At 37.4% G+C, this 60,948-nt stretch overlaps 2 protein-coding genes and 1 long non-coding RNA gene across 4 annotated transcripts; 1 reads left to right on the top strand and 2 right to left on the bottom strand.

Annotated features, from left to right (window-relative positions):
• Window positions 1–3,632: 3,632 nt before the first annotated feature.
• On the bottom strand, window positions 3,633–4,496 carry LOC135153846 (uncharacterized). Its single transcript, XM_064098025.1, has one exon. It carries the CDS (start codon window positions 4,494–4,496, stop codon window positions 3,633–3,635), a length of 864 nt encoding a protein of 287 aa, XP_063954095.1.
• A 10,140-nt stretch (window positions 4,497–14,636) lies between these two features.
• Window positions 14,637–22,915, bottom strand: LOC135153927 (uncharacterized). The gene is made up of 4 exons (XR_010293438.1): window positions 22,596–22,915; window positions 20,830–21,012; window positions 18,851–18,947; window positions 14,637–18,220 (listed from the first exon to the last, which is right to left on the bottom strand). It is a non-coding gene; the product is annotated as an uncharacterized LOC135153927 (long non-coding RNA).
• A 13,110-nt stretch (window positions 22,916–36,025) lies between these two features.
• On the top strand, window positions 36,026–59,001 carry LOC129258695 (mitochondrial pyruvate carrier 2-like). Of its 2 annotated transcripts, none has more exons than XM_054896927.2 (6): window positions 36,026–36,175; window positions 45,763–45,952; window positions 48,470–48,510; window positions 50,509–50,593; window positions 52,127–52,238; window positions 53,749–59,001. In XM_054896927.2, the coding sequence occupies exons 2-6, from the start codon at window positions 45,778–45,780 to the stop codon at window positions 53,834–53,836; spliced, it is 501 nt and encodes a 166-aa protein (XP_054752902.1). In that variant the 5' UTR covers window positions 36,026–36,175; window positions 45,763–45,777; the 3' UTR covers window positions 53,837–59,001. The 2 variants fall into 2 exon arrangements, with proteins under 2 accessions (XP_054752902.1, XP_063954913.1); XM_064098843.1 differs by having other exon boundaries at window positions 36,026–36,096; window positions 53,749–55,616.
• Window positions 59,002–60,948: the final 1,947 nt, after the last annotated feature.

Below are 60,948 nucleotides of genomic sequence, written 5' to 3' on the forward strand. Positions count from 1 at the left end.
CTCCAAGTGAGATGATGGAATCCACAAAATGTATCAAGTATTTGACGACGTTCTCAAAACACGTGTTTACTAAAGTAGAAAACTTTGAGAAGTGTGTCCGAAAAGAAAGTTGTAGTTTTCATCCCAAATGAGATGTAGGATGTAAACAAAGAGAGAGGGGAGAGAGAGGTACCAATTCAGAGAATTTACAGTGAGTCACAGGTGAATGTGATGTGCTGAGGGTCATTCTTGACCACTTGTTGACATGTTTATTGTCAGGGAGTGGAAGTAACTGGTATCCAAGGGTAATGTCCTCTCAAAGATGATGAGTAATAGAAGGCAAAGTTGAGAAATGAAGTAGGATGAAATTTGGAAAATACTACATCAGCCCCCTCCTAGATCGTTGAATAAAATGAAACGGTCGATAACAAAGAAAATAGTAATAGTCCAAATGAAGAAAATAATTTCTCAATTAAAATGAAGGACTTGAACAAAGCGCTTTGGAAAATGCACTTTTCGACCTGAACGAGTTTGTCTGATTTCAGATTCGGTAGATGATGAAGAAGGAGTGATGGAGGGAGGCGGAGGCTTAGTGGTTGGTGTAGTAGTCACTTGAGAAGGTTTAGGATTGTCATGAGTAGATAGGCTTGGTTGAACAGTGGTTGGAACGGTTGGTGAAATGGGTGATTCCAAATATGCTGGTTTCAGACGGTCGAGACTGATAGTTTCATGCTTTCCTTTGAGTAGGATGGTGAAAAACTTATCAGCTCGCTTGATAATTTGATATGGGCCATCGTAGGGTGGTTGAAGGGGTTTCTTGACTGCATCATGACGCACAAAGACATGGGTGCATGATGTGAGATCTGGGTGGACTTGTGGTTTGCGATGCTGAATACGAGTGGGCTGAGGTTTGAGGTTCTCCATTTGTTTTCTCAGTCGATGGATATAGTTGCTAGGGTCCAAATCACAATCTTTCTGTTTAGGTGCTACAAACTGACCTGGCAATCTTAAAGTTGTTCCATATACCAGCTCAGCAGCGCAACATCCCAAATCAGATTTGACTGCAGTTCGAATTCCAAGCATGACGAGAGGGAGAGTTTCAGTCCATCGTGGAGAAGAGGTAGTTTTGAGTGACGCTTTAAGTTGCCGATGAAAGCGCTCAACCAGTCCATTTGATGCAGGATGATAAGATGTAGTTCGAATTCTAGAGCTACCAAGCAGATGAGTTAGAGCTTGAAAGAGGGAAGATTCGAATTGTCGACCTCTGTCGGTAGTGATGGTTGAGGGAGCACCGAAGCGAGATACCCAGTGTGAAATGAATGCTCGGGCAACTGTCTCAGCTGATATGTCGGGAATAGGCATTGCCTCAGGCCATCGGGTGAAACGGTCAACACATGTGAGAAGATATGCATTGCCATTTGAAGGAGGAAGTGGTCCCACGAGATCGATATGAATGTGATCGAATCTAGCATCAGGTGTTGAAAAAGTACCTATCGGTGTCTTGGTGTGACGGTGTACTTTACAACGTTGACACTGTAAGCAAGTTTTGGTCCAATTTCGAACATCTTTGTTAATTCCCGGCCAAACAAATCTGTCTGTGATGAGTTTTTGGGTAGCATTGATGCCAGGGTGAGATAGGTTGTGAAGAGCATCAAATACAACTCGTCTGAATTTAGCTGGGATGTAAGGTCGAGGATTGGTAGTTGAAGTATCGCATAGGATAGTAGAGTCAGAGATAGGAAGAGGTAGAGGTTTAAGTTCGAGCGAGGTTGAAGTGAGTTGCTTGAGTTCCTCGTCATCCTCCTGGGCAGCGGCAATGGCATTGAAATCAATGGTAGGAGTTGAAGTGAGGGAGTTGATTTCCATGCGAGATAGAGTGTCTGCCACTACATTGTGTTTTCCACTAATATGCCTTATATCTGTGCTGAATTGAGATATGTAGTCTAGGTGTCTGACTTCACGTGGTGAATACCTGTCAGGTCTAGCATTAAAGGCATGAGTGAGAGGTTTGTGATCAGTATAGATGAAGAATTGTCGTCCTTCAAGTGCATGTCTGAAGTGACGAATAGTGAGATACACAGAGAGAAGTTCACGTCCGAATGTGCTATATCTTGTCTCAGCTGGCTGCAGGCGTTTTGAGAAGAAGGCGATGGGTTGCCAGTCATCGTCAATGTGTTGCTGCAACACACCTCCAACAGCAACATCTGATGCATCCACCATAATGCAGAGTGGGGCATTAGGTTTTGGGTGTGAAAGGAGAGTAGCTTGAGCGAGAGCTGTTTTCACTGAGTTGAATGCATTGAGGGCTGTATCATCGAGATGGATTGCTTTGTTTTTCTGCTTGCATGCCAATAGATCGGTGAGTGGTTGAGTGAGAGTTGCACAATCAGGAATGAAGCGACGATAGAAATTGACTAGTCCTAGAAATTCTCTGAGTTTGCGAAGAGAATCAGGAACAGGGAAATCGTTGATGACTTTGACTTTCTCGAGCAGAGGGCGGATGCCGTTCTCATCAACAATGTGTCCGAGAAAGGTGAGAGAAGATGCGCCGAATTCACACTTGGCTGGGTTGATGACGACGCCATATTTCGAGAGTCGAGCGAAAAGTAGCTGGAGATGTTGCTTGTGCTCCTCTTCATTTTCGCTAGCGATGAGCAGATCGTCGATGTAGGCGTACACAAATGGAAGACCACGGGTTACTTCATCAATGAATCGTTGAAAAGTTTGTGCGGCATTACGTAGCCCAAAAGGCATGCGTACAAACTCAAATAACCCAAAGGGTGTGGTGATGGCTGTTTTGTGTACATCTGCTTGATCGACAGGAATCTGGTGATATGCTCGTACGAGATCGAGTTTTGAGAAAACTCGCTTGCCTGCTAGGGCAGATGTAAAGTCTTGGAGATGGGGAATGGGATATTTGTCGGGCACTGTATTCCTATTTAGTGCACGATAGTCTCCACACGGTCTCCAGTCTCCGGGTGTTTTCTTGGGCACCATATGAAGTGGGGATGCCCAGTTGCTGCTAGACGGTTGAATGATGCCTAGTTCCAGCATGTGGTCGAATTCCGCCTTCGCGATATTGTATCTATCGGTTGCTAGGCGACGAGGACGGGATGATACAGGAGGGCCTTTCGTCACAATGTGATGGGTGACGGAGTGCTTGATCTCAGCCTCCTTATACACAGGGCGTGTGATGTCAGGAAATTTTTCGAGGATAGATTTGTAGGCAGCTTGATTTTCTGGCTTCAGAAACATAGGGCTAATAGAAGGAGATGAAGAAAGGATGCCAGTAATAGATAGATTTGTAGAAGAGTCGATGAGCTTGAGATTGCGCACATCAACAAGAAAACCAAAGTGATGAAGGAAGTCTGCCCCGATGATAGGAATGGGAATATCAGCAATGATGAAAATCCATCTGCAAGCTCGACGCAGGCCGACGTCGAGAGTCAGGCTTCGCTCTCCATAAGTCGTAATGCTTGAGCGATTAACTGCTTGTAGATAGAATTTTGATGAAGGATGATGTTTTTCGGCTTTTGATGGAGGAAGAACGCTAACTTCAGCTCCTGTGTCGACCAAAAAACGAATTCCAGTTTTCCTATCAGTGATGTAGAAAAGGCGACTTTGTTGTTTGCTGCCAGTTGGACTTGTCGCCGCTAGTCGCTGGCTTTGTCGTTTCCCTGGTTGGTCTGGTTGAAAGTGCAAGGGGGAGTGCACTTCTTTGCCCCCTTTCCAAAACGCCAATGGTAGTAGCAGTCTCCTCCGACATGTGATTGAGGACTCTTGCTACGCTGACGGCTTTCTTTCTGGCGAGAGCCTCGCTCACGGCTGCGACCTCGGCTCCGATCGGATTGTTGCGCCGACACATTTTGGACAAGAAGGGAAAGCTGTGCGATCTGAGCTTTCATCTCTGTCATTTCAGGATTTGAAGAGGGTGTGGTGGAAGAAGAAGAGGGAGACAGATGTGCTACCCGAGAGTGATGAATTGGGGAATGGGTTTCGAGAATCTTGTCGGCTAAGTCGGCAAGCTTCTCGATTTCCATGGAATCTCGAGTTGAAGCCAATATAACTTGAATATTGGTTGGCAGCCTCTGCAGGAATAGTTGTTTCAGAATGTTCTCCTCGAGAGTGTTGGTTCCCAACAACTGTTTCATTTTTCGGAGCAGCTGAGAGGGTTTTCGATCTCCCAGCTCCTCCAAAATCAGTAGTTGGTGGAGCCGTTTTTGTTCGGATGCTGATGTTCGTTGGATGAGCTGATATTTCAAAACATCATATGGGTTCTCCTTTGGGGGAGAAATGAGGAGATCTCTGATTTCCTGAGCATATTCGGGTTCAAGTGATGCAACGATATATGCAAATTTTGTTGATTGTTTGCTGATGCCCTTTGTTAGAAATTGAGCTTCAACTTGGACGAACCAAATGGTAGGATCATTTGGCCAGAAGGGAGGAAGCTTAAGTTGAACATTGGAAATAGAAGAGCTAGCTGTCGAGTCGGAAGAAAATTGATCGTCAGTCGACATGATGATAAGTATAAATGAATGAAGAAAGGGAGACAACAATTAAAACAATTTGAAAAAGGATGACTGTTCTCAGCACGTTGGTCGGGTTTAAATCACGTCGGGGTCACCAGTGAAGCGGGGGCTGGTTATAAGATGAAATGGTAATAAGCCAATCTCCACTTACCGACTTTATGCGTGTAGAGATCCGACAGACAATCCTCTAATATAACAAAGTGTTCCAATTATTGCACAATCCCAATGACACAGAATCACACAAGATTATATCACAAAAAATAACTTGGCTAGCTCAAGCGGTATTTGGATTTTCTCTTAGTGAAAATGACGGAGAAAAAAGGGTAGTACGCAAATTAGAAATGATATGCCGTGGAAGATGCAATGGATGAATTTGCTCCAAGTGAGATGATGGAATCCACAAAATGTATCAAGTATTTGACGACGTTCTCAAAACACGTGTTTACTAAAGTAGAAAACTTTGAGAAGTGTGTCCGAAAAGAAAGTTGTAGTTTTCATCCCAAATGAGATGTAGGATGTAAACAAAGAGAGAGGGGAGAGAGAGGTACCAATTCAGAGAATTTACAGTGAGTCACAGGTGAATGTGCTGTGCTGAGGGTCATTCTTGACCACTTGTTGACATGTTTATTGTCAGGGAGTGGAAGTAACTGGTATCCAAGGGTAATGTCCTCTCAAAGATGATGAGTAATAGAAGGCAAAGTTGAGAAATGAAGTAGGATGAAATTTGGAGGGGGAAAGGAAGGGAAGGAAAATGGGAAAAAAAGAGAAGGAAAAGGAGAGGGAAAGGAAAAGGAGAAAAAAAGAGAGAGAGGGGAAAGGAAGAGAAGAAAAAAAGAGAGAGGAAAAAGAGGAAAGAAAAGGAGAAAAAAGTGGAAGAGAAGAAAAGGGAGGGGGAGGGAGAGGGGGAAAAAAAGAGGGAGAGGGGAAAGAAAATGAGAAAAAGGTGAGAGAGGAAGAGGGAGGAAAGAAGAGAAAAAAAAGAGAAGGGAAAGAAAAGAAGAAAAAAGAAGAGGGGAAAGAAAAGAAGAAAAAAAGGAGAAGAAGAGGGGAAAGCAAGAGAAAAAAAGAGGAAGAAAATGATACTCGAGCTAGGGGGGGGGGTGCCGAAATGATATTCGAACTAGGGGGCGCCAAATTGATGTTGGACCTACATGTAGGGGCGCCGAATTGATATTCGAACTAGGAGGGCGCCGAAATGATGTTCGAATGGATGTTAAAATGATGTTCGAACTGGGGGCGCCAAATTGATACTCGAACTAGGGGGGCTCAGAATTGATGTTGGAACTAGGGGGCGCCAAAATTGATACTCGAACTATGGGGCGCCAAATTGATGTTGGACCTTCATGTAGGGGCGCCGAATTGATATTCGATCTAGGAGGGCGCCAAAATGATGTTCGAAGGGATGTTAAAATGATGTTCGAACCGGGGGCGCCAAATTGATACTCGAACTAGGGGGGGGGGGGGGGCGAATCGATGTTCGAGCTAGGGGGGCGCCAAACTGATACTGAAACTAGGGGGGCGCCAAATTGATACTCGAGCTAGGGGTGCGAAATTATATTCGAAGTAGGGAAGCCCGATTGAGTTCGAAGGGATGCCAAAATGATGTTCGAACTGGGGGTCAAATTGATGTTCGACGTAGGGGGGGGGGGGGGTTGCGCGGAATTGATGTTCGACGTAGGGGCGCAAAATTTATGTTCGACAAATGTCCTTTTCATTTCATCATTAAAAAAGTTTTCGGCTAGCGCTTCGCGCTCGCATTTATTTCTTAAAGGACAAGTCCACCCCCCAAAAAAAATGTTGATTTGAATAAATAGAAAAAAATCAAACAAGCATTATGCTGAAAATTTCATCAAAATCGGATGTAAAATAAGAAAATTATGACATTTTAAAATTTTGCTTATTTTTCACAAAACAGTGATATGCACAACTCAGTGACATGCAAATGAGACAGTCGATGATGTCCCTCACTCACTGATTCCTTTGTTTTTTATTGTTAGAATTATACAATATTTCATTTTTTACAGATTTTACAATATGGACCAACTTGATTGAACCATTTAGTATTAAACAATGTAATTGCTCATGTTCAGGGAGGAATTAATCGTTGTTTCACACGACAACGGAGAAAAATGGAATATTTCATATTTCATATACTAAAATACAAAAAGAAGTAGTGAGTGAGTGATGTCATCAGTCTCCTCATTTGCATACCGACAAGGATGTGAATATAACTGGTTTGTGAAATTAAGCGAAACTTTAAAATGTTGTAGGCCTACTTATTATTTTTGTGTATTTCATATAAGATTCTCAAAATATTCCTTTTCAGGTGTCTCGATTGTCAAATATGAAGGCCTATGAGCTAGCGCTGTGCGCTCGCATTTTGATTGGTGAGTTCTGTATACATATACAGTGGCGTAACTACCAGGGGGCATGGGGGCACGTGCCCCCCCCCCCCCCCCATCGGCTGCCCCCCAAAAAAATAAAAATAAAAAATAATAACGGGAAAAAGGAGAAAAAGAGGGAGAAAGGAAGAGAAACGTAATGTGGAAAGCAGAAATTATTGTTTATTATAATGTTATATTATATCATAATTATGTTACATAAGAAGCATTTTTTTCATGACTTTATGAAACAGTTTGCTCAGGGCCTATGTCTTCATTGTTCCTGGTGCTCGCATAGACTGTTTAACGAGATGTATAATCCTGTTGTACTAAAACCTCCCGTTTTCAAATCAATATACACCAAATATATTTCCTCGCAATTCGAGTTATTATTTTATGTAGTGACATTTGCTTCTTTTTCATGACTACTTAAAGTGATTGCCCAATTTTAAGGTCTTAATATAAAACATTTCCTGTCCGTGCTAACGTTCGCATTAGTTGATTGGTGAGATGTCTGCTCTTCACGAATTCCTAAAATCAGTCCTTAAAATGTCAAGTATTCTGATCTGAATATCAAATTTTTTTAGCTCGCGCTTCGCGCTCGCGTCATTTGGTAAGTGAAATACGTAAGGACTTAGTGAATTCCTACAAACAAGCCTTAGAATGCCCCTCTTCAGGTCTGAATTTCATAAATTTTCAGCTCGCGCTTCGCGCTCGCAGTATTTGATTAGTGAGATGCGTATGATAACCATGATTACAATGACTACAAAAAGTGCTACAAAAAGACTACAAAGGATGCCACTATCATTAGATGACTATGCTGAGATATTTATACTCTTAATGGATACCTAAAATATAGTCCCTAAAATGTCCCTGTTTGGGGTCAATATATACAAAAATTTCAGCTCGCGTTTCGCGCTCGCATTGTTTGTACGTATCACGATTACAAACAAATTGCTTATAATGTCCCTTTTAGGTCTGAATATCAAAAAATTTTAGCTCGCGCTTCGCGCTCGCATTATTTAATCAGTGAGATACTTATCCGTTTAATGGCATTACATGTCCTTAAAATTTATCTATTAGGTCAGCATACCTGGCAACTGAGCGCACTCCCTAAGTGACATCAAATTTGTGGTGTTGCCCCTCCCCCCCCAATGCCGTGACACACGGTACGCCACTGTACCTATATATTCTATAACAAACTATTTGAATTCCCCCCATTTAAAAATTTCGGATCGCGATTTGCGCTCGCATTATTTGCTATAAATGTATCAACCCATGAATGCTGTTCATGATTACAAAAAATATAAAATATCCAGTTTTTCAGGCCTCATGCACTGTCAACAAATTTCACGCACTCATTAGGCTTATTAGATTAATAAATATGAAATAATTTTTTTATGAATTCATAACTAAATTGTCCCTTTTTCAGAAAAAAAATATCGACACGTTTTAGGAAGAGGAATAGAAGATAGGCATCATTTTTATTTAATGACAAAATGTCCTTAGGCCTAAAATGTCTCGATCCTGGTTTAAAATGATAATAAAATATCAGCTCCTCGCGATCCGCGCTCGCATTGTTGATTTTCATGATGAAAAATGAAATGTATTCAGAATGCCCAGATTCTGTCTAACTCTAAAACACGTGCACGCATGTTTATTGTGATACGCATCTTGATCTTATTAAAAACGTGCTAAAATTATCCAGTTTCAGATCAGAATATCAAAAATGTTCTGCTCGCGCTTTGCACTCGCATTATTAATGTAGGAAGATACCAAAAACTACCCATCACTTTTCATGAGTGACAAAACATGAATCGAGTGTCCCGTTGGGGGTTTTAAATCTAATTTTTTAGGTTGGAATATAAAAAATGTTCAGCTCGCGCTTCGCGCTCGCATTATTTAATCGTTGAAATATGTATCGTCATAATGGCTAACTGCAAAACTTCCTTAACAGGTCCCTTTTCGACCAGGCCAGAACGCACATTAAAAATTTCTGCTCGCGCTCGTAGTAACTATTTAGTTACATACGCATCTTGTTCAGGTTCACAAACATTGCCCAGAATGTTCAATTTTCAGGTCAAAATACATAAAATCTAATTATTTTTTTTATCTCGCATAGGGCTTATGAGATTATTGCACATTAATGTTGTTTTTAAAGTAAAGCTAGAAAATGACTGTTAGGACATGGGCGTTCTGCCCCCGCCTATAAAAAAAATCACGACCAAGAAAAAAAAGAGAAAAAAGGAAAGGGATTATGGTGAAATATAATATTATTTTCCAAATATTATGTCAAATATATCGCGCTTCGCGTTATTATTATTTATTTAGGCCTTGTGAGATACCTCAATGTGTTTTTAAGAATAAAATTTCGGAATTTCTTTAACTTCTACCCCCCCCCCATTTTATTTTTATTTTTTTATCTTGGCGCCCTGTACAAAAGTTCAACAAGCCCCCCGCCCCGTGCAACCCTGCTGAATAAATCACAGCTTCGCCACTGATAAGGAGATTGAGTCGATTGCTTCGAGATTGCATTATTCCCAACTGAGGTTATCATTGATATTATTGAAGGCTATTCTAAATAACTAGTAAGGAAACTACAGCTCCCGTTCACACAATATTCTAGTAGCTAGGGCCTACTCTGGTGAGAAGCTAAACCAAATTCAGACCCCCCAAAATCGCTCGCGCTTCGCGCTCCCATTGATATTACATTATACATTCATGGATTTTTTTTTCAAGAACACATTAAAAAAGTGGTCTTTAATTGCCTTTTTTTTAAAATGTGATTATGTAATAAGATAATTCAAAATACATTTAAGGCATTTAAGTTACATTTAAGTTAGCCTGGCCGGAAGGGAGGGGGCGCCATTTTTCGAAAAGTACACATGGGCGCCAAAAATCAGGTCAAACTTGGGCCCCCCTCCCCACGAAATCTTGGATCCGCGCCTGGAAAAGCGAACTGAATCACTGTGACCCGCAGGTCTCTCCTTCCGATATAACTGATTGGGGGGGGGGGGGGGACAGGTGGACCACTGCACAGGGATTTCCTCCTACTCTTATACGAATAGTGTTATACGAATAATGTTAAAATGTATTTGTTTTTATTTCAATTAATTGGCTGAAAATGCAAAAGAAAATATGAGAAATGTACCGCACGGTCAGTTTGTTTCCTTGACACAGCGTGAAGCATTTCTGCGCGAACCGATTTCTGCGAGCTTTACAAAGATGGACAGTGCTTATTCAAGTGTAACATTCTGTCATTTTTACTTTATTTCATATATAGATTAGACCCAAAGCAAGAATATATATTATAAAACAAATTATCCCTATGTTGTATCTTTTGTGTAAACGTGATATACATTAAAGGTATGTGTGGAGGGTGCGTGAGTGTATGTAATAGCGTGTATGCCTTTTTATCTTACACGTTTTATCTTAAATACATGTATTTCTCACTTCTGTATTTACCAACCATGTCAGTGCTTGAAGAAAATTCTCACAGTTTAATATTTTCAAACCGTTTTGTTTTTCTTTGGGTGATAGCAACAGTGCAGTGGATCCTTACCTTTATGTGAACGGTACGTGAACAAGACTATAGTGCTCCTTTGAATAAAATTATTCATTTGCATATAACTGATTATAATAAACATATTTCATAACTATCCACTTGAAACGCTCTATTGTTTGGTACCCCGCAAATCAAACAAACCGTATGGTTTTCTTTTCACAAATTGGAAGGACGGCCTTACGATTTCCCTGCGAAATGTACCGAGTTGGAAGTGGAAGGAATTTACTTCACAATTATCTTTGTTTGTTTTAATATTGATACATGCACAGTCACCTTGCATGAAGGTAATGGACATTTAACAAGACAGGACAACTTCATGAACATTTTGAAATTTGATCGTAACTTGTCAGTTTATTAAAAGTAAAATGAACTCTTATCTTAAATCGATTTGTCTAAAAGATTTTTTCCCACAATCTACATAAAAAATTGTTACTACTTATCTGCCTTATTTGGAAGTAGACCCATTCCTTGTGTGTAAGAACATACCCCTTTTATCTCTCTCTCTCTCTCTCTACAGATATACTGTAAAAATAGTATCATTATATATCTATATCTTCCCATTTAAAACTAAATTTAAACATAATTCAATTTAGAACTTAATACATAAAATTACAAAAATGATTGCATCCAATACAACATCAACTCGACTTCATTATACAATTATTGCTCTGAAAATAGTTAAATATGACGCGAGGGAAGGCTGTGAGGGTCCCGAGTAGTAAATCTTGGTGAAAATATCGATCAAAGGAGACCTATGAAGTTACAATCATTGTTAGGTTATATGTCGTTTATATACAGACACAATCAGGAAGTTACTCGCCATGCTAACGAAACCATGAAAACAATCACAACCATCTAATCATACTTGTTTTAGATTACAATTATCTGTAGAAAGAAAATGTTCCACTTACCATGATTATAGGCAATGTTATTTGAAGTGAAATTAACGCTATCCTGGATGGGAGTGGTAGAATGGCTGTTATTGTGAACAGAATGTCATTGAATTTATACCAATGTTGGCACGCCCACTTTTGGCGTTACGTGTCATTTATCACAATGAACACCTTTTACAATTTTATTTCGTCATCTCTTTATTTATATTTCACTCTGCTATACGTTTTCTCTGTGATATGTTTATTTTCTCTTTCTTTATTTCTGACTTTGTTTTCTACTTTTTTTCTTTCTTTTCATTTTCTTTCTTTCTTAATGCTCCTTCCTTCCATCCTTTCTTTCTTTCTTTCTTTAGATTGATCTTTTGTATTTCGTTTGTCTTGACTATTTTTCTTATATATTCTCTTTTTCTATAGTTAATACCTTTCCTCTTACAATGACCCGTCTCTTTCTACTTATCTTTCTCTCTTTCTCTCTCCCTTCGTTGCATATCACTTGTCACCATCTTCTGTTTAAAGCCTCTTATTAGCTAACCTTCTTCCTGATACACCATCACAAGTCCCATCACACACACCCCCCCCACAAAGAAGTCTTTTTATTTGACAATTGGGTATGGGTTTCAATGTGTCTCATACGTACGCTCACCAAACAAATGAAATGTGAATTTAATCCACTAACCGGCGGGGCTCATGAATTTTCAGATATTTATGTACGTGATCATAGTTCGCTGTAATCGGGGACTCATCCTACCGTTCTTTCTTTCTCTCCCCCCATCATATCTCCCCTTTTCACTATATCAGTATATCCTGAAACACCAACACAATGAGCTGAATATACGACGAGGAGTATATGCTTTATATCTGGACCTATATAGTGCGTCCCAGAAAAAACGAAACCGAGATTTAGCGATGATTTATCATAACTTAATCATAAATAAAATAGACAAATGACCTACCAATGTAAAGCTTAGAATCTCCTCTTTCATCTGGTATTACTTAGATTATTCCTCATTCACGCATGATTGAGCAAAAACAATTCGAAGAAAGGATGCCAAAAACTCATTTGGCGGGGGTTATCTGAATTTCAAAAAGAAAATCACATGACTAAAAAGTACAATATCTTCTCTTTTCTTTGATACCTAAATCACAGAAAATGGTAAAGTAGTAAAAAGGTTATGATCCCTCGAAACAATGCTTGTATTTCCATAATTTCATTAAATAAACGTGTTTTCACCGGTTTCCCACAGAAGCTATCGCACGGTAACAAAAGACTTAATGCATGCATGGCTGATCGTCAACAAAACGGAGTGTCGAGTGAGTTTGAACGCTAGCCTGTAAAACCTCTTCATTTTATGAAATTATTGAAATTGAAGCCTTATTTCAAATAACCAGAACTTTGTTATTTCTTGACCATTTTCTGTAATTGAGGTATCAAATTGAAGAGCAGATATTGAACTTTTTAAAAATGTGGTTTTCTTTTTAAAACCCAGATACGGCCCGCCAAGTGACTTTTTGGTATCCCCTTTTCAAATTGTTTTTACTCACTCATGCGTGAATGAGAAATAATTTAAGTAATTTCAGATGAAAGAGGAGATTCTAAGCTTTAAAATGAAAGGTCATTTGTCTATTGTATTTGCGATTAAGTTATGATAAATCATCGATAAATCTCGGTTTCGTTTTTTGTGGGACGCACTGTATATAACTACAAACGGGAACGTCCCCGGTGCATGGTGGGGGTAAAATGCAAGAAAATGCCCCCCCCCCCAGAAGTGCACACTAGTACACACACACACGCACCATACACTCACAGCAAAACAAGTAAATATTCATCTGATATGAGTCTCGTATAATTATAACAATAAAACAACATTATAACAGGATGGGAAGAACACTTCCGCTCTCTGGCCTCGATCATGTTCTGGTACATCCCAAGAACCGAATGGCCCATCCTCTTCTGTAATTGCCAATTCCACTCATTTGGGTCCGTCCATCCAAACATCAAACTTGCTCAGGGTCCCTCCTCTTTACATCTAAGGATCCGGATAATGCGATATAAGCCTCCTCAAGAGGGGTAAAACTAGCGATGCCGACAACGATGCCTGAACATCTTTGCTGCATGGTCCCATGTCATTCCCTCATCCTTCTGCTGCTGAATTCCTCAGCCAATGAAACAGGTACCCCTTACAAAAATGTCCTGTGGTAATACCATATAATTACCATAGGACTTTACCACACAATTACCACATATATTGTTGTGTGGTAATGCTATGTCTTAATGTCCTGTGGTATTGTGTGGTAATGTCGTGTGGTATTGTCCTGTGGTAAATTGGAACATTTACCACACAACATTACCACAGGAATACCACATGAATGGATTAATATACGGTAACATTTACCACACAAGGGATTAATTTATGGTAACACTTTTTACCACATACCAGTTACCACACAATTTACCACACGATGGTTACTACACACCAGTCACCACATGCATTACCATACACCATTTACCACATAGATTACCACACACCATTTACCACACGACAGTTACCACACACCAGTTACCACACCATTTACCACACACCAGTTACCACATGCATTACCACACAAATTACCTCACATTTTACCACACACCAGTTACCACATGCATTACCACACATCATTTACCACATGAATTACCTCACATTTTACCACACAAATTACGTCACATTTTACCACACACCGGTTACCACATGCATTACTACACATCATTTACCACACGAATTACCTCACATTTTACCACACAAATTACGTCACATTTTACCACACACCGGTTACCACATGCATTACTACACACGATTTACCACACGCGTTACCACATACACTACCACACACCAGTTACGTAACTGGTGTGTGGTAATGCATGTGGTAACTGGTGTGTGGTAAAATATGAGGTAATTCGTGTGGTAAATGGTGTGTGGTAAACACTCACCAGTTACCACATGCATTACAATTACCACACATGTTACCACACATACATGTATTGTACATACTACACATAATACCATGCATCAGAGTCATTACCCAAAATGTGTGTGGTAACTAGTGTGATGGTATGTGTGATAACTGATGCATGATAATGTATGTAGCAACTGGTGTGTTGCAATATGTGTGGTAACTGGTTAGATACATCACAGATCATGGGTATGATTTTGGTAGCAGTAGAATGTGTTCATGACCCTATGGACTTTTATAAGATTAAGAAAATACAACACCTTCAATGAACAAACAACAAATGATTTTACAAGTGATATAGAAAGTACTGGTATTTAGCTCATAGAGTCATCAATTTACAATACTGGTTTACATTTGCTATTGACAAAAAATGTATAACATCTGCTTTACTGTACAAACAGTGTAACATAACAGTAACTATCAAAGAAATTACAGTGCATATAAATACTTTTAAAAAAGATACATTTCTTCTAAATACTTTAAAAAGTTACCTCAAAGGCTATCAGGCTTTTCAGCAAACCAAATTAACGACCATTGTATTTTTTTTTGCAGGTCACACATACAGAATGGACTGATTACTCTTTGTTTTATGCTTAAAGACAAAAATGATTAAATTCTTAATCGTATTTAAGAAAATGAACAAAACATAAGGATGTGTCTACAATAGGTAATATCATATAAGTAGCTGCGGCAAAGTGCACTGTACTCAAAATTGCGTATAACAAAATGCATAATTATCCCAAGTTTACTTCAAGGCCGAAGGGCAAGTAGAAATAGACGAGAGATGATAATATGTATTTGGAGTCCACTCAGTTTAGAATAGTGTTCAAAGGAACGAATAATTTGATCAATTTACGCACCAAAAATGAAAACTAGGACAATACCCTGGCATGTAATATCTGAATTAAAGGAAAATAACACCCAAAACATAATACCACATGATCCCATTGATAAATACAGGACAATCAAAATGAATCCACTCATACCCTAATCCAATTACGGAGTACCACCTTTTCAAAGTTGGCCTCTTACAGTATGGTTCGAAGTTTCTGGATGGAGGTCGCCATTTTCGCGGGGTTAGTAAGAAAATTATTACATCAGCGACGAACTACATCTCTAAACGTTTAGGCATTATATATTCTATTTTAGCAATAACAAAGCAAATGTACAGATAAAACTCATAAAAATATTAGTTAAAATTTGTTTAATATATGGTAGGTTTAAAATACAATTTGATGAGTTTTAATGATAAGATTTACACCCCAATTTCTGATTGATTTTCGCTGCCAATTTGTAAATCGTAGATTAGGGTGTAATTTTTATCATTAAAACTCATCAAGTCGTAATTTGAACCTATCATATAATATTAAACATATTTTAATTAATATTTTATGAGTTTTATCTGTACATTTGATTTATTATCGATGAAATAGAATATATAATGCCCAAACGTTTAGAGATGTAGTTCGTCGCTGACGGAATAATCTCCATCCATAGACTTCGAACCAGAAGATGCCAACTTTGAAAAGGTGGTACTCCATACTGGGAAATCGGATTGGGGGTATATGAGTGGATTCATTTTCATTGTCCTGTATTTATCAATGGTATCATGTGGTATTATATTTTGGGTTTTATTTTCCTTTAAGATATTGTACTGGTTTATATCATGGCATTACAAAGTTCATCTGTAGTGCACACTGTGTCAAGTGCACAAACCTATTCAGGGTTCCCACAGAAATTTGAAAACAGAATTCCATGACCTCTCCATGACTAAATTGCTGCTTTCCATGACTTAATTCCTTTCTGGCACAGTTTACAAAATCAGACATGTTATGATCATGAACACCAATTATAATAGTAGAGTACAATCACAGAGTATGAGAGTTGTGAGACATAAAAAACTAGAAAGCTGTCATAGCCAAGAGGTAAATGCAATTCCATGACTTTTCACATATCTCTGACTTTCCATGACCAATTTTTTCCAGGATTTTCCATGACTGTGGGAACCCTGTAATAATACTGCATTGACAGCTATCATTTTTAAAGTTAATTTCAATTTCCTTCAAACATTTTATTCATCTCTTTTTGGTTGGTCCTTGAATATATATACAATACAATGTTTTGGCAGGTCGTCTATAAAAGCATGTACATCGTTAAAAAAAAAGGCTTTTGGCAGGAACTTTTGGCAAGTAGTCAACAGTATCAATGCATGTAAATTTGGGTGAAAGAATCATACATGTACATTAATTCTTAAGAAAAGTTTGTGGTTGTATTACACTATCACTTAGAGGTATTAAAAAGACAGCAGTTGCAGCAAACAATTATTTCATGAGAAATTGTCAAAATATTGTACATAATCTCTAGATCTGGTACATTATGTAAACTTGTATCTTTGTAAAATTACTAATTTTGAACTTAAAATCAATTATTCTGATGATCACTAGGCACTAACACAGAAAAGCATATGTGGGACAGGACAGTGTATTATGATTGATTTGAAAAATACCTGACATTTGATAGAATTACATGCTTATTTTGCTCATTTCTCAGCAATTACACATTTTCTTCCCGAGCTATAATTATGGCACATATCTTTTATATTTTGCTGGTAATTCTATTGGATTCTGTTCGAACTCATTTTAAGATTGTTACTACAACTGGTAATTTATCTTTAAAGTTGTACTTGTATATGATACGGGCTCAACATAATCTAAAATAAAGTAATTTTTACCATGCAAAATAGTGAAAATTTTATCAAAATCAGATAAAAAAAAAATAATAATAATTACAAAAATATTGGTCATCAACACATGCAAGTAGATACATGTAAGTTTATGATATCATGCCCACATTTTTTTTTGTTCTCATGTTACCAGATAAAATAATAATTTACTTCATGTGTGTAATAGGTATGTCTTCCAATCCCATGTAGCAAAAGAACTTCCAGCAATAATCAATACAGGTAAGTCACATCAATACAGTTTACAATCCGATTTGTTTCATTCTTGGTAAACAAAATTAAATGCACAATTTTATATACAAAATAATAAGTTGGGGATACGTGTACATGTACAATGTACGTCAGTATGACATCATCAGCTTGCTACTTGCATATGCTTAGAGCTCTTTCACCAAAATAATGCAGAGGTTAGAATGTCATACATTACTTTATTATCCCTTGTCTAATTTGGATGAATTGAGATGCCATCCTAGTCAGCACATGAGATTAAAAAAAATTCAAATTACCAGGCAGTGACAGTATTGTTGTAAGTACAGAGCAAAGATCAGGAATATGGTAGGTCTTCTCAAATTGTATTTGGATTGATCCAAGGTTGTTGACAACTGGAGGAGAGGAAGGAGCTAATTCCATGGCCTTGGAGCAGTAGTGGAGAAAGTTGCATCACCAGTAGCTAATTTGTAGGTGCGTAATGACAAGCTCCTTGGTAATGATCACAAAAATAAAAAGGCAAGTGCGCCTAGAATGAAAATGACGCACAAGGGATTCCTTATAATACATGTAATCTGGATCTCAGGAGACGGACACTGATGTTCATGTATATCCTTTCCTTGACTTGCAGCCAGCGAAGTTGGCGTATGGCAAATGGCACAATAAATGCAGCATTCTGTACTATCTGCAGTCAGTCCAGATCGCCCTAATTCAAGCATGAAGAGCATTACAATAGTCCAGTTTAGATTGCGCTAAACCATGGACTGCTTTGTGGCAAGTAGAAATATAAAAGGCACTTCCCATCGGCCTTTATTCTTCCAATCTGTTTGATGTTATACTGGTAGGGAGCAGGTTCCAATAGCACTATGAAAGGAGTTACGAAACCAGATGAATGGGTGCAGATTCAGGACACCTTCCATTCCAACTTAAGGCATCTGCAAAAATAACAGAAGAAGATAAACATTAAAACCTTTCCTGCATTAACTATTTAATATTCATTAAAAACTACATGGTTTCAATATCAATTTCCATACTTTTTAAAAAATGATTAAAAAACAATGTGGGGTTTGTTACATATTTATACTTCAAATATTATCATGTAAAGTCAAGTCCGGGGAGGGGGCTTGATGCCCTCAAGATCTGCTGCACCTCCAAACCATCTCTGTATAGGGAAGGACATTTTAGAGTAAATTTATTTTTGAAAAAATATTTATTTTAATTACACATGATTTTATTTCATGCTTTTTTTAAATGTGTTTTAAATGGTTATGGGATAATTCCATCAGTTTGAATAAGAAATTACAAGTTGCCAATTTCACATAACGAAGATCAATTCTGATGTGATCATAAATGCACATTAGGTGTTGATGTTTCACTTATGCCTATCTATTACGTTTGAATTGACAACAGCATGAACCTTGTAAGAGCATTACACAAGCTTTGTATCAGAGTGGTTACAAAATCAAAATTATTTAACTGCATCTCATGTTCATGCACATGTAAATAATCAAAATAACACAATAATAATAAAAAATACCTTCCAAAAAGGATAAATTTGTACTCACCATTATATCTGCATGAATATTGTTCTTTTAGTCCACCTATAATGATACAGCTGATGAGAGTTTGAATGATAGTATCAAGATGGTGCTTCTACCAGGGCTGCAAAAAAGAGAGAGAAAAAAAAAAATGTTAACCTCAATCATGCCAAGAAATTGCAGAATCTACAAGTACATGTCCCAGCCATGGCACATGCACAGTAGGTAAGACGCAAAATATATGGTGTAGTAAGCCTAAGGGTCCTACAAGTAAATCTTCGCATGTGCCACTCATTAATGTGCATGCAATTTCAATGTTCAATTTTTACATGGAACTGTAACAGCAGTGTCAGTGTGAGGAACATATTAATGCAAAGAGTATCCAGCAACTGTTTGCAGCTTACTTTATGTCACTTCAATTTTTGTCTTTTTAACAATAATAATATGAATCTTTTAAAGTGCATAGCTTTCGTAATGGGCAGGAACCCTTTCAAATGTGGCTGGCAAAATGAGGCATTTAGAAAATTTTGCAGGATTTTTAAGGTAAGATATGGTCTAATTTTCAGATCTGAGAATTCTAGATCTGATCATCATCTTGATTTTTAACTTCCACAAATTAAAGACAATCTGTATAAAAGCTTTAAATATACAATAGTAATAGGCCCTAAATGTGGTTAAAGGAGAATGAAACCCTTGAAACTAGCTGACAACATATCAAATAGAAAAATCAAAGAAACATATTGTTGAAAGTTTGAGGAAGATTGAATGAATAATAAGAAAGTTATGAACATTTGAATATTGAGATCACTAGTGCCATGTAGATCCTCCCATCGGCAATGCGACCAAGATCTGTGATATCACACACGTACAACTCCCTCATTACTTTAGTACTTATTTCACTTATATTCTCACTTTTATAGAGTCTATCACAAGGTTAGGTGTTTTCTTTATGAGATGACAAGTACAGAGGTTTCACAACATTATATCATTGATGAATCGTTTGTCATATGATTAGAATGAGCAAAAAGAGATGTTTTGGGGTATATTTTCAGTGTCCGAATGGGAGAGTTGTACGTGTGTGACATCACAGATCTTGGTCGCATTGCCAATGGGAGGATCTCCATAGCATTAGTGATCTCGACATTCAAATGCTCATAACTCTTTTATTGCTAGTCCTATTTTACTCAAAGTTTTGTTGATCTTATTCTTTGATTTTTCTGCTTTCACAAAAGCTAACTTGCTCCAAGAGTTTCATTCTCCTTTAAGTTAGGCCTTACATTATTTTTTTTAATTTTACTATCGGTAGGCCTATGAATATATTATTATTCTTATACTTAATCTTTAGTAGTTTTAGAACACATTAAATTGAATAGATATTTGGCCAAAAAATCTGACAAATTTTGAGGTGAAATTCGTTTTCTGGCATTAGCGCCAAATTACACTCTAAACTTGTCATTAGAACGTCCAAACCGATACACGTCAGCCTGGAATCTAATACTAGCACAATCAGCTATGCATTTGCACCAATTCTCTCTGTATTTTCTTGCATATGGACGTCACTCCAGTTAAAGGTCATGTCATTGTGTTATATAGCTTGGGAATTGCAAGCAAGTGATCCTTCGAAATGTTTACCTGCTTACAATTAACATTTCTTAAGCCTTAATTTTTTATATTTAGATAACAAAGGCTTACAAATTGGACAAATTAAATGTTTGCCCAAAAATTATTGTGGGAAAGGTGGATTTTTTACGGAAATCCATCTTTGTGTACCAAGTTCTACAGGCAACAGAGACTTGTCTAGGCTCCGTGAATAAAAATACCCCTGGTACAATGTAAAAATGATAAAAATATCATCACAGAGTCCTCTAAGTACAGTTAGGACTATTGACAGATAAGTTGCCCCAAGATTGCGCACATCCGAATCTGCGCGATTCTGATAATGGAAGATATGCAACGACTCCAAACAAAAAATAAACTTTACACCTGAAAGAGCCTACTGTACTTACTTAGTCTTACCTACTGCCCGATGCCTCCTGACATGGAGAGCAACAACAAAGGACCTCCACTCCTGGCGGCCGGTGGTTCTGGGCCTTCTTCTGGAAACTCCCCCGGGCTAGGTCATATTCATCGACTTCTTCTCCTCAAATGTGATGCCAGGACAGGTAGTTTTGGGTCTCCCTCTCTTTCTCCTGAAATGTCATAAACAGATCTATTCATAAAAAATCTGACTCAAAATGGTGGGAAAATAATGAATTTAGGGCATTGGCAAGAGTTCCATATGCACTCCCCTAACACTGAAAAACATGAAGAAGGTTCAGAATAATATATCTAGCACAATATAGAACATATATGATGGGGGAGTGGATAGTACTAGGAGTGGAAATACATACTAAAATATGGCTTTATACCGTCAAATTTCGAGCATGTATGGATGTATCTAGTGTGTGTAATTGTCCATAGACATCGGTTTATTTACTCAAGGGTCTGTGTCACTCTGTGAGTCAAGTCTAGTCGAACTATTGGCTGATAATCATTAAAATACCCCTTCCGGTATCAGCACTTCTCGCTAGCATAGCAGGAACAGGTCTTGACTGCAAATAAAACGAGGTGATCTCAAGTCCCAACTTAGGTGCCAACACAACGGTAAAAAAAAAATTATAGGAAAATCTGAAATGAACGAACTGGAATGGAATTAAATCTCAACAATCTTATTTTTGATCATGTTGGTGGGGGGTGCATTGGAATTGCATATGGAACTCTTTCCTGGGCATTTCATGTGACGGCCTCAAAATGCAGCCTCTGTGACTGCTTTCTTATCGAAATCTTCGCATCATGTGTAACAGGTCTGTGTAAAGTGAATAGGTGCGCAGACATCGGCCACTATTAGTATTACCCAGTTGTTGTGTGTCCGGACAGGTTGTTTGGAAAAAATTACAAGCGAAGTTCCATCAATTTTTAGTACAAAATGTTAGGAAATATTATTTATAAGGAACAAAATAGAAGATGATTAAAAGTATTGAATATCATTAATTGAATTCATATTTTTAGTGTAATCCAAAGACAAAAAAGAAGGCTTCAAAAAGATAAACTGTCCGGACACCCGACCCCCATCCTACCACTACCAGTATACCCAGTTGTTGTGTGTCCGGACAGGTTGTGTGTCCGGACGATCAATTTTAGAAAGTCATTTGGAAAAATTTACAAGCAAAGTTTCATCAATTTTTAGTACAAAATGTTAGGAAATATTATAGAGAACAAAATAGAAGATGATTAAAACTATTGAATTCATATTTTTAGTGTAATCCAAAGACAAAACAAGAAGGCTTCAAAAATATAAAGTGTTCGGACACCCGACCCCCCAACCACTAATCATTTTGTTCAATCAAAATGACCATGACTGGCCGAGATTTTTTCCCAAGAAAATCAATTATTTCTCTCAATTTTTTATGAAACTTTTTGCACACTTACTCATAAGAATACAAGGAACATCATCAATTGAAAGATTTTGTAAAATAATAGGAAATTCACGTTAAATCTAAACTCAAATCGTTAGGTGTGCTGTGACTCGACTGTGTGCAGACTTTGAGACCACCAGCCAGTGGTCCACATCACAGCAGCGAGCAGGCGCTCGGGGCCGGGCGAGCGCCCGGTTGGACAGGGTGGGATTGCCAGTGTCATGTCATTTTCATTGACGAAATCTTTAGCTAGTTGCAAGCCGGGGCATTTAACAAACTACGAAAAGAAAATCATAGAAAATGGTTATCTAACTTACTGTTTAGCCTACTGCAAATGTCTTCGAAGTCGTTGTCCATATCTAACCCGTATTCTTTAAGTAGTTGAATTATTAACGGCCTTCTTCGTCACACTTCTCGATGGAGCTCAATAAACTGCAACGCAACGGAATTCTTTTCAAATGTTGGCGGTAAGTGCGCATGCGCAAGCCTGTCACCGCCCCCCCCCCCGGCGAATCAATTTTTAATTTTGATAGGGGGTGAGCTGAGGGGGGTCTAAGTTATGGGTGTGATAACTATTTTGTGTGGTATTTCTGATTTTCAACAGAAGGGCAATAACACACAAATACCACATATTTGAATTGACATTACCACACAATGGGCTAATGTGGTAACATGCATGCTTTCATGTGGTAATTTTGATTTACCACAGCAGTATAACAATACCACACAAATACCACATATTTGAATAGACATTACCACACAATAGCATCATGTGGTATTGCATTCATGCGGTAAGTTTGATTTACCGCAGAGCATAACACCACAAAAATACCACATATTTGAATTTACATTACCACACAATGGCATCATGAGGTACATGCATTCATGTGGTAATTTTGATTTACCACAGAAGTATACAATACCACACAAATACCACATATTTGAATTTACATTACCACACAATGGCATCATGTGGTAACATGCATTCCTGTGGTAATTCTGATTTACCACAGCAGTATAACAATACCACACAAATACCACATATTTGAACTGATCGACATAACCACACAATAGCATCATGTGGTATTGCATTCATGCGGTAAGTTTGATTTACCGCAGAGCATAACACCACAAAAATACCACATATTTGAATTTACATTACCACACAATGGGCTAATGCGGTAACATGCTCATGTGGTAATTTTGATTTACCACAGCAGTATAACAATACCACACAAATACCACATATTTGAATTTACATTACCACACAATGGCATCATGAGGTACATGCATTCATGTGGTAATTTTGATTTACCACAGAAGTATACAATACCACACAAATACCACATATTTGAATTTACATTACCACACAATGGCATCATGTGGTAACATTCATTCCTGTGGTAATTTTGATTTACCACAGAAATATAACAATACCACACAAATACCACATATTTGAATTTATATTACCACACAATGGCATCATGAGGTACATGCATTCATGTGGTAATTTTGATTTACCACAGAAGTATACAATACCACACAAATACCACATATTTGAATTTACATTACCACACAATGGCATCATGTGGTAACATTCATTCCTGTGGTAATTTTGATTTACCACAGAAATATAACAATACCACACAAATACCACATATTTGAATTTATATTACCACACAATGGCATCATGAGGTAACATGCATTCATGTGGTAATTTTGATTTACCACAGAAGTACCACATATACAACAAATTACCACAGCTACCAGCTGACGTTACCACACAAGGATATGGAAAATTACCACAGATGTTCATGTGGTAACCATGTGGTAACCTACATTCATGTGGTAATTCGTGTGGTAAAGCCGGGTACCACACAGTTATACCACACGACATTTTTGTAAGGGCGTCTTTATCCTGCCGATCCACAAAGGTAAGTGTAAGCCAATACAGGACCCCTCAAACTACAGTGGGATAAATATCTCTTACCTCTACCTTCTCCAAGCTTCTGGAGCTGCTCATGAAACCCCACTTGGAATATTTTTTTTTAAAGCAGTATTTCTGCATTTATTAATAAATCAAAATTACAAATTCATAACAATGATATAAAATCAAACATACATACTGATCAAGTTACAAAGGTGACAATTGTATAGTAGTTAAGTAGATATATAGACATAATATTCATGTAAACAATAACAAATGAATTTAAATGCAGAGGCCAGCTATCGTAAGCTGAAAGCTTGATATAATAGCAGCCAGGGGAAAAGAGGCTACATGGAAACCATGATAAAAATACCGGGTCTTTATTATTTAAAAGTGATGTCACTTATATTGCTTAAAATATAATAAAAGGAAAGGGGGAAGGGGCAAGATGAAGTGTGTGCAAGTGAGTGCGAGTGCAGGTGAGAATTTATAAGTATTTAGATAAAAGGTACCTCTTTAGTGAAGCTTTAAATGATATAAGAGATGCAGCTTGTTTGATATTATTCGGAAGGTTGTTCCAAACATCCGGGCCGTGATGCCGTATTGTTTTGTGAGCAATTATTAGTTTTGGGTTTGTTAAATGAAAGTCAGATGAATGTCGAGTAGGGTATGAATGAATGTCTCTATTATAGACAAAAATATTTCGAAAGGGTGTTGGTATAGTGTTGGTGGAAAATTTATACATAAAAATAGCAGTTTGATAAGTGTGAATATCGTAGATCTTCAATGTTTTAAAATCATGAAATATAGGATCAGTATGAGCGAGATAATGGGAGTGATGACAAATGCGAAGTGCTTTCTTTTGAAGGCGCAATATTGAATCGATTTTGATTTTGTTACTATTTCCCCATCCAATATTACAATAAGATATATACGATAAGATAAATGAGTTATAGAGCATAAGTAACGATCCTTGAGAGATATAATATTTTAATTTATACAAAATGCCTATGCCTCTTCCTGCCATCATGTTTATATTACGAATGTGACTACTCCAAGTTATGTTAGCATCGATCACTACACCTAAAAATTTAGTTTCTTGTTTTTCATTAATGGGTATATCATTGATTTAAATATTATCGCGAAATATATGTTTAGAATTAATGTGTTTGAAGTACATGAAATTTGTTTTATCTATGTTAAGTGAAAGTTTGTTTGATTTAAACCATATTGATAATTTCTTTAATTCTTGATTGAGAGTTGCAACAAGTATGTTTAAGTTGTGGTGTGAATAAAATATGTTGGTGTCATCTGCGAATAAAACATATGTAAGTAAGGGTGATGTGTTCACAATGTCGTTCATATATATTAAAAATAATAAAGGTCCCAGGATTGAACCCTGTGGTACTCCACATATTACGGGGCATATATTAGATGATTTGGATTTAAAATTAATATATTGGCGTCTATTAGCTAAATAATCTTTAAACCAAGATAGTACGATCCCTCTGATTCCATATGTCTTTAGTTTACTCAGTAATATGCGATGGTCCATTGTATCGAACGCCTTCGATAAATCCATACAAACCCCAATGGTGTGCTCCTTTTTTGAAAGTGAATCAGTTATTTTATCATATAAATGTAAAATTGCATAATCGGTTGAATGGTTTTTTCTGAAACCATATTGATTGGGGATTAATAATTTGTTAGTGTCCAAAAATGAGTATAAACGATTGTAAACAATTTTTTCAAGTATTTTGGAAATGCTTGGTAACAGTGAAATAGGGCGGTAGTTTACAATCCGACATGGGTCATCTTTTTTATATATTGGAATAATTTTGGCAAGTTTTAGCGATTCAGGAAAAACACCTTGAGAGAGAGACAGATTGAAAATATGTACAAGTGGAGAAGCCAGGAAAAAAATTATTTGTTTAAGTAGATATACACTTATCCCATCATGGCCACTGGATTTGCTGGGTTTTAAGGATCGAACAATTTCTAACATTTCCTGAATATTTGTAGGGTTGAAAAATAAGGAGTGTTCGTTATGGTTATCTAAATATTGTGAAAAATCATGGTCATTGGTAACAATTTTCGAAGCTAGGTTTGGACCAACATTAGTAAAAAATGAATTGAATGCGTTTGCAATAACACTGGGGTCTCTGATGTGGTCACCATTTTCTAAAAATTCATCATTGTCTCGATCATCTTTTTTCTTACCTAGAATGTCATTTATTGTATGCCATAAAGTTTTGTTATTGTCTTTATTGTTTTCAATTTTGTCTGAGAAGTAAGATTTTCGTGCTAAACGGATTACAGATGTTAATTTATTACGATATTTTTTGTATTTATTTTGATGTTCTATTGTAGGTGATTTAAGTGATATCTTATACAATCTATTGCGAGTAAATATAGATTTAATTATTCCTTGAGTGATCCATGGTTGTTTATTCTTCTTTTTGTTTGAAGTTATTTTTGTCAAAGGTACGTTTTTGTTGTAATAATGAAGAAGTTTGTTTATGAATATTTCATATGAATTGTTAACATCCTGCTCTTGAAAAACATCTTGCCATGTTTCTGTAAACAGATCTGTTTTTAGGGAATCCATGTTGCGCTTGGTCTCTTTTCGTCGAGTAGTGTGTTCTGTGTTGCATTGTTTATGTAAGCGACAGGTGCTTGAACATATCGTGAAAATAGGTAAATGATCAGAGATATCATAATATATTATTCCATTATTATTGGTATTAAATACATTTGTAAAAATATTGTCAATAATTGTATGTGTCACATTTGTTATCCTCGTATATAGGTTTATCAATGAGAGGTTTAAAAGAAAATGATGACATCAAAGTGATCATGTGTTGGCCGAGGGCAGTATAAGGTATTGAGAGATCTATATTAAAATCGCCCATGATGTAGATGTCCTTATTTTCACGAGATACAGTTTCGAGACATAATTCTAATCTATCTAGGAATATATCAACAACGCTGGTGGCCTATATATTACACCGACTATTTTATTTTTATGTTTATCATCGATAATTTCTATGAATAAAGTTTCTAATCCGTCAAGTTGAATATCGTCCCTTATTTTATAATGCATATCATTGTGAATATAAAAAGCGACCCCACCTTCCTTACCTTGTTTACGATCTATATGGTTAAATGTATAATTATCAATTTCGAATATGGGAGGGGTTGTTGAGTGTAACCACGTCTCGGTCATACCTATAATAGAGAATGGAAATTTATTCAATATATTTAAGAATTCACTGAAAGTTTCAAAGTTCTTTTGTAAGCTTCGAATGTTTATGTGCATTAAGCTAAAGTGATTTGGTTTATCGTTTCGATTTTTAGTATTAAAAGCTGAAATAAATTCTTTAGCAGTGTAATATTTGCTCTGGGGGGCAAATACTTCATCATTAAATATGTCATCCAAATGAGGTACGTTTTGGTTTGCAGTACGATTGGGAGTGCTCGGTGCGTGCAAGGTGCTAGGAGGGGTGCATCTCTGGAGCAGCAATATCCCCGATCGAGCTACAATTTGGCTTCCAAAAAGACAAATCCTGTATAATGACTTCAGCCTGTCTACAAGTAATCTTGGAGCTTAATGTAGCTGCAAAACTTCTATCCCACCTCGCCTTACTTGATGCTCAGAAAGCGTTTGATTGTGTGTGGCATTGTGGTCTTCTAGTACAAGATCTCTTGCTAGCTCTACCAAAGCAGTCTTATGGCAGGGGAAAATGAATGGTGCAATCACCCTGGAGAAAGGAGTTCCTCAAGGTAGCATCGTCTCTCCTTTCCTCATTGACCAACTCATATAGGCTCTGCGTGAAAATGGTCTGGGTTACTCCTTAAAAGGAATATAATGGGATTATTGTCCTCGCCGACGATTTGCTAACTTGCTAACTCTGCTGAAGAGCTGGACAGAATTAACGCTGAAGATAACTCCTATACCAAGGCATGGAAGTACTCCATAAATCCATCTAAGAGTGCAGTTGTACTCTTTGATAAAAAGTTCAGCCTTACATCATAGAACAGACAGTTCTGGGGCCTGTAACCCAAAAACTTAGCAATGATTGTAGAACATTTTTCTACGATTGATTCCATCAGTGACTACAATGTACAATCCATCGTGAAAATCAAGCGTACGATTAATCGCTAACCTTTGTGTTACGTATAGGTGAGCGGCCAGAAGCCAAAAAGTGCCTTATTTCTTGACTTTAATCCCCCCGGCTGGATCAAAGCAAAATCATACATCAAATTAAAGGAAATTTTCTGAATTTTTCGGAATTGGGCATTAAAAATGTTGTAATGTGTAGCATCACCATGGAAACCAGCCTTGAATAAGCCACGCCCATTTTAAATACTTATTGAATATTTCTTGTGAATATTGATTTTTTACTCATTAATTTGAATTATCAGGTATTTTTTCTTATTTTCAAAGGATAGATCCACTATATATTGTAAGAAGAATTACTGAAAAACAACTTAGCATGAACTTTATGAACATTTTCTCAGAAACTGTTGCCTAGCAACAAAAATTTCCTTAGCAACCATTTAGCTCCTTAAGTAAACCACTTATTTTTCCATTTCAAACCTAACTTTTAACTTTTTAACTAGGCTAAATTAAACCAAATAAATTTCACCAATGAAATTCTATGAAGTATTATTGAAAAATAATAAAAAGAACTGAAAACCCCCATTTTAACCATTGCGAACCTCAAATAAATTTGCTAAGCTCTAACTGACATACCCCTTCACATTGTACAAATCGCCATATTATGTTCATTTTGACTGCGTGCATTGAAACATGTATGTACAAGTCACATACTTTATATTTTGTGGTGAAAAAGTTGATTGAGTTAATAATACCTGATCAATTAACATGTAGTATCTTGTCTTCAATAGAACAACAACAAAATGACCATTTCATATTACCCATGGATACCAATTCATTGCCTAGCAACGACTATTTTCCATAGCAACGACTATGTTAACACTCTTTTCCCTGGACAAATCTGTGGAAAAATAGTCCATTATGAGCAATAATACTGACACAATTATCATATAGATGCCTACAACCTCGTTTTCAATAATCATTCAACAAACTGACTATTTTATAGCTTCCTTGGAGACAAAGGTGTTGCCTAGAAACAATATTCCCTAGCAACGGCTATGTTACCACTCTTCATCTCGGCCAAATGTGCTGAGGAAGTTGTGCCTTAGAGTAAAAATATTGAGAAAATTAACATGATAGTTTGTTATCGATAGGCAAACAGCATTCCGGAGTTGTACCATTATCTACTGACACAATTCCATTGCCTAGCAACACTATTTACCTTAGCAACGATGTATTTTTCCCCTTAAAAATCTTGAGGAAAATAATCCACTTTTAAGTGTGCAGTACCATTTGTTAAAGGGATGGTCCAGGCTGAACATATTTCTATCTAAATAAATAGGGTAAAGTTCACAGAGCTAAATGCTGAAAATTTCTTAAAAATCGGATAACAAATAACAAAGTTATTGAATTTTAGAGTTTATCAATATTTTTTAAAACAGTTATATGCACATCGTCATGAATATTCATTAGGTGGGCTGATGATGTCACATCCCCACTTTCCTTTTTCTTATATTAATACATGAAATCCTAAATGTTTCATTATTTCATACATGCGTAAATGATGTGTCTGCATTATGATGAAATAATTTGCGGCAATAATAACTAATGTACTTAATCAGTTGTCAATCCAATTGTTTTAGTTCTTGGTAGAACAATTTTGAATAAACCTAATTTCATATAATAAATTACAAAAGAAGAAGTGGGGATATGACATCATCAGCCCACCTAATGAATATTCATAAAGATATACATAAAACTGTTTCACCGGAATAATGCAAATCTTTAAAATTTAATAACTTGTTATTTCTTATCCGATTTTGATCAAATTTTCACCATTTTGCTTTGTGAATTTTACTCTATAAGTTGAGATATAGAGATTATCCAGCCTGGACCATCCCTTTCAATAATATACCTACATGCATACTGGCAATGGTAAATTAAAGGACACCACTTCATTTCTCTTATTTCTAAAAAAAATAATTTATCCTTGTTTGTATATTGCTTGTCTACCAATTCTAAACAGTGCGATGAGCATGGCATTTAAACTTATCATATATAAAAGAGCAGCTTCAAAGAGAAATTTAAATGTTGAAGATAAAAAGAGAATAATATGGTTTGGAGGATTCATAGCTGGGTACATAACATTTTTTTAGTGTGCTACAGTAGGTATAGCATTGATGATATATTAGAATGGACAACACTACTCTTCAGGCACAGTCCCTGATTTGATCATAAAGTGGGTCTTCACCTAAGGCTTGTACATATATATTTTTTTCAATTTCAGGGACGTCCTATACTCCATTAAGTCATTGGCAGAGGCTTTTGGCTGCATATTCAGATCACTTTCCTCGAGTGAATATGGAATGGTTTACAAATGGATCTGTTTTGTCAAATAATACCTAATCACCCATGCATGTCCAACTTCCAAGGTTGTGTCTGGGTGGAGGCTGTAGCCCAAAGATGCCAAAGTTGTGAGTTCGACAAGTTTCTGTTGAAACTTTAATACTATTAAAGTGTCAGAAGTTAAATCACAGGGAACTTTTAATGTCACTTTCAATTTGATAACTGTCAAGAAATCAGAGGGATGAAAGTATGAAAACCTGGGATCTTAAGACTTAATATGATGGTTGTTTACCTGATTACTAAGAAAGCATGAATGCTTGTAAGCAAACAACCAGAGGACCGACAGCTTAATGTCCTCTCCAAAACCTGGTAACATGGTAATGAGGATGCGCCTTACAAAAGAGCACTAATGTACCAATTGGGAATCAAATCAAGGTCACCGGAATCCGAAACCCCCGCTCTATCGACTGAGCTATCATTCCTGATTCCTACCAGAGCTATGAACTGCCACTGCCTTTGCCACCGCACGAGAGTCTTTTCACAGGAAAATTACATGTAATTCTTGTACCATTAACAGGACATGACATATGTAGTGACCTAAGAAGAAGTTTGTCATTAATTATCTTACTGGTAGAAGACACCTATTTATGGTAATCTGACATTTGGGGAAAAATGATTATTTGCTCAAGGGTTGTTTGATGGGGGAGGGAGCAGGGACTTAATTGGTTCCTGATGGGGTTGTCGGTTAGGCTAAAACTTTGCTGAAAAGGTGCCTATATTCTGATTGTTAGTGTTTTAAGGTGAAAATTACAATTTGCCAGTGAATGAGCAAAGACATTCGATGCTAACAATCTTACCCCATATCTCCATACCCCCTTAAAAAGCCACCTTTTGGAGAGACAAACTCCTGCACACCTAGGCTCTCTTTGGTCATAGTATACTGCATGGTTTTAAAGGGCAATATTTGCTCTGTGCCCATCTTCTCGGGTCACTACACAAGTCCTGTGTAGTAGAGGGTTCAAGCAAGATCTGGCTTTTGGGTTGAACGACTCCAGGGGTCCGTTTCATAAAGGACTTGCAACTGTTGGAACTTTGCCATTATGGCAACTACCATGGTAACAGGGCTCATCAGCCAATCAGAATCAAGGTTGCCATGGTAGTTGCCATAATGGCAAAGTTACAACAGTTGTAACTCTTTATGAAACGGGCCCCAGATTTTTGGAAGCGCACGGCTCTGGTGGGGGGGGGGGGGGGTGCAAACCAAAAGGTGATGCACTGTCTGATCTTCCCCTCAGTCGTAGATAGTGTCTGCATCCCTGCTGTAGCCCCGAACTGCATATTAAGGACTTGCACCTTCCTGATCCAGACCATAGGCGATTAAGACATAGTCAGGATGACCATTCGCTAGGTCACATGGAAAGCTTTTGCGTCACAGACTGGAGGTGGTTTGACCATTATAGGGGGATCCTTTGACTGTGTGCATAGCCATCAAGGGATTCAGTCAAGTGAAGTGAAGGATTCGAGTCTCTTTTTGGCAGGTTCATAGTTAAAGAGTGGAAGAAGGACATATTTTTCTTTGCTTGTTTTTCCACCCATTCTGATACCTCTATGTGTGGGGGACTGTGCCACACACTAGGTAAAGATCATCTTCTCTTTTGGTAGCGGACAGTCGGAAATTGCTCTGCAAGCAGCATTCAGGATTGGGTTAAACTTGAAGCATACAGCAGAGCTTTTGAACGGATGGTTTGGCATCTGTTCCCCATATCGTGTTAGCAAGCCTCGTTTTGATGTTTTTCCTTTCTCCAGCTTTTGCCTTTGTCTCGGCAATATGTTCTTTGTACGCAATAGTGACGTCAAGGCATGTTTCATTCACTTTCAAGTTTCAACACCATCTGACCAGCAGTTTCCGGTCTGCATCTCTATTGTTAAGGTGGAAGACGCTAAGTTGGGTTTTCTCTGGATAGTAAAGAGTCAGATATGCCAGAGCATCACTGAATGTTTTTTCCACCTCTTCTGCTTTTATGAGGCAATGCACAGTTCATCAGCATAGGTAGCTCTTGGTGTTTGGGTGGATTAGTTGGTCGTTTGTGTATTTGGACAAGGACACTTCATTGTGGGGGACCATTTTTCTGCCTCCACCATTTGCTGCTGGAACCACTGAGATTCACAAACAACCGGTTTGGGGGCATGTTCTGAATTAGCCTTGTCAACTTGACGTCCTTTGTCATCACAATGACTTTCCTCGTAAGTAGGCCTACCCTATGATTAACTGGTTCATAAGCTGCAGAGAAGTCAACAAAGGCTGCTCCAGTTTTCAGACCTTCCTCAAACCATCTGATGTACTGAGTCAGATTCAGTACTTGATAAGTAAAGGACTTTCCTGGCCTGAATCTTGCCTACTTGAATGAGGAACTCAGTCACAAAGGGAGCAATGTGGTTAAGCAGGAGCCTTTCAAAGGGATTGTGTGTGTGACAGAGTAGAGAGATAGTTCTGTAACTCCTTGGGCTGACTGGGTCTTTGCCTAGCTCGAGTTAGGCAACTACCCTCAATTTCCTCTTGCCATATTTTTTTCATGCAAACAGTCGATTAATATGTCAGCAGCCATTGGGCTGCAACAGGTCCAATAAGTGTGATCTGCTCACAGAGGACATCTAATCCAGGTTCCTTGTTGCTCTTCATTATAATAGCATAGCACAAGCAGACAAGACGTTCATGCTGAATTGTCTTGTGTTTTCAAATGACTCTTCAGTTGGGATGCTGTCTCTTCTCTTTTAGGGAGGTTGGCCCTTCGCGGGCAATAAATAGGGTGACCATGACTGTACACAAGAAGATAGTGGGTCACTTGGTCGGTGGTCACTAGGGTATAGTTTGAGACTCGCATAGTCGTTTTCAATGATCCGAATTGTTTTCCTGGCTTTTCTGCTGTAGTGAGTCATATCCATTGATTTGTTAAATCACTGTCACTTTCTTTTGTTACTATCCATAATGGCAGTTGTCTATTTCCCCCCACATTCAAGTGTATCGGCACCAAAGGGGTAATTCTCAAAGCTCCTGAAAATTTTATTGTACAGCAGCTTCGTCATCCGTCAAGCCAGGAGAATAGTTTGTACGGCCTCCTCGTGGAATATTTTTATGTGATGATTTCTTCAACAGCTTTCCAAATGTGTCGTAATGAGTACGGAGTGCTGGAAGATCCTGTGGGTAGGTATTCGGATCTATGACAAACTGCTCCCAGATTGCTTTCTTCAGGGTGAAACGTCTGTGAAAGGGAACTGTGCGTGGAGTGATGTCTGCATTCACCTTCAGCCCAATCGGTCGATGTTGAGTGTGCGGGAGAGGGTCAAGCACAACCTTCTCACATTTTGTTCGGTGATGCAATCTGATTTGCATCTGACCAGTTCTCCTCAAGTTTTCCATTTCATTGGTTTATCTATACCCCCAGATAATGCTGTGACTGTTTAAATCCCCAATAATTACATTTCCTCGATCGGAGATGGCTTTTCGGGGAAGGGAGGAAGATTGGTTAGGAGGTTTATAGAAAGAACTTAAAGAAATACTCATAAGTTCAATGGTTAGGACTTTGCCCGTTAGCTTGATGAGAGGCCTACTCCTAATTAATTCTACTTAAACAGATATTTGACCTGCTAATTAACTGCTGAAATCAGTAATGCCCATAGAGAATGTATAGGGACTAACCGGTTTTAGTGAGCAACAGGCTCAGATTAGAGTAATTTTTGTTGTCTGCTTGATAGATTTACGACATACTGAATATCTCTTGATCTGTGTTTAAATCAGGGCAGGTGATCATTGGAAAGCTTTTTTTCACCAGGTTGTGCAGATAAACCAGCAATACAGCTTGAAGGTCTGCAAGTAGTCTATTGTGTTAACTGTCCCATTGCCCATGAATTGGTATGATAAAAAAAAAAAGGGGGGGGGGAGAAACCTTGCAACACAGGGAAATTGCCAGAATTGCAGATAAAAACTTTGATAGAGCATTGTGATTTACACATTTTAGTAGGTACCCCCAAAAGTAATTAGCTTTTGAGTTCACAATCACTACAGTTTAGTAATTATATTTGCCATACTGATAAATAATTTTGTTTTCCCATTGCAGACACTTTAAGACTTATTGAATGGTCTTGGATATGTATTTCCCTTCCTAACATGTACGATAAAAAGTTCCAAATAACAAACTACCCATTTCCTCTCCCATTGCCGTATGCTGTGAAAAGTTACATTTTTAAACTGAAAATTTTCACAAAATTCACCAAAAGTGTGCAAGATATCCGTCAATTTACTATGAAAAAGGGCCCCTTGCCAAACTCAGTAGCTTCGCTCCCTCGCTTTGTTTCTTGGAATTTTTGTAATCGTTTTGCCACCCCAAGGAAAAAATGTCTGCATACAGCCATGCCCTCTCTCAATATGCCGACTGCCTGACCAGATGGGTGAAACTAATTGTCATAAATGCTTACAATAATATAAGATGCATTTTGAGGACAAAAAAGGGAATTTTTGGGAGGTAACAGGCTTGAAATATCACCAAAAAGTGATGGTTGCTAGGGAAAATGCTGTTGCTAGGCAACACAATGGTTTCCATAGGTAACGGAAAAATCTATGAAGTACTCTATTATTTAGATTAGAACAGATAACATGACACAGCAGGGTATCTAAGAATGATTTATAACAATATTATAAAATCCATAAAATGATGCCGATATAGTCGTAAATACACACAAACATATTAGTGATATCCGTCACATGCAGGGGTTAATCAAACATGGCAATAATGTAATTTTTCATGATCATTAATGCATTATACATCCTAGTCTTCCTCTTTTATCCCTTTTTCATCAAAATTCACCTTCTTCATTAGTTTTTACAAATTAAAAACTAAAAAAAAATGATAAAATGAATTAATCTGGTCAAAAAATAAGAGAATATTGAAAAATGAATATGGTTGCTAGGGAAAAAATGTTGCTAGGCAACAGTTTTGAAATCAAATATAGATGAAATATATATTTGGTTGCTAGCCGTTATCATATCATTCAATCTGTAGTGATTTTATCCTCGTAAAGTCTATATTCATATATACATTAGTGTAATTAATTAACAAATATAAATGATAAGTTACTGCTTTGCATTTATCACAAAAATGGGCGTGGCCTATTCAAGGCTGGTTTCCATGGTGAAGCTACACTGTGCGACACTTTTAATTCTCAGTTCTAAAAAATTCAGAAAATTTCCTTCAAAATGATGCATGTTTTTGCTTTGATCCAGTCGGGGGGATTAAAGTCCCAAATTTTGGCCTCTCGCCGCTCGCCTAGTACGACCGCGCCGGCGCCCCAGATCCACCACATTTCTCCGAAGTGTTGACGCCCTCTAGGTTCGTGAATGTCTGAAGAACTAGCTCGAACGGACCGTACGGTAATATCTAGTCTTAATAGTTGCTTTATTAAACTTATAAGACCGGTTAAATTGCTCACTGCTCTGAAGCAATTCAAGGGTAAGTTTTATGGTATTATACTCCTTGAATTCCAATACATGATCGTGAGTAAGTATGGGCTACCGTACCTCGAGTGGCTCAACTCAAGCGACGTTCGTGCACTGCATGCACCACTCCACTTCATTTCACTACCGCTACACGCTCCACCTACCTACGTACCGTACGGTACCGTACCCTAACCCACGGAGCTCCGGCCCGGGAAGCGGCGCGGACCGGAGCCCAGGGCCAGGACTCGTCCAGGGTGTGGAAACGACCCACAACAAACAACAACAGGACTCGTCCGTGTAGTATAGTGAGTGCTTGTATTACCGACCGGCCTTGTATTACCGAACGCGCGCATCATACGCATCAGAAATAATTTCATACGCTCAAAATTTTGCAGAATCCTTCCAAAGAGAACTTGAATAGAAAGATGATGAAAAATGGTAAAAAACACATTTTCAAAGTCTTAATATTCTAAAAATAATAAAATATGGTCAAAATAGCTCATCAGTGATTTTGTTGTTTTCTCAACTTTTCCCATAGGCATAGAAAACACACGTTCGGTAATACGATACCTTTTTCAAGTGACCAAATTATTTCACATGCGAAGAGGGGTCCGATTGGAAGCTAATATCTTAAAAAGGAAATACAATTTCGGCAAAATTTTTACATATTTATATTTTGTAGGTAATTGTGTATTTATGGTGAAAGTTTGGTGAATTTTATGAGAAAAGTGTGTTGGATATGATTGAATTCATGAAAAGTGTTCGGTAATACGATCCACTACTATACTAGTCAAACACTCTTCAAAATGGGGTCGAAATGCCAATAGCACTCCAAATAAAACTTAAAAGGGGAAAAATAAATTATGCAGTTACCGGTACCTCGTCCTTGATTATTATGGATAGGGAGACCGCGCGGACGTCAATTGCATTCCGCCTTTTTTTTGTTACACGCCGCACGGACCTTCAACGAGCAGCTCACAAAAATATGACATGTCTCTCATTATTTTGCCATCACAAAACAAAATAGTCAATACCGTATATATAATCAAAATAAGCCAACATTTGGCAACAACAATTACCTTTACCTTTATTTTTACCCGAGATTCTGGAAGAATGCTGATGATCCCAGCAGTCGTGCTTCCAGTTCAAGTCCTTCATCCTTCTTGTGATGTTAGTTAGGTATCTTCATAGCAGTCTAGCTTGGAAATCTGCACCGTCCTCAATATTAGTGTGGTTTATGCATCATAGGGTGAGCAGTACCGCTGGTCTGCCCACACCTTGTCTAGCCTTATTTTGAAACTGTTCACCGTCTGAGCAGTGACTACCTCTTCGGGCAGCGAATTCCAGTCGTTTATGATACGCTGGCTAAAAACATCTTGTCTGATCTTCATCAAGCATCTGGGTTTGAGAGCTTCAGACTATGCCCTCTTGTGTTGCCTGTTGCATACACAAAGAAAGTATCACCTGGAATGCGTTCCAATCCATGGATTATTTTGAACACCTGTATCATATCTCCTCGTCTTCTGCGGTACTCAAGAGAAGGAAGATTGAGTGCTTTCAATCTCTCTGTGTATGTGCAGTTTCTGATGGAATAGATCATTTTTGTTGCTCTCTTCTGTACCTTCTCAATGGCTTTACTGTCACTCTTATTATCTAGGATACCATATACAGAGTTGCCAAAGTCAATGATCGGCCTGACAAGTCCTTTGTACAGTTTTGGGATTGTAGATTTGTCTCTACATTCAAAACTGCAGCGAATGCATAAAAGTATCCCATTGGCTTTTTTGACAACATATGCAACATGGTTATAAAATTTGAGATCTTCGTCAACCAGTATGCCAAGGTCTCTCTCCACTGCGGTATGCTCAAGAACGTCTTCTCCGAGTGAGTAGGAGTGTTTGACATTTCCAGGGCCTATGTGTAGTACTTTACACTTTTGGGAGTTAAAGTGCAATTGCCATCTATTACTCCAGTCAACTAGTGCATCAAGGTCAGCCTGAATAGCACAGAGGTCTTGATTAGTAGAGGCTTTGCCATATAGTTTAGTGTCATCGGCATATATCTTGACTTTCCCCTGAAGGCCGTCTGGTAGATCATTGATGCAGAGTACAAACATTGCTGGGCCGAGGATACTGCCTTGCAGCACTCCGCTCCTAACCCTTGTCCAGTCAGATAATTCATTATTGACTTTAACTCTCTGCTGTCTTCCTCGGAGAAAGTCTGATATCCAGGCTTTGATTTGGCCCCCTATACCATAAGCCTCAAGTTTGGAGAGGAGGCGCAGATGAGGGACACTATCAAAAGCTTTTTGGAAGGTAGATTACATCGATAGGACTTCCTACATCCAGCATCACTGTCCATTCCTCCATAACCGTCAAGAGCTGTGTCACACATGAGCGTCCAGGAACAAAGCCATGCTGTTCATCACACAAAAGATCATTTTCTATAAGGTGGCCAACTATTTCATCCCGAATTAGTGATTCTAGGATTTTGCAAGGTATAGATGTCAAACTGATTGGTCTGTAATTTCGAACATCCACCTTGCTGCCTTTTTTGTGCACAGGTACTACACGACTTACCTTCCAGACACTTGGTAGTTTGCCCTCTTTTAATGATGCATTGTAGATCAAGGCAAGGGGCTTTGCAATAGAAACAGCAGTTGCCTTCAAAACACATGGGTGGATGCCATCTGGTCCTGCACTCTTATATTTTGACAAACTCACTAGTTTCTTATAGACGTCATCTTCCGAGATGGAGATGGAAGTTAATGGCATTCCTGAATACTTTGATGCAAGTGAAGGGATGGATGTCTTATCCTCATCAGTGAAGGTGGTTGCAAAAAACTCATTCAAAGCATCTGCTTTTCCTTTATCTGAAGATATAGGAGTTCCGTCTGGCCCTCTGATTTCCCCTAATCTACAGGATGTATTGAGCTTGCTATGGGCATACCTCCAAAATGCTTTGGGGTTCTCATCAAGTATATTCTCAAGCTCATCAATGTCAAAATAGAACAGATCGTGGTGTTTTATCATGCTTTTGAAGCAACGGAAATGACCCCTCACTCACCGGTTTGAACAACGGTTCGTCATCGCGAGCGCTAACACACGCAAATTCGCATAGGTCGCATTTCCCCTCGAAATGGTCAGAGATTTTGGAGCAAAATTCCACTTTGAAGCATTTTCGACACTTGATCCTCACATCGTATGATCATGATCTACATGTATAATACTATATACCAAAAGAAAGGAAATAATTTGCTCTGTATACTCATATCGGTTTACAATTCACTCGCTTTCGCCCAAAAAAGATATAATGAGAAGTAACATTCCTTCTGCGATAGCGAGAGTACGATTAAAGTCTCTGTACGTAAACCGAGTCCAGTTTGCACTTTCGACAATGCTGAATCCGATTATGACATCATTTTTTCGCATATCCCTGAGGATCATGTGTCGGATTGCAATTCAAAATACCCTTACCATGCGAGTTTTTGAACAGCGAAAAAAGGGCGTGGTAAACCCGATGACGCCAGATTAAATACGCGCTTTCTTGATAAGTCATAGCGATGACGATCGCATTCGCCTCGCAATGGAGTCTCGCTAGAATAGCAATTATCTCCCATATAATCGTGTCGTGGGGAAATAGAGCGATCTCTCCGATTGCGGCGCGAACGGGATCTGTCAATATAATCCCTATGTCGCTTATAATTATGTTCTTCCCCTTGTCTACCGTCACGACTTACTGCATTGCCACGAGCATTGCGGTAATGCCGTGAACGTTGAGGGGAATGATCACGATCTTCCATCAACCTAGGATTCCTTCTTTCAGAGGAATCCAAACGATTATTATATCTATGAGAGACTTTACGTTCATTCCGCCAGCGATGGTGCCTGTCAATTGTGTGGGAGGATTCATCGCTGGAGGAACTTGAACTATAATATTCATAGTCCAGTGTCCCAGGCATATTATTTCAAATTTCATCCAAAATGTTTACACCAACATAGGAGGGAATATTCTTAAGCCTCTCGAAGATAAGATGTACAGTATCTTACAATTACACCTATAGCACTACTGATATACCTATACTACGATATACCTTTACTAAATACTCTACAAAATATCATAGGGTAAGTTACAGGGAGTTCAAATGAACAACCTGCGAATTGCGAAAATACAAGTCGCAAATTGTTTTACGAATGGTATTGAATAGATACAATTCGCAAAAGGAAATTCACAAGTCACGAATTGTAATACTACATAAATTACAAAGATCAAACTTGTGAACAGGAGTACACGAATTACGATAATTAAAAATGCTTAGATTTTACGCAACGCGCGCCACTTAAAGTAGACTTACAAACCTGAAATTCAGATGTGTAAAATTTTAGGCAATCAAATTTGAGCGAACGCACGCAATTTGGGCGCTAGGTGTACTCATGTATACAATAATAATCTGAAAATATTTACACAGACAAGTATTTAAAATGTAATAATTAGCACTCAGGATGCTGAATAATTTCCAGATCCCGTTTGTACAAGTGCACAACCCAAAATATCAATTTGTAAACAAAATTACAAATTGATATATATTCATGCACAAATTCATGCATGGATTCTTAATTGCACTATAATTATCTTGAGTGCCTGTCCGTTCTTGCAAAGTGCACAAAATTTAATATTTACAAGTTATACAGAAATAAATAGACAATGAGCTCTTACAAGTTCGTCGAAGACAACAATAAGTGAATGAGCTAAATCAAAATCAGGGAGCCCACTTGGCTTTGTGTCAGGCATCTTCTCGCCAAATAAATTGTAAATATTAAACACTCGGTCTACTTGACTGTATAACAGTATAACAAATAAATACTTTTACTGAACAAATGATTACACTTTTATTGCTGCCGAAATTCCTAAGCAGTGCAGCAATAACACTTGTCAATTTGTCGTATATCACTTTTCAGAATTTATTTACAAAAAACAGTCAATACGGCATGAATACAATATATACAAGTTTAAGCGACGCTTGGAGTGAGGGAGTAGGACTTGCTGCGATTACAAAAGAATTACATTAACGGTAAAGCCCAAATTACATGACTAATCAGATTCAGCAAATTTTATAAGACAAATGCCCACAACGAGCTAAGCCTTAAGAATACATTTCACCAGCATCTAAGCTTGAACCAAATAAGGCGATATTCGTAAGATGTCATTCATTAATTACAACCGCCGGAATTAACAGTTGAAAATTAAGCTAAGTCCAAACTGAAAATTAAATACCAAATGCGCTGTTACGCCCTAATAATTCAGTGGACAAACTCCAAAATCCAACTTGTCATTTATACTCAGTTATAGCTATAAGATTGCTAACTTCAAACTTGCTAATGAGCGGAGCCCACAGCTATCAAAAATGTAGAGAGGCAAGTACGAAATTGAATTCACGAACAAGTTTAAACAGTAAAGCAATATTTGGTATTAAACAAATCCCTAACCAAAATCATTTAGTAAAACTATGCTTAATAATTTTAATTAGGGGAAAGTTTAATATGTTTGGTTGAGAGTCTGCGAATTAAAAACCCTTTAACGAGTCCAGCTTAAGTGAAATGCCCAACCTTACAATCAGGGGCAAATGCACAATCTAAATTAGAACAAGTCAATGAACCTTTCGAGATAATAAATAATTTGACTCACTCCACTCTCCTCCTTTTCCTTTTTGTTCTAAATAAAATGGTAGAGGGGCACGTGTGGGAACTATGAGTGCCTGAATATGAAAAATACCAACTCCTATAAACAAGCTATATAATTCCCAGATAAATAAACGTGCGAATATTTATCAGATGTAATTGTGATTTATAAATGTTAAGCCTGTAATAATGGACTTAACTAAAAATGATACCGCAATTGATTACTGATAATAGAGGATATAATCGCGGGTGGTAAAATTAGTTTCCAATAAATCCTGTCCTCTAAATATCCAGAATAAACGACGACGCATAAACGTGCATTTCACGATCAATAGCGTTCGTCAAATAATTCTTTTTCTTCTTTTAGCTTCGCAAGAAAATGAGATAAGAAATTATCCGGCGCGAGAAACCTGTCTTTTATGTTTGCAAGAGGGCAACTCCGTTTTCAACCACGGTCTTCAAACTGTAACAAATTAATTTATTCAGGGCCAATTAGTTACTGAAATCAGAAAAGTAATGAGTACGGGATGGGAATAAAGATTAATGTAAGAGATCAACTATTACGGGATTTAAGTCTTTGCACTGCAATATTTTTTGGTAGCCGTATAGCGCAAAAACAAATCATTCAAAATATAATCAAGATCCGAGATCCCTCTCCCTACTCTTCAGACTGGCAACAGTATACGGCGCCAAAAACAAATATTAAATTACAAATACAAACTAGCTTTTGCCCGGGTCCCAACCAAAATGACCTATATGTGTAAACTACAATTATCTTAAAAACCTACGATAATTCCTTCCCTTTCCTTTCCTTTTTTGGAAGTGATATATACTTAAATCTACGTTTAGGAAAGCTATTTTAAGCGCTGAATTACTGTCATAAAATTATTTAATCAGCGCAGGTTCGAATTTAGACGTAGCGCCAATGTAGTAACCTTCGCCCGCCTTAGGTATAGACATGAGGGTTTACCTTGACCCGTCGATCAGTCCTTCTTAGGATCCGAGCCTGGTAATGTCCTCGAAGTATCCATACATGACGAAGCTGCTGATGATGACCGATACGCGATGCGGGCGATGGCTACCACTATAGATGTCTATTGACTCGAAGTGTATTCTCACAAGATAAACTCTGTACTCTGAAACTGACTGACTGAACGTTATAAACTGGGAAACTAACTTGGAAACTGACTTGACTCACTCGGAGATCGGGGCTCTTTATATACTCATGGCGTGGTCGCACGCATGGTCCGTCGCGGCACTATTGAGGTCACGACCCAACGTACCATGCGTGCGCCCACGATCCAGCCACGATCTCCATAATATACACATAAAACACTTTGAAATATTATTAAAAAGCTATTAAAATTATTCTATGGTTTAAAAACACAAGTTGATGAGTTTTGATGAAAATGTTTACACATTTATTTACGATATCCAAATTGGCAAATTTGACAAAGCTAAATATGTACGGACGGCCGGCCGCCGGCCCCTGAACCGAGTGATCGTGTTATGTTGGAAGTTTGATTGTACAACTAACCTCGCATGCTTGTGTGAGTGATCAGGTATACATGATTGCCTTGCACACATTAGATCACATGATCAGGGTCAAAGGTCATTTTGGGTCTATGGACATTTTATTATTTATATGAATGTTTTCTTAAATTGTGAATAATTATTCAATAGCTGTTTTCAGAGTCAGCACTGCTGCTATATCGAATCGCGTAATGCAGGCGAGACTGCCAGAGACGTTCCACTTGCTATGATATCTGCTTGCAAAATGATTTCACCCAGTGCGCTATACCGAAACGGTCCTGCACTGTACAAATCCAGATCCAGTTGATGATATCGTGATGCTTGTTGATTTGTAGATTCGGTTCTCTTTCTACCTCCTGGTCGCATCAGCAGTAACACGAAAGCTCAGCTGTATACTCTTATTCTTTACTTCTTACGCAACCTTCAAACAACTCACCAAAACCTAGATTCACTTCTAGTACTTGTTAACTTCACTACAATTTAGTCTCCTTTGAACTGCTGCTCTTCCATGGCAATGGTGCCGATGATCACTGAAGAATACAACAGAGGGAGCGAGATTGATAGTAGGGGGTGCTTGAACTTTAGCTTAAAACACATAAGCAAGGGTTGTAAATATCAATATTCTTTGATATCCAGAATGGGAAGGCTTTTTTTAGCAAGAGTTTCTGGATTTCAAAATACCATCTCACAATAATGATGAATAAATGATCAAATTAAAAATGTGACATTTAGCAAGTACATATTTGCATCTTGGACCAGGTGACCAAAGAGAGCACTACAACACTGGGAGTACAGCACTAAATGCACTTAGAGAAGAAAGGGATTTAGGGATTATCATTGACGACAATCTAAAATTCCACAAGCAAGTGTCAAATGCTGTCAATAAGGCAAACAGAGTACTGATCAGACGTACTTTCCAGTGCCTTGACTCTACCAAGACTATTCAGGGGCCAGTTGTAATACAGACAAGTTGATATAGAAAACTAAATCTTGTAATTTTTGTCTCGCCTGCATAGCAGAGCGAGACTATAGTATAGGCGCCGCTTTTCCGACGGCGGCGTCAACATCAAATCTTAACCTAAGGTTAAGTTTTTGAAATGACATCATAACTTAGAAAGTATAAATATAGACCTAGGTCATGAAACTTGGACATAAGGTTAATCAAGTATTACTGAACATCCTGCCTGAGTTTCAGGTCACATGACCAAGGTCAAAGGTCATTTAGGGTCAATGAACTTGACCATGTTGGGAGAATTATTTTCAAAATCTTAACCGAAGGTTCAGTTCTTGAAATGACATCATAACTTAGAAAGTATATGAACCTAGTTCATGAAACTTGGGCATAAGGTTAATCAAGTATTAGTGAACATCCTGCTCGAGTTTCAGGTCACGTGACCAAGGTCAAAGGTCATTTAGGGTCAATGAACTTTGGTCAAGTTGGGGGTATTTGTTGAATTACTATCATAACTTTAAAAATTTATGGATCTAGTTCATGAAACTTATACATAAGGTTAATCATGTATTAGTGAACATCCTGCCTGAGTTTCAGGTCACATGACCAAGGTCAAAGGTCATTCAGGGTCAATGAACTTTGGCCGAGTTGGGGGTATTTGTTGAATTACCATCATAACTTTGAAAATTTATGGATCTAGTTCATGAAACTTGGACATAAGGTTAATCAAGTACCACTGAATATCCTGTGCGAGTTTCAGGTCACATGACCATGGTCAATGGTCATTTAAGGTCAATGAACTTTGGCCGTGTTGGGGGTATTTGTTAAATTACCATCCTTACTCTGAAAGTTTATGGATCTAGTTCATTAAACATGGACATAAGAGTAATCAAGTATCAATGAACATCCAGTACGAGTTTCAGGTCACATGACCATGGTCAAAGATCATTAAAGGTCAATGAACTTTGGCCGTGTTGGGGGTATGTGTTGAATTACCATCCTAATTCTGAAAGTTTATGGAGCTAGTTCATAAAACTTGGGATATAAGAGTAATCAAGTATCACTAACATCCCCTGTAAGTTTTAGGTCACAAAACCAAAGTCAAAGGTCAGTTAAGGTCAATAAACTTAGGCCATGTTGGGGTAATTGTTGAATTGCCATCATAACTTTGAAAGTTTATGGATAGAGTGAATGAAATGTGGACATGGGTGTAGTTGACAAGTCTTCAGTCTCCGTTCAAATGTCATTTATGGTCAATGAACGTGGTATTATGTCATTATATGATTGGTGTTTTTGTGAATGATTATTTTATAGTAGTATTCAAAGTTAGCACTGCTGCTATATTAAATCGCGTAATGCAGGCAAGACTGCCAGAGGCGTTTCACTTGTTCCTTCTTCTAACAGTTATTCTCTTTGCTCTTTTATTTATCCATCCAGTATTGTTCCAGTGATATGGCAAGCCGTAGACATGCTGTCCTGACATGTATTAGACTCTTCTCTCGGCAGCAGCAGCATCGAGGTCTTGCAGATGCTTCCCCCAAGCAACAATCTCTCTGGGCTAATGTAGATGCTAAGATAGAGCTTGCACTCCCAGAAAAACTCAAACCATTGTGGAACCACCCGGCAGGTACATGTATATACAACATTGCTTTCTCGATCTAAAAAAAAAAAATATGATGGCAACAAACACCGGAGGTCTGTATGATGCAGACTTTATGATCTAGCTGCCGATCCCCGGCTGCTCAGCCCTGGTGTAGTGGTAGTTGCTATAATGGTAAAGTTTATAGGCATAACTGTGATGGTACAAGATTTCACATGAGGTGAAAGAAATATGCGCCTTGTTGAATAGTGAGTCTCTTCCTCCCACCAAATGCAAAATGTTGTACCATTGCATGCATGAGAGTATTCTCTATTTGTGTTGTAATGCCTCAGAAGTTATACCTTGGTCACATTTGTTCTACGGCGGCCGTACGGCGAGTCGAAAACAGCCGTTTTAACATTTTTTTGTACCAGCTACACATAGGTGGTTTGAATAAAAATGAATAAAACGGCTGTTCTCGACTCGCCGTACGGCCGCCGTAGAACAAATGTGACCAAGGTATAAGTGAACATTCAAACAATAATCAATTTTCCCTAATTTATTTTATGAAAATGACGAAATAATTAAAATACCTCAATCGCGCTTCATATCTGTTGCCGCAGCCATGCTCATTTAGCCAGTAGACCCAACACGTATTGCACTTACATTTATTTACTAAGCGCAGTGAATTGAATCGTATTGACCCGAATTCACAAAGGTGGTTTTTTGAACGGATGGTTTATGCAGATTTCTTGAATGAATTATGCTTAATTTACTACGTATCCTGAATAGTGAACCGATACTCGCTTTTGTCACAGTGCGCCAAATTGACGCCTGTAGTCATGGTTAATACCTCAGTCACATTTGCTCTATGGCGGCCGTACGATGAGTCAGAAACAGCCGTTTTATTCATTTTTATTCAAACCACCTATATGTAGCTATTACAAAAAATGTTAAAATGGTTGTAGAGCAAATGTGACTGAGGTATTGGTGCGCTATTTTATTCAAATTCAGATTTATTCAGGAGTCCACTGTTCAAAACAGTGGACTCGTAATTGAAATAGCGTACTTAACAATGGCAACAGGCGTCAATTTGGCGCACTGACAAAAGTGCTCATTGGAAACTTTTTGTATATGTGGTTAGGGTATTAAAGCGTAATTTATACAGGAAATCTGCATAAACAATAGGTTCAACCGATGGCTTTCATTCGGGCCATTGTGATGTCACCACCTAAGCCATGCAATGATATGTTTTGGATGTATGCAACTAGGGCTGGGACTAAAACCCGGGTACCCGGGTCCTGCCCGAAAGCCTCGGGTACCCGGGTAAAAAAATCAATACCCGATACCCGAAAATTGCTTACCAGTAACGTATTTGCGTAGTGCATAGTGTAAGACATGATTGTAACTCATCACAAAAGTACACAAGTCTCATTTTGAATCTCACCAATTGACCTCAAAATATCCATAAATATACAAGTTTTTCAAGTGATGATGTGACTGAGATTGTTCGATCGTTTCTTAATTGCAGCTTGAGCATACGAAGCGCCAGCCAACCACGTTCGTGTTACCATTTTCAGTTCATCATAAACCGAAAATAAGGTATATCGCTAATCAGAATCGCAATACATCATGGGATCGAAAAGGGGCAGTTAGCTAGCTCTGCACGTGCGCAGAGCTAGCTAACGGCCCCCTTTCGATCCTGTGATGCATTGCGGTTCTGATTAGCGATATTCCTTATGGTAACCCGATCATGATTGGCTGGCGCATTTGGCGCTCCGAAACTACCCGGAAATCAATTGACTTTGTGCATGTAGTGATAGATTCTACAAACTCACGAACACGATGTAATATCGACGCTACTTGGTAAGATTTCGATGGAAAAGCAAGAAGTAATCAAAATTTGCTTACCTGTGTGATATCGGTAAGAAAACAGATCCTCCGAGAATACCTTTCATAATTAATATGAAATATAGGAAAGTGGAATTCTAGGTCGATTTTGGTACGAGGTGACAGAGTATTGCAGACTTGTTTAGATGGAATACTGCGTGGGGCACGGGAGGCTTGCACTGCGCATGCTTACTATATTTTCATTCATAAGTGGCTGGATGACGTCGCCTATGGGATTTTTCCACCAGTCATATTTCATGCGACATGAATTTCGGGTACCCGCCCGAAAATTGCCACGGGTACCCGAAAGTCCCAGGCCTATATGTAACAATACAAATGCTGCACCATTCAATCTCTCATTTGCTTGCATCCAACAATCTAAATAGATCTGTGTTTACAAAACTCTATGATGAAACATTCACCTGGTGTTTTCTGATCTTAAATTCTAACTAGATCAGAAAAAATGCCAGGTTTTTTGGTAGGTTGAATGGAAAGGATTCCATATTTTCTGGAATGGAATACATGCTTTATTCTTACTGCAAAGTCTTATGTCAAGTCACTCAAGTGTACTTGTAACACATTTTTTTGGTCGATGTGAATAGTATTATGCAAGATGAATTTTTTTGTAATTAATAATTTATACCAGTTTAATTCCACTTTTGTTTTTCTCTGCAGGAATGAAAACTATTCACTTCTGGGCTCCTTGTTTTAAATGGGTAAGTGATTTTCATTTAATGCAAGTACAATTTACAAACTTTCTTTTCTGAATTTTTTTGTTATATAGTTTGTATCTGTAGAATATCAATATCAAGGTCTAATGTGTCACCTGCACAGTGCTAAATACAGTTTTTAAAATGCCTCATATTAACTCAGGGATGCCACTTTTCCGTATTTATACGGAATTCCGGCTTTTTTCCTGCTATCTGTCTTATTTCCGTATTTCCGACTTTTCCTGTTTTCTGTGTATTAAGAAATACGGAAAGTCCTCCTTTTTTCCCCCCTATTTCTTCCGATTGCGATGCATGTCGATCGACCGAGTGAGAGATATTTCCCCGAGATATTTGCTTTATACAGTACATAAATTATAAACGCGCGCACTGCCTACTACGTTCATTGGGTTATGCTTTTATCAAGGCTTTCTGATTAGAATTATCGATATCCTGGCCAATCAATGCGAGCGACAAGTTCCAAACGCACGCACATAGACGAGCGCAAAGTAGCGGCACGAATCGCGGTATAATAGTGACTGGTAAATACGTCTGTACAGATGATGACGTCATCCAAGATGGCAACTTACGATGACCAACGAAGGAATCGAGGATGACTAAGTTTTGATCATCATTTGAAAGAAATTAGCGGTTACTGCGGTCTAAGGTACGATGTTTCTGAATTTCATATATTTTCTTGTAAGTTTGGATGTAAGTATTTTTTTATAATGTGACATTTTATGTACCAAAAACGATCCGAAAATCGGGTTTCCGCCGAGTGTTAGATCTAACGTTACTGCTGCATGCTGATAAGCTGAAAGCGGGCCTGAGCTCCTTGGGTTACGTATCAGCTAGCCCCGGCCGCGCGCTTTGCGGGCCGGAGCTCCCTTGGTTAGCTGATACGTTGTCTTTATGTACGGGCCAACAACTCTTCAGTCTATGTATTGGTGAGTGGAGCCAACGCGGTTCAGCTAAACAACCAAAATACAGAGACTGAAGCTTTTGGTCTAGCGTTCTATGAGAAACACACAACTAAATGCCATCAGTTTTTCAAACCTAATTGGTCCTCTCCCCTCCCCTAAATTTGAGGTGGGGGCGGACCCCCCCCCCTCCTAATTTTTTTTTTTTTTTTTTTTTTTTTTTTTTTTTTTTTTTTTTTTTTTTTTGCTTGTCCAATTTTTTACCTGTGACATGTGTCCATCCCAAAATTAAAGGTGGACCCCCCCAAAAAAAAAATTCTTGGACACTATCCCGGCCCGCGATAAGTTTCAGTATTTTTGGAGGACACCTAGTGGCATCCCTGATTAACTTCATTTTATAGGTGTATTTACCTTTTGAGTAATTTATACTATTAATAAAAATTGTGTACATTGCCACTTGCTCGTCATATTAACTGGGTTCCAAAAGAAATTGATCAAACTATACAAAGGCACTGCACAAATTCCACTCAGTCAAAATGAACAATATTTTTATACAGACTAGGTCCAATAATGTTCACAGAGTACACATCAATAATTAAGAAATTGGTTAATTTAAAATAATTTTTTTTAAATGACTGGAGCAATCACACAGTGACACACAGATCCCTGGGTGATAACCCGATAATCTGAACACACCGTTATCTGTGTGTGGCTGAGTGAGATACACACAGACAAAATATATTGTTCAGATTATCTCCCCCTTGCCTGGACATCCCCAGGGGGTTTTGTGTGTGGCTGTGTGATTGGTCCAGTCATTTTATTTCAAAGATTATTGAAGCTAGCCTGTTTAAAAATATTGTTCATTTTACCTGCGTGGAATTTGTGCAGTGCCCTTATCAAGTTTGATAAGTTTCTTTTGGAACTCAGTTTATATATGCTGTGCCTTTCTGTTTTTTTTTCTTTTTTTCTTCTTGGATTTATTCTTTGGAGTTACTGCTACATATCTCGAAGTCTGCAGTATTTCTTTCTTTAAATGCGTGGATAAGTGAACAGAAAACAATTTTTGATACTCTCATTTCATACTTAGTGCCTTGTATTTGCTGGAATCGCTGATTACACTCGTCCTGCAGAGAATTTAAGTGTTAGACAGTCTGGTGCTCTAGCTGCTACAGGTAGGGAATGTTCAGGTTACTCTACACTATTTATCAATTAAGTGTTAGACAGTCTGGTGCTCTTGCTGCCATAGTTAGGGAATATTCAGGTTATTCTACACTATTAATCAATTAAGTGTTAGACAGTCTGGTGCTCTAGCTGCTACTGGTAGGGAATGTTCAGGTTACTCTACACTATTTATCAATTAAGTGTTAGACAGTCTGGTGCTCTAGCTGCTACAGGTAGGGAATGTTCAGGTTACTCTACACTATTTATCAATTAAGTGTTAGACAGTCTGGTGCTCTTGCTGCCATAGTTAGGGAATATTCAGGTTATTCTACACTATTAATCAATTAAGTGTTAGACAGTCTGGTGCTCTAGCTGCTACTGGTAGGGAATGTTCATGGTACTCTACACTATTTATCAATTAAGTGGTAGACAGTCTGGTGCTCTCACTGTGAAACATTGAAGACCTGTTTCACAGAATCTTAGCAAAAATGAGACATCACTAAAAAGCTTTTTCCAAAAAACTTTTTTATATTGCAGGCAAACTGGTGGCTTTTATAGGGCATGTTTCTCAGCAAGGGGGGGGGGGGGGGTGTCTAACAATGTGGGAATGCTATGAATCCACTGTGACCTAGTGGATGAGTCTCTGGACTTTGTAACAGAGGGTCGTAGGTTCAAATCCCAGCCATGGCATAGTTTCCTTTAGCATGAAATTTATCCATATTTCACCGCACTCAACCCTGGTGAGGTAATAAAATGTTTGAGTTATGTTGCACCAAGTGGTATGTGAACATTGTGATCTAACATAGAGTTTGTGGTAGAGCAATTGTTACTGACGATGGTTCACCACTCCTTAGCTTTGTCTGATCAGTGTTCCTGTATTACTGGTCTATTAGGATTAGGCTGGATATTCTACTGAGGGAATACCATGCCCAAATATGTCTCATAACTGGAGAATTGTGGCCAAGTGGATTAGTATCTGGACTTTGAAACAGAGCATGGCATATTTTTCCTTCAGCAAGAAATTTATCCACACTGTGCTTCACTCAACCCAGGTGAGGTATAAACAAAAAAATGGGTACCGAGCAGGAGTTTATTCCTTGACATGATTGTATGAACTTGCACAAGGCTTGCTAGGCTTAAGCCATTATAATAATATCCAAGTCCCTTTGGAAGCAGCTAGAGATGTTTAGATGGATGCACTATACAATGACTGAATGCTATTCTTATTAAATCTAGTTGTGGGAATGAAGAGGTGCTAAGCTGTATAGCAGTATTATAGAACCCAATTCAAGCTTGGTCTCTCTAGCAATTAATAGAGCAATTTTTGAAGAGCCATGCATATCATTGATTTCAATTGACAGCTATTACATGTTTATGTAAGCCATTGAAAATACTCTTATCTGATTGGCTGAGAACAATACTTTTTATGAAACCCTCTCTTAATGGAATGCAAGAGATTTCATAGCTAACTGTGGTATTTCTTATTCATCCTCGTGAAATAATTATTTAAGGGATTGAATTGATATTGCTTGCTGTCCCAACAGGTGTAATTTGGGCTAGATACTCAATAGTGATCATCCCTAAAAACTGGAATCTGTTCAGTGTTAACTTCTTTCTTGGTCTGACTGGACTCATGCAACTTCTTAGGATTTATTTGTAAGTAATTCACAAGTATTTTTATCTCCTTTGGATGTGGTGCCCAGTAAGCAACACTTCAGTCACAAAGTTATTTGCTAGAGAAAATGTGAAACCAAGTTTATTTGTTTTGAATGGTAATGTTTAATGGGTGAGACCAACCCAACAAAAATGTGATTAGAATAAATGCATGAAATCTTTCAAGTATTATGTCAGAAATTCTATCCAAATTTGATGTGAATGAAAAAAAGTAATGATATTTCAGAGTTTGCTTATTTTTTACAATACAGGGGTTTAATTTTTCTTTATTCATTCAAATCAACTTTTTGGGGAGGAACTTGCCCAACATACATCTATATAGGAACAGTGTCGTTTTTGGAGATACTTTCACAGTTTCCCTTTATTCTTAATACATGTATGCAGGCAGCCACCCTATGCGTCCTATAATTAAAATCGAATAAATTTCTCCTTTTTTTTGAATGGTTCGTGATGACTGCAAACATTTTCTCCTAGAAGCTGATATGAAATGATGTGTTTGATGATATCATGAATACACAAGTAAACCCATTCTTAACCCTAACTTACTTGGATTATTTTGCGAGCTTAAAGTCCCGGGGGGGGGGGGGGGGCTTTTTTTTAGCCCCCGTAAGATCTCAGCCACGGATCATGTGATTGTGAAAAAAAATTGCACAAAAGTAGATAATGACATAATCTATGCCGTTGCGCAGGTAAATTGCACAAAATTCATAGATATTTTTTACATGAATTAATTATGCTGATTTATACATGAAAATCACTTTTTGCTCTAATTCACTAAACATAGCTCCTATTGTTTATGGGATTCCTAACTGAAGAAAATAATTATGGTACCAAAATCAGTTTCTCATGTATGTTGAATTTCTTTGTTTTAAAAAAAAAAAATTTATTTTATTTTTGTTTATTCATCAGGACATTTTTTCAGTCATAAACGGCATCAAATTAAATGACTATTGTCAATAAAAGTGAGAATAATCACTAATGAATGTTAGATGAAACAGATTTTGAATTGACTTTGTACATGATACGTTTTTGAGCAACGTTGGTTGACATGCACTTCCATAATGTTGCATAATTTCGTAACTGCGTGCCCAAGCATCACAAATTTTGTCTCAAAATTTGTGCGAGACTTGAAAGTAAAAAGGCACAGTCAAAAAATTTGTGCGACAGATATATTGTGAAAAAATGTTATTGTCGAGAGGGAGGGGGAGGGGGGTGAAGAGGCCCCCCAGGTAAGCTAGTGTTAATTTTTCTGAGAAAATGAATTTTTTATGAAGTTTATAATCACATACTCAAGCTGCTCTTGTGTATTATTACAAAACCAAATTCATTAACTGTTAATCTTTGATGGAATTTTGCTAAATTTTCACCAATATTTTCCCAATTTTGATTTTAACTAAATTGATGCCTGGATGAACTTCCTTTTTAAAGTTGCATCCATTGTTTTCCTTTGAAACATTTGGTCAATAATGTTTGTGCTTTTCCTTGGTCTTAGATATACAAAGGAGCAAGAGAAACTGGCAGCAGAGAAGGCCTCAGAATTAGCTTCAGAGTCAACTGCCACAGCTGTCACTCAAGCTTGATGACAAGTCCATCCAAATCACTTGATCTTCCAGACACACTATGATGGTAGACCTACAACAGGAGATCACATGGTCTTGACGATGATGTATTGAGTTTGGTGATATGACTATGATTGTCACCCTGCTGAAGGTTTGATGATGATTGAATTCTGATAGAAGAAATCTTATTATGAGTATATACACTAGCATATTCACTTGTCACTCATTGAAAATAACATGAATGGTTCTGGGAGTCAAGTTTTCACAATATATTGTGTTTCTCCACCTGTTTGTCTGCATTATGCCAATTAAAAGAGCAAAAAAAAAAAATCATCTATGAATTATAGATAATATAGTGAGATTTATTAAACAATCCTACTGCGTGTATCCTCCTTCACTCATTTTGATTATCATTGGAAGTCAGGTATATCTAGGTCCTGTTTCATAAAGGCTTGTTATAATAACAAATTTACTATTAGCCAATCAGATTGAAGGATTTCAGTACTTGTTAACCATAATTTGCAAATGTGTTATTATAACACGTTTTATTAAACATACCCCAGACCTGATTTACAATAGCAAAGAGACAAAAGGTAATTAATAAACAGGAAATAATTGCTATATTTTTATTATACAAGATATTTAGACAAGCGAAAATCAAACAATAAGGACCAATTTTGTTCTCACTGATGTAGGTAGAGAGCATCTTCCTCGTTCTTATCTCATTTAGCTACATATCCCATCCATGCAAGGAATAAAACGTTTAAAACTATTGAGATGTTTCTGAATATTTCAAAGCTGTTTTAATATTGAAGAATGTTCATGAAATGTCAATTTATTGTTTCAATATATTTATGCAGCTCAGAATGCAATGCACAAATATTATGTTTACACAAAGGGAATATTTGAGATGGGCCCACACATGAATTTCTTTGAAATGTTGCAATTTCTATGTATGTTTGTATGTATAATTATTAATTGGAAAGCAGGGTTAACATTGTACTATTATGCTGATGTAGGTTTTGATGAACTAGACACATTAGTATAGTTAGATTTAGCATTGCACATACACACAGGAAATTAGCATGATTTGAATGATGGTCTGTTTATAATGTGCATTGAAATCAGAAGTGACAAAAGGGTATACATGTAGATATTTGTGTGTTTCACTCCTAGCTTTCTAATCAAGATAAAACACCTGACTTGCTGCTACTTTGAAAGCACAGAATGCTTGATGCCCCTGAATAAATCCTTTTTTTTTTCCAGCATAATTCTACCAGCTCTTCTATGTTGTCACACATATCTATAAAGGAAAGGTTCATGGACTCATCTAAAACAAACATTGATGTGTATGCCCACTATTTATTAATTTTACTGCCGTGATTATCATTTTTCAATAACTGTTTGAAAATTCTTAATAATTTTGTTTGTGCTAGTCTGAAAAACTGTATTTCCCTCTCCATTGAAGATGGATGAATAATAATTGTTGTTTACATGAGTCTACATTTTGAAAGAACTTGCATGATTTACTCAAATAATTCTTAGTTTTCCACAGGTAATCTTTTTTGCAATTTTAGTGTGAGTTTGAAAAATAAGAATTGTTAGTTGTACAAAAAATGGCAAATTTAAAGCAATCCAGCTAATCATGCCAGTAAGAAAATTAAAATTTTCTTGCTCTTCAAAATAATACATGTATGTATATGTTGCTCATCTTTGGCAGATGACATAGTGACAATATGTTAACACAAGGCTGAAATTGTACAGAGTTTTTGACTTTTGAAATACATGTACATGTAATGAATATGGTTGAAACACATCCTATAAAAGTTTATTTTATATAATTAGGTTTATTGCCCATACATACATAGTACAAGTGAATAAGGCAGGGCTACTCTACGACTGTTGAAATAAGTGATGGATTTTCGGTCCAGGGCTTTTTATTGCATTGATGGCATTGATAGCCCAAATGCACAATATGGTACATTGGTTTGTAACCTGCATATGCAGATTTAATTTGTTGTTACTATCAATTCACTGTACATGAATTGAGAAATGGTCCTATGCTGAAAGGATGTTTTTTATCACTGAGTGCATTTATGAAGTTGGGACTTTTCATCCTGTCTACATGCTAGTACTTTTGATAATTATCATCTGCAAAAATAGATTAAAACAACGTTATTATTTAAACTTATATAATACAGTGTAGGTATATATATAACTTAAATGATATGCGTATTGCTTAAAACTGCATAAATCCTTATCATTGAGCAATATCAATAGACTGTGTAACCTTATTTTCCTGTGCAGCTCCAGGAGTGCGTGTGCATAGAGTACATTGTTTTGTAACACTGGATCAGATGTCCATGTTGGAAATGATAGCTTTTTCATATTCATTTATGTATTTATAACACTTTATTGTATTTGCATATTAAACAGGACTATGAGCTGAATTAACATTTCTTCAAAAAAGAATGAAATCTGTGATAACATTCAGATCATGCATGTTATTCATTGACATTGAGTTTCTAAAACATGTTCATTTTAAATATTTCAACTTTAACAAAAAAATAAAGATTATAATCTGAGCCCATGGCAGAAAGAGTTCCATTCAAAAGTAATTATAAGAAACAAAGAAAACCTGACCTTCAACATATCAAAATATGAGCTTGATATACAACACAATAGACCGCTTCTAGCCTTAGATCATGTAGTAGCAAACATATGAGCTTGATATACAACACAATAGACTGCTACTGGCCTTAGATCATGTAGTAGCAAACATATATATGAGCTTGATATACAACACAATAGACTGCTTCTGGCCTTAGATCATGTAGTAGCAAACAAATATATGAGCTTGATATACAACACAATAGACTGCTACTGGCCTTAGATCATGTAGTAGCAAACATATATATGAGCTTGATATACAACACAATAGACTGCTACTGGCCTTAGATCATGTAGTAGCAAACATATATATGAGCTTGATATACAACACAATAGACTGCTTCTAGCCTTAGATCATGTAGTAGCAAACATATATATGAGCTTGATATACAACACAATAGACTGCTTCTGGCCTTAGATCATGTAGTAGCAAACATATATATGAGCTTGATATACAACACAATAGACTGCTACTGGCCTTAGATCATGTAGTAGCAAACATATATATGAGCTTGATATACAACACAATAGACTGCTACTGGCCTTAGATCATGTAGTAGCAAACATATATATGAGCTTGATATACAACACAATAGACTGCTACTGGCCTTAGATCATGTAGTAGCAAACATATATATGAGCTTGATATACAACACAATAGACTGCTACTGGCCTTAGATCATGTAGTAGCAAACATATATATGAGCTTGATATACAACACAATAGACTGCTTCTGGCCTTAGATCATGTAGTAGCAAACATAAGCTTGATATGCTACACAATAGACTGCTACTGGCCTTAGATCATGTAGTAGCAAACATATATATGAGCTTGATATACAACACAATAGACTGCTTCTGGCCTTAGATCATGTAGTAGCAAACATATATATGAGCTTGATATACAACACAATAGACTGCTTCTGGCCTTAGATCATGTAGTAGCAAACATATATATGAGCTTGATATACAACACAATAGACTGCTTCTGGCCTTAGATCATGTAGTAGCAAACATATATATGAGCTTGATATACAACACAATAGACTGCTACTGGCCTTAGATCATGTAGTAGCAAACATATATATGAGCTTGATATACAACACAATAGACTGCTTCTGGCCTTAGATCATGTAGTAGCAAACATATATATGAGCTTGATATACAACACAATAGACTGCTTCTGGCCTTAGATCATGTAGTAGCAAACATATATATGAGCTTGATATACAACACAATAGACTGCTTCTGGCCTTAGATCATGTAGTAGCAAACATATATATGAGCTTGATATACAACACAATAGACTGCTACTGGCCTTAGATCATGTAGTAGCAAACAAATATATGAGCTTGATATACAACACAATAGACTGCTACTGGCCTTAGATCATGTAGTAGCAAACATATATATGAGCTTGATATACAACACAATAGACCGCTTCTGGCCTTAGATCATGTAGTAGCAAACATATATATGAGCTTGATATACAACACAATAGACTGCTACTGGCCTTAGATCATGTAGTAGCAAACATATATATGAGCTTGATATACAACACAATAGACTGCTACTGGCCTTAGATCATGTAGTAGCAAACATATATATGAGCTTGATATACAACACAATAGACTGCTACTGGCCTTAGATCATGTAGTAGCAAACAAATATATGAGCTTGATATACAACACAATAGACTGCTACTGGTCTTAGATCATGTAGTAGCAAACATATATATGAGCTTGATATACAACACAATAGACTGCTTCTGGCCTTAGATCATGTAGTAGCAAACATATATATGAGCTTGATATACAACACAATAGACTGCTACTGGCCTTAGATCATGTAGTAGCAAACATATATATGAGCTTGATATACAACACAATAGACTGCTACTGGCCTTAGATCATGTAGTAGCAAACATATATATGAGCTTGATATACAACACAATAGACTGCTTCTGGCCTTAGATCATGTAGTAGCAAACATATATATGAGCTTGATATACAACACAATAGACTGCTACTGGCCTTAGATCATGTAGTAGCAAACATATATATGAGCTTGATATACAACACAATAGACTGCTACTGGCCTTAGATCATGTAGTAGCAAACATATATATGAGCTTGATATACAACACAATAGACTGCTTCTGGCCTTAGATCATGTAGTAGCAAACATAAGCTTGATATGCTACACAATAGACTGCTTCTGGCCTTAGATCATGTATTTAGTAGTAAGCAATATGCAGATGTGCTTTTAGTGTCATGTACTTACTCCTTTGTAGATCTTATCATGTTGGATCATTGAAGATATTTAATTTGGTTGGTAATCAAATTTGCTCTGTGCTGTAAAACTTGTTTCAAGAAGTATTCAAAAAGTGTTCAGTATTTTAATACCTCGGTACAAGTTTAAATGTAAAATGAGCAGAAGTTATATCATATTTTAGATTTGAAAAAGAAAATATGCACGATGCAAAATTAGAAGAAAAAAAAAGGGAAGACGGTTTTTCCTTAACCTAATGCATAGCTACACTACCTTCAGCTACTTTGCTGTGAAAAAAAAACTACTAAGCATGAGAAAAGTGGTATGAATATGCAGCCTAAGGTGACAGACTAGGACTTGTGCTGTTTAGGTTCCTCTCAGTTCAAAATGAAACAGCAGTGTGCTAGTCTTGTATCCACACCCACTTGTTGATATAAGTTTCAATCAGGGTTTGTAGAAGTTGATTGGTAAACATGCTGCGAATCAACAATCTGCATTTGACTTTCCATACTGCAAGTTTAGGCCATTAAACTAGACTTGAGCATATATGTGGTATATAGTTATATTTTAAGCTGGTATTATACAGAGAGCAATCTTACTATTCACTATCCAACAAGAAAATGTATTCATATGAAAAATGAATCCAACCATTTATTGTATTGGGATTCTTATTAAACATCATTTATGTTTGTGGCGTGTGTATTTGTTGTGGTATAGGAACATCATGTTAAATGGATTTTCGCTATTTTAAAAATATTACTTGTTTGAAGTACCCAATATCACTCTAAAAAATATTGGGTAAAAATGCTTGATGAGGGTAACCATGTGTCCAACCAACATTGGGCATTTCTTGTGGGCATTTTTATTTATCCAGTGTGATGAAAATTTCCTATTCTAAAGTAATTGCTGCTTATTTAACCTTACTGGACAATATGCTTCCCACATTTGGTAAAATACTGCCTCAAATTGGTTGGACACAACATTACCCTCATGCTGGTTAAAATTTTACCCAATATTTTTTACAGTGAATATGGCTTTCTAATTTCCTGAAAATTATTGCTTGTTTTGTGAATCTACATAATTTGTCTTATATATTGGTCATCTTGTCCTTGGCTCTTATGTATTATGGTATATGGATTAATTTGAGTTACTGATATTGTACCGTGCACACCTAAATAACTAAAGATCCTTCCCCACAAATACATGTAAGTGATGAAAATAGCATGCATCTATGGAAATATCCAGGGAGATTGTAAGTAAACTAAAAATAAAAGTTATGTAAAATTGTGATTGAATTTAAATTTGACTGAGAGTTGGTCATTACAAAATGGTTTATATTCTCTCTATATTAGATACTGTATTTTATCTTTGTAAATCCTGAAAAGAATTCCTGTAGTATAACATTACTTTACTATCTTCCCCATGTAAATGTTTGATTCCTTACGTTGAGCTATGAAAGCAACCCAAACAAGATCTAACAGTAGGTCCTGTTTCATCAAGTGACAAGATACTGCTGTAAGCTACTGTATTCACTGCTCAATCTTGCGCTGTACAGCGATCAATTGGGCATTAATTAATGAAATAAGGATATTCATTTCATTTTCATAGTATTTTATTGGTCAACTAGATAACAAGCTTGTGAAACAAAGCCCGAGATATCTGCATAAAATGGATACTCAATTTGCCATGATTGAATCTACTAAACAGCAATGAATTCCAAGTTACCTTTCTTGTACTGGGGAGTTGCTGCAAAACAAACTTGCTCTTTCTTTCTGGGCCTCATTGCAGATAGCAATAACTGCAATCAATTAATTGCAACATTGTTTATGATCACTGATCTAACAGAAATGGAGTCTGATCAATGAAAGTTGCATTAAAAAATCAAAGTATCTAATTTCTGCAACAATGTTGCAGTGTAATGCAAAGTTGTGTGATGTTAAGGGGACTTGCGTTTGATTCATGGAGTTGTATTTAAAAGCAATTCTTTGTGTCTGAATTAGTGAATTGTAGTCCCTCACATAGGGTCATAAAACGTTGCTGCTTCATCTCAATTATATTTGTGGTTTTCATACTTGCATTATATATCGCTTTCATCATTATTGTATGTAACAGAGTTGATGAAATGTTTTACTGTGTGAATGTACTCCTTGAAAATGTATGTTGGATAACGGAGGTGCTTGGTTGACTTTTGAA

Source organism: Lytechinus pictus, chromosome 4, assembly GCF_037042905.1.
Source record: "Lytechinus pictus isolate F3 Inbred chromosome 4, Lp3.0, whole genome shotgun sequence".
Lineage (NCBI taxonomy): Eukaryota > Metazoa > Echinodermata > Echinoidea > Temnopleuroida > Toxopneustidae > Lytechinus > Lytechinus pictus.

What these genes read in the sequence shown, in the direction of transcription:
- LOC135153846 (XM_064098025.1), bottom strand. Translation starts at nt 4,496, where the DNA reads ATGTCGACTGACGATCAATTTTCTTCCGACTCGACAGCTAGCTCTTCT.
- LOC129258695 (XM_064098843.1), top strand. Translation starts at nt 36,064, where the DNA reads ATGTCTGAAGAACTAGCTCGAACGGACCGTACG. An exon ending in ATTGTGGAACCACCCGGCAG is followed by an intron (nt 45,953 to 48,469) that starts GTACATGTATAT and finishes TTTTCTCTGCAG; the next exon opens with GAATGAAAACTATTCACTTC. An exon ending in CAACTTCTTAGGATTTATTT is followed by an intron (nt 52,239 to 53,748) that starts GTAAGTAATTCA and finishes CCTTGGTCTTAG; the next exon opens with ATATACAAAGGAGCAAGAGA.